The sequence below is a fragment of the Zea mays genome, chromosome 4 (assembly GCF_902167145.1).
Source record: "Zea mays cultivar B73 chromosome 4, Zm-B73-REFERENCE-NAM-5.0, whole genome shotgun sequence".
In the NCBI taxonomy this organism is placed as follows: Eukaryota; Viridiplantae; Streptophyta; class Magnoliopsida; order Poales; family Poaceae; genus Zea; species Zea mays.
The window spans coordinates 78634433-78705522 of NC_050099.1; the positions used below are offsets into that span (position 1 = coordinate 78634433).

A 71090-nucleotide genomic window follows, 5' to 3' on the forward strand; every position below is an offset into this window, starting at 1 on the left:
GCGCTGCTATGGGCTTGCCCACGCGCGGGGACTAGGCGCGGCGCAAAGCCGAGCGCGGCGTCCACGCTTTCGGGCGCGCGCCACCTGGCGGCTGCAATCTGCCCGAGCTGCTGGCGGTAGGGACAGAACGGGAGCACGAAGCGTCGCCTGCTTCAGCCAAAATGTTCCCCTCTCTACCAGCTACAACTTTGTTGTAGGCGTTAGGGTGGTTTAGCTGCTAGATTTTGAATTACAAGCCTCCAAACATTGGTTTGTCAGCACTATGCGAAACAGTGGAAACTGGCTGTCTAACAGTGTCAAAATATGTCAAACGAATTCAAAACCTCGCTAACGTTTTATAGGGTGTGCCCTAAGTAATTATCTACAACTTTTGTAATTGGAGCAATTTGATTAAAGATTATTTTTGTACGAACATACGGGTGTTTGAAAAGAGGTACAAGATTGGACTTAGAAAAAGCAGGGTTATTCCCATTTCTTTAACCCATTTCCCAAACTTTCATTCTTGGTTGAGCTTCATTTATTTTGGAATTTGAGTTCTTATAATTAGTAGTTTTAGGAGTCAAATGATTGCTTCCTAAGTTTTGGTTCTTAATAGTATTTCACTCATTAAGCACAGCATTCACTAAGCCACACCATCACATATAGTTTAAGAAACTATTATCGTGTGAAATCAAGAGTTGAAAGATTAACCATTATCAACCTAGATTATCTAGGTGGATTTACTCATGCACACAAGTACTGAATGATAATCTATTGCCATGGAACATAGGCATCCTATTGGTTCAACAAGAGTTCACTTCACAACAAATAGTGACAGTTTAAGATCCTAATATACGTAGTGAATGATTGATGATGCTCATGATAATGCTTTCATGATGCACATGCAATGTATGAGTATGCTTAACCCCAAGGGTGTTATAATCAACTAGTGGGTCCCGCCAACTGCTCCGGTGACCGATAGAAGTGTGCGCACGCTTTTCTCCCTACCTTGTACCACATTTTTCCCTTAGCACAATGCTATGCACGGCTAAGATGGGTCTCCCCTAAATTTTCTCCTATAGCGCACTATACAACTAAAGCACATAGATTCCACCCCTATTTTTTCTATTCCTACAGCGATTCCCCTAATTCTACTTCTATACCCCACTATAACCATAAAATATTATTTTCCAACCCTATTCATCATCTATTAGCAATTCTTTATTAACTAACAAACACTTGTGTGCATGGATAGAGAGGCAATGGGGCTACACAGTGCTCCCCCGCATCTGGTGAAGTACTACTTGCTCCGCTTGTACTGTAGCATGAAGAGCAGCAAATAGCGTGCACCATTGTGGAGCGTAGGGGCGTCCTGTAGCCGCTGCAGCGCCGTGGGGGGAGCGGACGTGGCAAGCGTTGCAGATAGTCTAAGACAACACTACGCTTTTCCCGCCAATATTGTGCCCATGTGTTAGTCATAATTCTTCTCTCTATTTGTTTTCCCCCATCTTCTATAGTGCCCCTCCGACAGTATGCCCCACATTTTTCCCACACAGTTCTACCCACACTTAAACCAAACACCATAGATTAGTTCTTCTACATGCACATCCGTAAAATCCACCATATGACTTATCTTTAAATCTTATAACTTTTCCATTTCACTTCGATTTCAGCAGTTCACATCAAAGCGTAGATCATTTAAAAAATTATTCTCTTTTATGTTTGGTGTATTGTTTTGTTCCCTCTTATGCTTATTGCTTGTTATGTGTAACATTTAGGTGAGGAGTGATTCCTGCCGAACAAGGAGCAAGCTTGAGAAGGATAAGAGCCAGCTTTTGAGAAGTAAGACAAGTGTTATTCAAGCCATCCTATTAATTTAATATCACTATTGCATTGCATTAATTTGATTGCTCCTATTAAGCATGTCTAGCTATGATTTATCCTCATATGAAACCTTGGATAGATATGTTAGTATTTTACTAGCACTCTACCTTTAATAATATAATTTATATGCTTAATCTTGCTTATTATTTATATGCAACAATGGTAATTAAAACTTACCTTTTAGCAACATGTCAATGGGGGTTTGTACATAAACCTCACCCTAAGGAATGTTTCTATGAGTAATCACCAAGGCTATATTGTGCAACCACAAGGTCTAACATGGGCAATGGCTTAGCTAAAGTAGACTTAAGATCTTGGATGGGTGGATGCTTACCTAGTGTGGCACAAGAGGGGTACAAGGTATAAACCTTTAGGTGCCAAGTGAGGTCTAATGGTTTTATTTGCTCTCTTGTTAGGCACCCTTTGGTATGGGGGTCTATACTGACAAGTTATATGTAATCTTGTACCGGGCTACAACATCCGAGTGACTTTATAAGAAACAACGTTGTAGTGGAAGTACATGTCGCTTACCTCAGAAGTGTGTAAGTGTTGGTACAACCCAGACAAAAGTGGAAATAATGTCTTGTGTGGTAGAGTTGTCATTGATTAGTGTTTCTCATAACATGGTTTAGGCTTTGATAGGTTCTCATATACCTTTACTTTATGTTCACAACCATATGGGTGGTTATGCTTTCCCCATAATAATGATGATGATAACTTGATCAACTAAAATGTTAATGCTCAGCTAATCTATTATATAGCATGCATACATATTTCTTTAGTGTCACTTGTTGAGTATAACAAGTGCTCACCCTTAGTATTTTCCACAACACCTATGTTGGATCAATGCACCCACTACTCGGATGGAGATGGAGGAGACAAGAGGCACATGGTAGAATTCCAGGAGTATGATAACTACTAGGCGGGCGGGCGAAATAGAAACTCTATAGTAGAGACGCACAAGAATCTTCTATATTGAAGACACAAGTGGGGTCCACGGGAATAGTGGCAATGCGGGGAGGACATGAGCTTGATAGGGACAGTGGCGGTGTGTGAAGTAGGCTCGACGGGCTCATCGGATATGGCGTGAGGAGAAGAAGAGAGTGAGAAGGGCACAATGAAGACTGAAATTATAGGGGAGAGGGAGACACTTTAGTACCGATTCTTACAAAATAACTGGTACTAATGACCTTTAGCGAAAACTGAAAAGAGACCTTTAGTATCAGTTCTTATAAAGCACTGGTACTAAAGACCTCTAAGTGGGAACGAAGAAGTGACCTTTACTATCGGCTCGTGTAAGAACCGACACTAAAAGATTATTTAGAGAGATGATAGACTAAACGAGGGACATTCATACACTAAACAAAAACATGTAAATATTTTAACTTGAAGCTTATGATGCCAGCGAATAGAGCTCGTTCGTCTCTATTCTTAGCGCCAGCTCGAGTAGGTAGGTTGAGGGTTTATAAAGCAGTTACATTATAGCAGTTTAGCACGGATAGAAGGCACCCTATCCGGACTTGTTAACAACACAAACCTGCAATTAAAACCAGTACTGATGTCCTCAGACCAAAGCCCATTTGTGCAGTAACGCTAGGTTGAACTTAATATCCATATCCATGTGAGATCTTTCATGGAGGACACGGTTAGGGTTTGTTCGATTAGCTCTCGATCCATGTGGATTGAGTGGGATTGAGTGGGTTTAAATCCCAAGCAAGTCAAATTTTTTTATGATTTTTTTCAATCCCGTCCAATCCATAGGTAACGGGATTAACCGAACAAGGCCTTACATGTTAATAAATCCAGAAATTGTCCCTGGCGTAGCTTAGCTTATACTACGATTAAGCCAAGATCTAAACAAGCTAACAAGACGTTGTCAAATGTCACCCCTGGAAACCAAATTATGTTAACTATGGGCGTACGTGTCGGGATGTGTCACGGCTGCTGCCTTAGCTGTTATCCCATGAATTACCAGTAGCCAGCAGAAGCGTAGCGTAGGTGGTTGTTCCCGTCGTCGTCGTCGCCTCGTCGAGAGAGACTCCATGAGTCAGGAACTCAGTCAGGATCGGATCAGGTGTGATGAATGCCAATTGGGCCGATGGGAACGTGGCGGACGGGAGCCCTCGCCCCGCCGGCAATCTCACAACGATCCGCGTAGCATAGCAGCAGGTACCACACGCCTGGGTGACCCCACATGTCACTGGGACATGAATGAATGCAGGAGGAGTACTCGGCACCAACCTCCTGTCCTGGGCTGGGCCCCTCGCTAGCGCTTACACTATTCTGCGGTCAGACCAGAGAAGAGAAGGCCGCATCTACCACCGCCAGTCGCGACCCCCGTGGTTCCATCCATCCGCGGGCCCGCGCGGCATCTACCACCGGCGCGGACCGAGGACTTGGACTTGCGCTCGCCTTGCATTTGCACGTGACGTGAACGCGACGTCGCTCGCTCGACCACTGCACCACCGTGGCTGCTCGGTCGAGAGTGTATACAACTGCTCTCCATTTGGAGGCAGCAGATTGAATGATCATTTCATCCTCGCAGTCGCAGACATACATTGTCCCGTTCTCTCGCGGCGGGCGCCTGACGATCTCGTCCTCCGCGTCCGCCCTCCTCGTTGCCCACGCACGCCTGAAGGCGACGGCGGCGCTGGCTGCGCGGAGGAAGCCCGAGCGGACATTCCGTTTGCTCGCAGGCCGGATTGCAAGGCCCCCTCTCCCAAATTGCAAGGTAAGTCTCCGTCCGTGCCCTGATTCGGCCGGCAACCGGTACTAACTCACCCCGCCGCTGCCTTCAGTTTCAGCGAGTTCTTTCTTTATGCATTGCGCCCGTGGTCTGCAATCCTGCTTAACACTGTTACAATTGCACACCAATTTGTTTTCCCAGGATAGTCAGGAAGCTAATTAACAGTGTTCGAAAGATGGTCCACCGCGAGCCGGCCGAGGCGGCGGCGGCGGCAGCAGCAGGAGGCGAGACCAGCATCTCTACGCAGCCTCCCTCATCATCCCAGCAGGCTGCGCCACCACCGGCCGTGTTAGTGTACAAGGTCGGGTATCCTCCCCGGAGGAGCCTGGCCACGGAGTTCACCAGCACGCTGAGGGAGACCTTCTTCCACGACAGCCCGCTGAAGCAGTGCAAGGACCAGTCCGTGTCCACGAAGCTCCAGATGGGCCTGCAGCTCTTGTTCCCGGTCTTGGGTTGGGGCAGGACCTACAGCCTGAGCATGTTCAAGGGCGATCTCGTTGCCGGGCTGACAATTGCGAGCCTCTGCATTCCCCAGGTACATATATCAAGGGCAGGGCTGACTGCACTGCTGTAGCGCTACTTCCTGTCTGTGCCTCTGACGCCGAGTCTTAGACTCTGAATCGATAGGATATTGGCTACTCGAAGCTCGCGTATTTGGATCCGGAGTACGGGCTCTGTAAGTTCCATCATCGCATCGATAAATAAACCTGCTTTACTTGTTGTAATGTAACCTGGTGGATCGTTCCAGACTCTAGCTTCGTCCCCCCGTTGATATACGCTGCGATGGGTAGCTCCAAGGACATAGCGATCGGGCCAGTCGCAGTGGTCTCTCTTCTGCTAGGTTCGCTTCTGCAGAAGGAGGCTGACCACGACAAGGACAGGGAGGAATACCTGCGCCTTGCGTTTACGGCAACCTTCTTCGCTGGCATCACTCAAGCAGCTCTGGGATTCCTGAGGTATACAACTATACATACACTGCACGCCTGATGAGGTATACAACTATACATATATCTGGGATTCCTGAGGTCCGTCGATCCTAACGCTGCCGTCCTTTTTCAGGCTAGGTTTCCTCATCGACTTCCTGTCGCACGCCGCCATCGTTGGGTTCATGGGGGGAGCGGCCGTCACTATTGCCCTGCAGCAGCTCAAGTATGTGCTCGGCATCAGGAGCTTCACCAAGGAAACCGATATAGTCTCCGTCATGGAGTCTGTCTGGGGTTCAGTTCGTCATGGAGTACTTACCCTACCTTTGAACTTATTAATTAGCACTGTACGACCTGGCTCCTGTACTTAGCTGCTGACAATAAGGCGCGGTTTTGTGCAGTGGAACTGGCAGACAGTTGCGATTGCCTTCACGTTCCTTGCTTTTCTTCTGCTTGCCAAGTACATTGTGGGTGTATCTTTTTATTTTTATTTTTTTTCCTCCAGACGGTTTTGCTTTGTTTTTTATAACCTGGTAATGGTTTTTTCTTTCCTTTCATACGCACAGGGGAAAAGGAACAAGAAGTATTTCTGGGTGCCTGCTATCGCTCCTGTAACTTCGGTTATTCTTGCCACCCTTTTCGTGTACCTCTTTCGCGCTGACAAGCAAGGTGTTCAGATTGTAAGTAGTACCCAAGTTAGGGAAGAACGCAGGCCCTAATATAAGACCCAGGAGCTCAAACAGACCATGTTTTTCACAGGTGAACAAGATCAAAAAGGGCGTCAACCCGTCATCTGTGCACAAGATCTACTTCACCGGTCCATTCGTCGCGAAAGGGTTCAAGATCGGCGCTGTTTGCGGCATGATCGGCTTAACAGTATGTATATGCTATGCGCAGACGACCCACCTTGTCCTTTCATATATATGCATGTTCGTTTTCCCACATCAAATCAAATCTCTCCGCGCGCGTTATCTTGTCAGGAAGCCGTTGCCATCGGAAGGACGTTCGCCGCCATGAAGGACTACCAGCTAGATGGGAACAAGGAGATGGTAGCACTTGGGACGATGAACATCGTAGGCTCAATGACGTCTTGCTACATCGCAACAGGTTTTCCACAGTGAACTGAAACACAGTGAACTGATGAAGAGCGTATATAAATTTGCTAGCTGCGACTGCGACTCTTTTCAGGCTCTTTCTCTCGCTCGGCGGTCAACTTCATGGCCGGGTGCCGGACGCCAGTGTCCAACGTGGTCATGTCCACGGTTGTGCTCCTCACCTTGCTGCTCATCACGCCGCTGTTCAAGTACACCCCGAACGCGATCCTGGGCTCGATCATCATCTCTGCCGTCATCGGCCTCGTCGACTACGAGGCGGCGATCCTCATCTGGAAAGTCGACAAGATGGACTTCGTCGCCTGCATGGGGGCCTTCTTCGGCGTGGTTTTCAAGTCTGTCGAGATAGGCCTCTTGATTGCTGTAAGCTAGGACCATCCATCCATCCATCCTTTGGTTTAATTTGGTTCCACAAGATGGATCGATAGTTGTGATGTTTTTTTGCACTGCAGGTGTCAATCTCGTTTGCCAAAATACTTGTCCAAGTAACAAGACCCAGGACTGTGCTGCTGGGAAACCTTCCAGGCACCACGATCTACAGGAACACGGAGCAGTATCCGCATGCGAGGCATGTTCCTGGGGTGGTCATAGTCAGGGTGGATTCTGCCATTTACTTCTCCAACTCCAACTATGTCCGAGAGCGGTAGAGACACATCCATCCAAACCGTGCGTTATTGTCGTCGTCCTCACAAACTCTTGTGTGCTGTGCTGTGCTGTGTGTGCTCCATTTCAGAATCCTTAGGTGGTTGACGGACGAAGAAGATAGAGTCAGCGCAGAGGGGCTGCCTAGAATCAGTTTCTTGGTAGTAGAGATGTCACGTAAGCAGAGATCTTCTGTTGATCGGTCGGATGTCGTGGGAGTTCGTAACTGTGTGGTTTCCCCCCTGATGAAAGCTGATGCCTTTTTTTCTTCTTCTTGCAGCTGTTATAGATATCGATACGAGTGGTATCCATGCCCTTGAAGACCTGTACAAGAATCTCCAAAAGCGAGGCATTCAGGTATATAGACTGAAACCTTTTTTTTTTCTTTTTTGCCCGTATATTGGATCGTGGTACTTGAGATGCCACTTGAAAAAAAAGAACAAAATGTGACATTTGGAGTAAGATCCAACAGATGCTACTCAAGAAATTAAAAACCTGATGAGAACAGAAAAAGAAAGGACGCCTTTTGATTTTTAAGTTTTAACTGATGTGTTTGTGTTTGTGCATGTGGCAGCTTCTCTTATCAAACCCTGGCTCTGCCGTGATTGAAAAGCTCCAGTCGTCCAAACTCACCGAGCACATCGGAAATGGTCATATCTTCCTCACGGTCGCAGACGCCGTGCGTTTCTGCACTTCCAAGTCGATGCAGGAGCCTTGAACTGAAATGGATTTGTTTGCGTCCACATTCTGTTCTCTAATCTCTACTGTATACGTTATGTATCATGTATTCATGTAATCAGAATAATATACATATGCAAGTTTACGAATGACAGGAATAGTTTCGAATGCTGTGCTCACAGTTGCTTAACGCAAAAGCTAGTGTGCGATAGTATTCCAAATGAACATTATTATTTACAGACAAGAGGATAGGATCAATCTTGAACGTATAACTATAATTTGATCAATGTAGAAACCGAAGGAAACATATAAAACAAAACTGAATTCGACTTGTGTGGTCAGCCAGACAGGCATTCCCTTAAGTGTTCAGTCGCTCTTACTCCAACCAGTCCATTTTACAAGCCGTAGTCTTGACAATGACGAGGTCTTACATGTTTTACTTTAGACTATTCTAGCAGGCTTCCTATTTCACTCTGTATTTCAAACTTTACTCTGCAAACAATGTAATTGTTGGAGGCCTTCGGCTTCCAAAGGTACTCAAAAATATGATTTAACAATGTTTCTGGAGTATGATACATGAACAGGTATCTTCGGACTTAGGTCAAAACTACAGTGTGAAGAAGCACAAAGAATACGAAGGATGGCGCAGAGCCGAAGCTATGCGCAGGGGAGCTTCGGCGTGATAACAGAAAAGGGAACCGACTTATAAGGGAAAAGGTTATTTAGACCCCGATGGACTATTATAGAGTTATTAGCAAATGTAAAGGGCATGGGTGTAATTTTACATAGGCTGCGTCTCGTGCCTATAAATAGATGAACAGTGCTCCCGTACGGTTCACGCTGACTGGACATTTGCTTTTGCGTCACACTTGTACTTTTACCTTCTTTCAAGCCGAAGGTACTTTTGTAACTTGTTATTATTTCTATTTTTCCTTAATAATAAAATAGAAATGAGTTGATGGTAATAAATAACTGTTGATATTATCTTTTATATCCCATATGTTTCTTTCCTCGTTTATATGTTGCTTTGACGAAGGTACGTCCTTTACAACCTTCGTCCGAAAATTATTATCTCTCAAAGGGATATAATGCTTCGAAGGACGAAGGACTTTAACGTTTAACATTCTCTGTGTTGCCTTGTTCTTGACTCATAGCATTTGAGAACAAGTCCCCAACATTAGCGCCCACCTCCGGTGAACCCTTTCCGACCACTTTCAGCAAGCATCGACCTTCGTCATGCCGCCAAAGAAAGCTTCAGCGATAGGGGCTGCCGCTCTGCAGCCGCTGGACCCGAACCAGGAGACCCTTTCTCTTTGGGAGGCCCAAAGCCAGAAGAGGAAGACCACCACTCCAACGCCTCAGGAGGACGACTTGGACCAAGAAATCAGGAATATGAAGATGCTTCATCAGCAAGTGCAACGGAAGAAGGAAAAGATGGCTCGACTAGCTGACCTGCAAAGGCAGATAGACGAAGCCTCTGAAGAAGTTCGTCATCTTGCTCAGGATGAGCAAAACCGAAGGCCCCAGCACAAAGAGCTTCACCAAGAGGGCTTCATCAACGAAGATGATTGGTATGAGGATTTCCATCATGGAAATTTTGCCTTTGATGATGCTTCTCCTCTGTCAGCAGAACTGCAGGCTACACCTTGGGCCCCCGTCTTACAAACCACCTCAGCTCCACATGTATGACGGACACTCAGATCCGAAGCAATTTCTGATGAGCTACGAAGCAACCATATCTTCATATGGTGGCAACACTGCAGTCATGGCGAAATCCTTCGTCATGGCAGTCAAAAATGTTGCACAAACCTAGTACTCCTCTCTTCGGCCAGGAACAATCACATCATGGCAGAAGCTGAAGGACATGCTGATCACTAGTTTCCAAGGGTTTCAGACGAAGCCGGTTACCGCTCCAGCTTTGTTCCAGTGCACGCAGGATCACGAGGAATACCTTCAGGCGTATGTTTGAAGGTTCTTGCGTTTGAGGGCACAAGCGCCAACAGTGCCCAATGAGATTGTCATTGAGGCCATGATCAAGGGGCTTCGGCCCAATACTTCGCCAGGAAACCCTCTCAGACCTTGGAAAAATTGCTTCAGAAGATGGATGAATACACCCGCGCTGATAATGACTTTCGTCAAAGAAGGGAGGAAGCTTATAGGTTCTCCGAAATAACCAGGGGCTTCGGAGGGAGAGTCTACCCTAGGCATGTTAGATCAATTCATTCCACTCAGAATGACGACAGAGGAAGTCAGCAACAGAGGCCGCAATATTCCTCCCAGGCTTCGGGGCAGCAACAGAGCTATCCTCGGCCCCCAGCTCCAAGGGGCAGATGCGCCAGGGGCTTCGGAGAAAGGTTTGGGGATCAGCCCAGGAAAATTTATTGCCTATTCTGCGGTGAGGACAAGGGCCATACCACCAGGATGTGCCATGTCACCATCCAGAAACAAAAAGAGATAGTAGAAGCTGCAACCCAATAGAGCCAGCAGAAGCAAGTTATGCATACTGCTTCGTACCACTCACCGTACATTCCAGAGTATGTGGGTAACCATTCTGCATCTTCTGTTGCTTCGGCAAGCCAATCTCAGGCATCTTGGCAACAGCTTCCACCTCCACCACCAATACAACGAGGCCAGTAGCCAGAAGGGAGCCAACACACTCATCAGCAACGAGACTTCAGAGAGGAGTCCGAAGCTCGCACAGTCAACAGTACTGTACCAGAGTCGAAGCACATCTACTAGAAGATATCCTGCTGCTGAAATAGTTCTTGCATTCGTTATCATTTTTCTTTTTAATAAGGAACAATCATTGAAAGCCTAAGTTTTTCTTGTCGTTTTCAATTTCTTGTAACAGCTTCGTTTTTGCCATAGTGAAAATATATCTTATACACAGACTTGCGGAATCCAAAAAGTTGCTGAAGCATGAAAACTCGTTCTTAAGAGCTCGTGACTACAGAAAGTATCCCCGAAGCTACAAAAAAGTCGTTCTACGAAACACAGTGTAAGTTTGCTGAAGTTACAAAAAGTCGTTCCTAAGGGAGCGCAGCGTAAGTTTTCTGCTCAAAAGTCGTTCCAAAGGGAATGCAGAGCTTACAGCGAAAAATAAACGCTGATTCCGCCGAAGTATAAGGCGAAGCGCGAAAAGTCAATGTGAATACCGCCGAAGTAAAAGGCGAAGAAGCTCCTAAGGGAGGCTTACAGCGAAAAGTCAGCGCTGATACACCGAAAAATAAGCGGTGAAGCCGAAAAATAAACGGCAAAAAGATTGTGTGCTCTACTGTGGGAATGTGTGTGTATCTTCGGCACAAATATCATTTTGCATAGCATAACATCATTACATCATTTGCATGGCATATCATCATACATCATATTGCATCTATGGCACAAGAAGGGGATACAATGTTGATCTTCGGAGATTGTTTCGAAGAAGCAGTGCCAAGGCACAAAATAAGTTTTGAAGAAGTACCGCTTCGTCACCTCTAATATGAAAAGGAGATCTATTGCTTATGAAGCATAACGTTTTTACGAAGATTGGATGTTTTTACGAAATATGGATATCCTTCACGAAGCATGAAAAGAAGGGAAGGTGTTTTTTCGCCGAAGGCTCAAAAACAATATGTATGTAAAGTTTCATGCATCGTAAAGAATTGAGTTACAAGCAGCTTATATATTACATTCAAAATTATAAAAATATTACACACTTTGTTCAGCAAATATTACATTCCAAATTTTTTTACAATAGCAGCTGTTCTTCTTTTAAAACTACTTCCGCAACTTCGTTTAACAGTTGAGAAATAGCTTCATCCAAAATAGCTTCAGCCATTTTAGTGATTTTTCCTCTCTCTTTGCTTCTGGGTCGGCCGTTGGCTCGAAGGGCTCCGGGGGAGGAGATAGCTTAGCTGCGATACAAAACATAAATAAGTTCGAAGTCACAGAAATAAAACACAAAGTCAAAAGCAATTAAGCAATACCTATCCGCCTTTCAAGTTTTGCAGCTTTCTCAGCTGCCTTCGTCGCTTCTTTTGCATCATGAGAATCTTTTTCACTCTTTTTTATTATCTCGTGCGCCACCTCTCGGCTGCCATTTTCCCAGATGTCAGTGAAGAATTTCCCGCCAACTAAGCTTGCTTCGGCCGAGGGGTCTTTTGTATCTTCAATAGATAAGGCAGCTTCGGTTTGAGTCAAAGCTTTCACGTGATCACAGCCTGATTTCTCCAAAATAGTCGCGATTCCTCTGGCACCTGAGAAGGCGCAGACATCCCCACGACCACTCAAAACTTCTTCAAAGGCTTCAGCTTCGTTGTTAATCCAGTCAATTGGGCCTTCAGGATCGCCCCTTACGAAATTATCCTCGCTAGAGAATGCGCCAACATTGGCGAAGCTAGATTTTATTTTTTGCACACATTCTATGGATTTTTCGTAGCATTTCTCTTTTGAAGACCGAAGTTCTACAACTGTATTCTCCGAATAATTTTTCCAATAGTTACTGGCGTCTCGGTCAGCTTCGGGAATTGCACACTTTAACTTCGCTTCAGCCAGCTATTTCTGAAGATCGTCAATTTCACACTTCTGGGCTTCAGCCTGGGCTTTGGAAGTAGCTTCGTCTTCTTTTATTTTATTTAGCAATGAGTTTAATATTTTATCTTTCTCAAGACCTTCGTTCCTTAGTTCGATTACTTCGGAACGAAGGTTGTTTAAGGCCATGGTGCATCACTCGTCTTCAGCGCTTTTTTGTGCCCTGAGGGCGTTGCTAAGAATAAGGCCCTAAAAAGGAATACGGTATTAAGTATAAGCAAATGGAAAAATTTTGCTTTTCAGTAAAATTCATTTTCTCACCTTTAAGCTATTGTATGCTAAGCTGTCGGCTAATTCATCTTTTGATAGCACCGAGAGCCCGTCCTCTAGTGTCGGGAATCCGAAGCTTTTGCTCATCTCCCGGTAGACAGAAATCTCCTTGCTGTCTGGGAGACAATACAAGAAGTCTTCTTCTCCGCTGCCGTTGAAAATCAATGCCCCCTTCGGATATTTCAATTTTTGGGCATAGAACTGAGCTTCTCGCTTTTCTTTTTCAGTCAACTTTTTCCTCGAAGCATGTCGTAAAATATAATTGAGAGCTTCGGAAAATGCTTCGGGGGTGGTGAGAGCACCTAGAGGGGGGGTGCATAGGTGATCCTGTAAAAACTTAAAACTTAACACCACAAACTTGATCAAGAGTTAGAAACAATGGAATCAAGTGAGTAGATAGGAGAGCTCTTGTGAAACACAATAGACACAGTAAGGACAAGCACAAGAGACACGAGGATTTATCCCGTGGTTCGGCCAAGTACAAAACTTGTCTACTCCACGTTGTGGCGTCCCAACGGACGAGAGTTGCACTCAACTCCTCTCAAGTGATCCAATGATCAACTTGAATACCACGGTGTTCTTCTTTACTTTACTCTTTTCCCGTTTGCGAGGAATCTCCACAACTTGGAGTCTCTCGCCCTTACAATAAGAATCAATATGAAGCACAAGAGTAAGGGAGGGAAGCAACACACTCAAAGCCACAGCAAATACGCACACACAAGACCAAAACTTGAGCTCAAGACAATATCTCGAGGTTCTCACTAGAACGGAGCTCAAATCACTAAGAATGTCGAACAAGTGCGCAAGAATGAAGTGTGAGTGATCAACAATGCTCAAGGAATGCTTGGTGTACTCCTCCATGCGCCTAGGGGTCCCTTTTATAGCCCCAAGGCAGCTAGGAGCCGTTGAGAGCATTTCAAGAAGGCAATTCTTGCCTTCTGTCGCCTGGCGCACCGGACAGTCCGGTGCGGATTTCTTTCCTTCTTTGGCCAAGCCGACTGTTGGCGCTTTGGAGCCGTTGGCGCACCGGACACTGTCCGGTGCACACCGGACAGTCCGGTGCCCCTTCTGACCATTGGCTCTTGCCACGCGTCGCGCACGGATTATGCGGCCGACTGTTGGCCCGGCCGACTGTTGGCTCACCGGACAGTCCGGTGATTTATAGCAGTACGCCGTTAATTTCTTCACGAGAGCAGCCAGTTGACAGACGCCGGCCTGGCGCACCAGACACTGTCCGGTGCACCACCGGACAGTCCGGTGCACCCAGACCGAGCTGTCTTTGGCTGAACAAAGCCATCTCTTTTCCAACTTGATTTCTCCTGTTTCCAGCACTTAGACACAATTCATTAGTCTCCAAAACAATGTACTAAGTCTTAGGAACATACCTTTTTACTTGATTAGCACTTTGTCCATCACTTTGCATAGATTAACATAAGTCCACTTGTGTTGGCACTCAATCACCAAAATACTTAGAAATGGCCCAAGGGCACATTTCCCTTTCAATCTCCCCCTTTTTGGTGATTTATGCCAACACAATAAAAAGCAACCAAAGGAAGTGCAACATCAATACAAATGAGAACTCAAAATTGTTTTGATTCAAATTTGGCATATATGGATCATTCTTTGCCACCACTTGGTTTGTTTTTGCAAATCAAACTCAATTTCTTATCTCTAAGTCAAACACACTTGTTGAAACATAAAGAGAGATATTTCAAGAGAAATTGATCAAAGATTCAAAAACTCCCCCTTTTTCCCATAATCAGGCCTTCTCCCCACAAGAGACCAATGTTTTGACAATAAGAGACAAACAAGAGTATTTTGACAGACAAAAACTCTAACTCTACTATTTTCAAAATTCTTTTAAGTGGTAGCTGATCAATTTCTTGCTTTGGCCTTATTTTATCCCCCTTTGGCATCAAGCACCAAAACGGGATCAATTTTGGCCCTTTAACCCTATTGTCTCACCAAAATCTTCAACTAAGAGTAAAAAGGCAATAAGAGTACATAGATGAACTTGGAGTGAGTTACTCTCTCATCGGAGTGCAGTGAAAGTCTTGCACGGTCCAAGTCCACCTTTTCCCTTTCAAACCTCCTTTGAGACTAAATTGAGCAAACTCAAGCACACAGTTAGTCTTTAAAGGGTCAAGTTGTAGCACATCTCCCCCTAAATATGTGCATCACTTGCAAATGGACTTGTGAGGTCCGGGGAGTGCTTGTACAACTTGAGCACCATAAACAAAATGCATTAAGGAACATGATCAAGGCATAAAACACATGTATGCTATAAATCAATCCAGGTTCCGCGAATCTAAGACATTTAGCTCACTACGCAACCTGCAAAAGGTCTTCTCATCTAGAGGCTTGGTTAAGATATCGGCTAGCTGGTTCTCGGTGCTGATATGAAACACTTCGATATCTCCCTTTTGCTGGTGGTCTCTCAAAAAGTGATGCCGGATGTCAATGTGCTTTGTGCGGCTGTGTTCAACAGGATTATCCGCCATGCGGATAGCACTCTCATTATCACATAGGAGTGGGACTTCGCTCAGATTGTAGCCAAAGTCCCTGAGGGTTTGCCTCATCCAAAGTAGTTGCGCGCAACATTGTCCTGTGGCAACATACTCGGCCTCAGCGGTGGATAGGGCAACGAAAGTTTGTTTCTTAGAACTCCACGACACCAGGGACCTTCCTAAGAATTGGCACGTCCCCGATGTACTCTTCCTATCGACCTTACATCTAGCATAGTCGGAGTCTGAATATCCAATTAAGTCAAAGGTAGACCCCTTTGGATACCAGATCCCGAAGCAAGGCGTAGCGACTAAATATCTAAGAATCCGCTTCACGACCACTAAGTGACACTCCCTTGGATCGGATTGAAATCTAGCACACATGCATACGCTAAGCATAATATCCGGTCTACTAGCACATAAATAAAGTAAGGACCCTATCATAGACCGGTATGCCTTTTGATCAACAGACTTACCTCCTTTGTTGAGGTCGGTGTGTCCGTCGGTTCCCATTGGAGTCTTTGCGGGCTTGGCGTCCTTCATCCCAAACCGCTTGATCAAGTCTTGCGTGTACTTCGTTTGGGAGATGAAGGTGCCATCCTTGAGTTGCTTCACTTGGAACCCAAGGAAGTAGTTCAACTCGCCCATCATCGATATCTCAAACTTTTGAGTCATCACCCTACTAAACTCTTCACAAGACTTTTGGTTAGTAGAACCAAATATTATGTCGTCCACATAAATTTGGCACACAAATAAATCGCCATCACATGTCTTAGTGAAAAGAGTTGGATCGGCTTTCCCAACCTTGAAAGCATTAGCAATTAAAAAGTCTTTAAGACATTCATATCATGCTCTTGGGGCTTGCTTAAGTCCATAGAGCGCCTTAGAGAGCTTACACACGTGGTCGGGGTACCGTTCGTCCTCGAAGCCAGGGGGTTGCTCCACGTACACCTCCTCCTTGATTGGCCCGTTGAGGAAAGCGCTCTTCACATCCATTTGGAACAACCTGAAAGAATGGTGAGTAGCATAGGCTAACAATATGCGAATTGACTCTAGCCTAGCCACAGGAGCAAAAGTCTCCTCAAAGTCCAAACTTGCGACTTGGGCATAACCTTTTGCCACAAGTCGTGCCTTGTTCCTTGTCACCACCCCGTGCTCGTCTTGTTTGTTGCGGAACACCCACTTGGTTCCCACAACATTTTGCTTGGGACGAGGCACCAGTGTCCAAACTTCATTTCTCTTGAAGTTGTTGAGCTCTTCCTGCATGGCCAACACCCAGTCCGGATCTAGCAAGGCCTCTTCTACCCTGAAAGGCTCAATAGAAGAGACAAAAGAGTAATGCTCACAAAAATTAACTAATCTAGAGCGAGTAGTTACTCCCTTGCTAATATCACCCAAAATTTGGTCGACGGGATGATTCCTTTGAATCGTCGCTCGAACTTGAGTTGGAGGTGCCGGTTGCGCTTCTTCCTCTATCACATGTAGGGATGAAAACGGGACGGATACAGCCGGATACAGGGTCATCCCATATCCTACCCTAACGTATTTCTCTCGGATACGGGACCGGATACGAGTAGTTAAGATTCGGGACGGATACAGGACGAGACCGGGTAATAATCCGGACGGGTAAGAAACGGATAACGGATACTACTCGGGTAGGTACCGGATAATTGTCGGGTAGTTCATCCGATGATATTAATTGTCCAACCATCCATAAGTTAAGAAATACATAATCATGTATATGATAGATCAGATGTAAGAAAGAAAACCGGTAAAATTGACATCATGTAGTTCAAAGTTGCTTATCACAAGGACATTGTAGAACCAACACCGCAATATTTAAAATTCATAAATATTCTAGTTTCACTAAAAAATTGCAAATAAGTTACAAAAACTAATAAACATTTTATATAAAGATAACTCAAGTCCTCGTATGAAAATGATAAAGTGAAGTACTGATTATGTTGAAACTTGGATACTTACACTAATTTCACATGTAACTCATACAAATAAGTGAAAGTGAAAGGAAAGAAACGTGGATATCTTATAGATCTTATGATCCAAACATTTTTTATGGTTACATATGGACATATGTTGTATCTCCGTAAAATTTCACAATTTTTTGAGGCTATTTATGTATTATTAATTTCTTGTCATAGAAAATCATCAAAATACAATTAAATCATTAAAATATTGTTTAAACAAAAAATTGTTGTATTACAAAGTCATAGATCTCTTCAAGCTCTACAATTTTCATATAAACTTTATCTTCATCCGATTTCATATGTAAAAGTTATGATTTTATAACTATATTATGCAGAAAAAGAAAAAACGGGTACCCGAATTCCGGGTACCCGTATCCGACCCGGGATTTTCGGGTACTGACCGGGTATTAGTGATTCCGTATCCTACCCGTATCCGAGGTTCAATATCCGGGTAATACCCGTATCCGTCCCGACAAACAAAATACCCGTATCCGTACCCGAAATTACGTCCCGTTTTGGTACCCGTATCCGATACCCGTTCCGGATACCCGTCCCGTTTTCATCCCTAATCACATGAACATCTTGTGCTCCCCCTTGATCACATGCCTCTTCTTGATGAACCTGTTCATTGTCTTGAGTTGGGGGATGCACCATTGTTGAGGAAGAAGGTTGATCTTGCTCCTTTAGTTCCTGTGGTCGTACATCACCAATCGCCATGGTACGTATTGTGGCCGTCAGAACATCTTCTTCATCTACATCATCAAGATCAACAACTTGCTCTCTTGCAGAGCCATTAGTTTCATCAAATACAACGTCGCTAGAGACTTCAACCAAACCCGATGATTTGTTGAAGACCCTATACGCCTTTGTATTTGAGTCATAACCTAACAAAAACCCTTCTACAGCTTTGGGAGCAAACTTAGAATTTCTAGCTTTCTTCACTAGAATGTAACATTTGCTCCCAAATACACGAAAGTAAGACACATTGGGTTTGTTACCGGTTAGAAGCTCATATGAAGTCTTCTTGAGGAGGCGATGAAGGTAGACCCGGTTTATGGCGTGGCAAGCCGTGTTCGCGGCTTCCGACCAAAACCGCTCGGGTGTCTTGAATTCTCCAAGCATTGTCCTCGCCATGTCTATGAGCGTCCTGTTCTTCCTCTCTACCACACCGTTTTGCTGTGGTGTGTAGGGAGCGGAAAACTCGTGCTTGATCCCTTCCTCCTCAAGGTACTCCTCCACTTGAAGGTTCTTGAACTCGGACCCGTTGTCGCTCCTTATCTTCTTCACCTTGAGCTCAAACTCATTTTGAGCTCTCCTTAGGAAGCGCTTGAGGGTCCCTTGGGTTTCAGATTTATCCTGCAAAAAGAATACCCAAGTGAAGCGGGAAAAATCATCAACTATAACAAGACCATACTTACTTCCTCCTATACTTAGATAGGCGACGGGTCCGAAGAGGTCCATATGAAGTAACTCCAGGGGTCTTGATGTTGTCATCACATTTTTGGCATGATGAGAGCTTCCCACCTGTTTACCTGCTTGACAAGCTGCACAAGGTCTATCTTTTTCGAAAGTTACATTAGTTAGACCTATCACGTGTTCTTCCTTTAGAAGCTTGTGAAGGTTCTTCATCCCCACATGTGCTAAACGGTGATGCCACAGCCAGCCCATGCTAGTCTTAGCAATTAAGCATGCATCTAGACTAGCCTCCTCTTTTGCAAAATCAACTAAATAAAGTTTGTCGTCTAGTACACCCTTAAAAGCTAATGAACCATCACTTCTTCTAAAGACAAACACATCTACATTTGTGAATAAACAGTTATATCCCATATTACAAAGTTGACTCACAGACAACAAGTTATATCCAAGTGACTCAACTAAGAACACATTAGAAATAGAGTGCTCGGATGCAATTTTTCCTAACCCTTTCACCTTGCCTTGGTTCCCATCACCGAATATGATTGACTCTTGGGGATCCTTGTTCTTGACATAGGAAGAGAACATCCTCTTTTCCCCCGTCATGTGGTTTGTGCATCCGCTGTCGATAATCCAGCTTGAGCCCCCGGATGCATAAACCTGCAAGGCAAACTTAGGCTTGGGTCTAAGGTACCCAACTCATGTTGGGTCCTACAAGGTTAGTTACAATACTCTTAGGGACCCAAATGCAAGTCTTGTCTCCCTTACATTTGGCCCCTAATTTCCTAGCAATTACCTTCTTATCATTTCTACAAATAGCAAAGGAAGCATTGCAATCATAATAGATTGTAGAGGGTTCATTCATTACTTTCCTAGGAACATGAACAATATTTCTTCTAGGCATATGATGAGCAACATTTTTCCTAGTCAAATTTCTATCATGCATAATAGAAGAACTAGAAGCAATCATGGCATGAGAATCAAAAGCATCAGAACTTCTATAATCATTCCTAGAATGTCTCCTATCATGATACATGAAAGCATGGTTCTTTTGAGCACTACTAGCCATAGGGGCCTTCCCTTTCTCCTTGGCGGAGATGGAAGCCTTATGGCTTGTTAAGTTCTTGACTTCCCTCTTGAAGACAAGACCATCCTTAATTGAGGGGTGTCTACCAATCGTGTAGGCATCCCTTGCAAATTTTAGTTTGTCAAATTCACTCTTGCTAGTCTTAAGTTGGGCATTAAGACTAGCCACCTCATCATTCAATTTAGAAATTGAAACTAGGTGTTCACTACAGGCATCAACATTAAAATCTTTACACACATTGCAAACTACAACATGTTCTACACAAGATGTTGATTTATTAGCTATTTCTAATTTAGCACTCAAATCATCATTTATGCTCTTTAAGCTAGAAATAGAGTCATGACATGTAGACAATTCACAAGAAAGCATTTTATTCCTCTTTATTTCTAAAGCAAGAGATTTTTGTGCCTCTACAAACTTATCATGTTCTTCATACAAAAGATCCTCTTGTTTTTCTAATAACCTATATTTATCATTTAAGGCATCAATTAATTCATTAATCTTATCAACCTTAGTTCTATCTAGGCCCTTGAATAAACATGAATAGTATATTTCATCATCGCTAGATTCTTCATCACTTGAGGAAGCGTAAGTACAAGTATCACGAGTGCTTACCTTCTTTTCCCTTGCCATGAGGCAGGTGTGATGCTCGTTGGGGAAGAGGGCCGACTTGTTGAAGGCGGTGGCGGCGAGTCCTTCGTTGTCGGAGTCGGACGACGAACAATCCGAGTCCCACTCCTTTCCAAGGTGTGCCTCGCCCTTAGCCTTCTTGTAAGCCTTCTTCTTTTCCCTCTTGTTCCCTTGTTCCTGGTCACTATCATTATCGGGATAGTTAGCGATAAAATGACCAATCTTACCACATTTGAAGCATGAGCGCTTCCCCTTCGTCTTGGTCTTGTTTGGATGCTCCTTGCGACCCCTTAGCACCGTCTTGAAACGCTTAATGATGAGGGCCATCTCTTCCTCATTGAGTCCCGCCGCCTTAACTTGTGCCACCTTGCTAGGTAGCACTTCCTTGCTCCTCGTTGCTTTGAGAGCAACGGTTTGAGGCTCGTGGATTGGGCCGTTCAACGCATCGTCAATGTATCTTGCCTCCTTGATCATCATCCGCCCGCTTACGAACTTTCCAAGTATCTCCTCGGGCGTCATCTTGGTGTACCTAGGATTCTCACGAATATTGTTCACAAGATGTGGATCAAGGACAGTAAAAGACCTTAGCATTAGGCGGACAACGTCGTGGTCCGTCCATCGCGTGCTTCCATAGCTTCTTATTTTGTTGACGAGGGTCTTGAGCCGGTTGTACGTTTGGGTTGGCTCCTCGCCCCTGATCATTGCGAATCTCCCAAGTTCGCCCTCCACCAACTCCATCTTAGTGAGCATGGTGACGTCGTTCCCTTCATGTGAGATTTTGAGGGTGTTCCAAATCTGCTTGGCGTTATCCAAGCCGCTCACCTTATGGTATTCATCCCTGCACAATGAAGCTAGAAGAACAGTAGTAGCTTGTGCATTTTTGTGAATTTGCTCATTAATGAACATGGGACTATCCGTACTATCAAAATGCATTCCATTTTCTACTATCTCCCATATACTTGGATGGAGAGAGAACAAGTGGCTACGCATTTTGTGACTCCAAAATCCGTAGTCCTCTCCATCAAAGTTGGGAGGTTTACCGAGGGGAATGGAAAGTAAGTGAGCATTGGAACTTTGCGGAATACGAGAATAATCAAAGGAAAAGTTTGAATTAACCGTCTTCTTTTTCTCGTAGTCGTTGTCGTCGTCCTTTTGGGAAGAGGAAGATTCGTCGCTGTCGTAGTAGACTATCTCCTTGATGCGCCTTGTTTTCTTCTTCCTCCCGTCTTTTCTTTTGTGGTCCGAGCCTGAGTCAGTAGGCTTGTCATCCTTTGGATCATTGACGAAGGACTCCTTCTCCTTATCATTGACCACCATCCCCTTGCCCTTAGGTTCCATCTCTTCGGGCGATTAGTCCCTTTCTTGAAGAGAACGGCTCTGATACCAATTGAGAGCACCTAGAGGGGGGGTGAATAGGTGATCCTGTAAAAACTTAAAACTTAACACCACAAACTTGATCAAGAGTTAGAAACAATGGAATCAAGTGAGTAGATAGGAGAGCTCTTGTGAAACACAATAGACACAGTAAGGACAAGCACAAGAGACACGAGGATTTATCCCGTGGTTCGGCCAAGTACAAAACTTGCCTACTCCACGTTGTGGCGTCCCAACGGACGAGAGTTGCACTCAACTCCTCTCAAGTGATCCAATGATCAACTTGAATACCACGGTGTTCTTCTTTACTTTACTCTTTTCCCGTTTGCGAGGAATCTCCACAACTTGGAGTCTCTCGCCCTTACAATAAGAATCAATATGAAGCACAAGAGTAAGGGAGGGAAGCAACACACTCAAAGCCACAACAAATACGTACACACAAGACCAAAACTTGAGCTCAAGACAATATCTCGAGGTTCTCACTAGAACAGAGCTCAAATCACTAAGAATGTCGAACAAGTGCGCAAGAATGAAGTGTGAGTGATCAACAATGCTCAAAGAATGCTTGGTGTACTCCTCCATGCGCCTAGGGGTCCCTTTTATAGCCCCAAGGCAGCTAGGAGCCGTTGAGAGCATTTCAAGAAGGCAATTCTTGCCTTCTGTCGCCTGGCGCACCGGACAGTCCGGTGCGGATTTCTTTCCTTCTTTGGCCAAGCCGACCGTTGGCGCTTTGGAGCCGTTGGCGCACCGGACACTGTCCGGTGCACACCGGACAGTCCGGTGCCCCTTCTGACCATTGGCTCTTGCCACGCGTCGCGCGCGGATTATGCGGCCGACCTTTGGCCCGGCCGACTGTTGGCTCACCGGACAGTCTGGTGCATCACCGGACAGTCCGGTGATTTATAGTCGTACGCCGTTAATTTCTTCCCGAGAGCAGCCAGTTGACAGACGCCAGCCTAGCGCACCGGACAGTCCGATGCACCCAGACCGAGCTGTCTTTGGCTGAACAAAGTCATCTCGTTTCCAACTTGATTTCTCCTGTTTCCAGCACTTAGACACAATTCATTAGTCTCCAAAACAATGTACTAAGTCTTAGGAACATACCTTTTTACTTGATTAGCACTTTGTCCATCACTTTGCATAGATTAACATAAGTCCACTTGTGTTGGCACTCAATCACCAAAATACTTAGAAATGGCCCAAGGGCACATTTACCTTTCAGGTGGCAGTGGTAATTTTTCAGCCAAAATTTGCTCCGCCGCTTCTGTTTCTTTTTCTCTAGTTTCCAAGGATTTCTCCTTGGCGGGCTCTGAAGGCCCAGCTTCGGTCTCAGCCTGGCGCTGTGTAGCTTCGGCTTCAGAGGCTGTTGTCTCAATTTGCATTTTTGGAGCTTCGGCAATTTTCTTCGGAGTAGAGCTTGAAGACTTTATTGTCTCCAGTACATCTAGAACATTAACCATCCTTTTTCTTTTGGGGGTCACTGCTAGACCTTTCTGGGTTTTTTGCACTTCAACTCCTACCGAAGGACTTAAAATTTCTAATGTTATTGTCCCTTCAGCTCTCGGTTCTTCATTTTTTTCAACCTTCGGCGTTGCAGTCAGCTCTTCAATTTTCTGCGCAAGCGCAGGTTCTTTGGCTTCAGTAGCCGAAGAGGTCTCACCGACAAACTCGGGCACTGTGGCCGGTTCAATAAAGCGCGGTCGGTGAGTAAGGACCTTCACCTTTTTCCTCTTCGGCGCAGGCTCGCTTGGAGCAGCTGAAGCATCATCTTTCCCGGAAGTTGCACCTTTTCTTTTTTGTCCCCGTAACGGGTAGCGGTAGTCAGGGTACATGAACCCAATAGCATCGAAAACTCGGTTGAGTCTCTTCTTTTTCCGGCTTCCGAAGGCCGCTGATAGTGCATTATCTTCTGTTTTGGAGTACGGCCCAAGAAGTTCATCACTTGTAGCTTCGACACTCTTCAGCCAATCATCGTCTGGCTCATCAAACTGGTCTCCAAATCTGAAGGTGTATTTTAGTCGAACCAAACCACCTTCGTGGGGGTTGTTGATAGTTTCCTTTGGCATCTCCCAGTTGGCTACCAATGGCCATATCCTGTAGGCCACATGCTCTTGAATTAAGTCCCTTGTCCCGATGAACGAGCAGAATATGCCGAAGGCCTTTCGGCATTCTTCGGCTGCTTCATCAATTTCCACCTTCGGCTTCCGGAGGCCGAAGCGTTGCCAGATAGGGCGCATGATAATCTCCTTAATATCCTCTCGTGCCTTTAAATCATTTTTCACATAGAACCATTCCTTTATCCAATCCCCGGGCCACCGCTTCTGGAAGGTGGGCACAGGGCAGCTTGACCCGGAGCGGGCAACGAAGCTATAACAGCTAAAGTTGTTGTGATACTGCTCTTTACCCCAGGGCTTCGTCTCATATAGAAGCTCGTGCATGCTATAGAAACTTTTAGCATTCGGCTCCAAGTTCTGACTCCTCACAGCCCATACGAAGACTCCCATCCTTATAATGGCTTCGGGAGTAATCTAGTGAAGAAAAATCTGGAATATCTTCCAAACCTCAACCACGAAATTGCTTAGAGGGAACCGAAGCCCAGCCTTGAAGAAGCTTCGGAAGATCACGACTTCATTATCTTCGGGAGTAGGTACAGTCTTCTCCCCGTCATCTGCCCTCACAGTAGACATATCTCGAAAATATCTCCCCTCATATTGTCAAGGTGACTCTGCTTAATAGTTGATTTTCCGAAGACTGTGTGACTTGGTCGCCACGGTCGATCTTCGGAGTCCTCACCTCCACTTTCCACATCATAACTGTCACTATCGCCAATGTCTTCAGATAAACCTTCTAAAATCTCCTTAGTGATCTTCTCTGTATTTGTCTTTGCTATTGATTCAAGAAACCCAAGATTCTTCTCCTTAGAAAGACTCAGCCTTGTTTCGGCAACAGCCTTTTTATCTTCAGACATCTTCGGAAATGCTAAAAAACTGCTCTCAAAGTTGAAGCTTAAAAAACCTAAAAAGCCAAACAAGTGTTGGTGCGCAAAAGAGCTAAAAGTTGAGTAAGCAAGAGCAGATGGCAAGAAAGCGTGCCAGATGTGCTCGCGGTGTGCTCTTATTTATACGCCCAGTGCGTTGCAAGTGGGAGGGCCCCGCTTGTCATTGCCTGATGCTATTCTAGCAAAGGGAAGGTGTTTTTTCGGACCTTCGGCTTAAGGCCTTCGTCCATATCACAATCTGAATTTATCATTCTAACAAATTAATATTGCGAGGGGCTACTGTTGGGGGCCTTCGGCTTCCGAAGGTCCTCAAAAATATGATTTAACAATGTTTCTCCAGTATGATACATGAACAGGTACCTTTGGACTTAGGTCAAAACTACAGTGTGAAGAAGCACAAAGAATACGAAGGATGGCGCAGAGCCGAAGCTATGCGCAGGGGAGCTTCGGCGTGATAACAGAAAAGGGAACCGACTTATAAGGGAAAAAGGCTATTTAGACCCGATGGACTATTATAGAGTTATTAGCAAATGTAAAGGGCATGAGTGTAATTTTACATGGGCTGCGTACCGTGCCTATAAATAGATGAACAGTGCTCCCGTACTGTTCACGCTGACTGGGCATTTGCTTTTGCGTCACGCTTGTACTTTTACCTTCTTTCAAGCCGAAGGTACTTTTGTAACTTGTTATTATTTCTATTTTTCCTTAATAATAAAATAGAAATCAGTTGATGGTAATAAATAACTGTTGATATTATCTTTTATATCTCATATGTTTCTTTCCTCGTTTATATGTTGCTTTGACGAAGGTACGTCCTTCACAACCTACATCCGAAAATTATTATCTCTCAAAGGGATATAATGCTTCGAAGGACGAAGGACTTTAACGTTTAACATTCTCTGTGTTGCCTTGTTCTTGACTCATAGCATTTGAGAACAAGTCCCCAACAGTAATCTACAGTGCAGAACAGTACTTTACACGGCCGTTTACACGGCCTACTGAAGATGGCCTTAAGGTTGCCCGCACTGGCTCACTGCATGCGCTACGCTATCCCATCTAGCATAAAAAACACTTGCATTGTATACTCTGTAGCTTACTCCATCATGCAGCAGTAGAATAGATTGAGCATCACATACAACTCACATTATCACATACAACGTCATACGACACTTAAGGTATCTAGCCATCACGTGTTGCTATGGAAGGAAGAGAGATAAGGTAAGCTGTTGTAGGCATAAAAGAAATAATATAATATGTAATATGGTTGATGTATAGAGTAAATATGACCACAATAGATTGTAGTATAGAATAAAGAATCTTGTTGATGATGATAAAATATTTGTTTTAGAGTAATAATTTAGAGTAGTATGAGTGCGGATAGCCTAACCACTTGTATTTATAGTTATAAATATATAATTATTGGATAGTACATTTAATCACAAACCTAGTATCATGTTTGTATTACAATAGTTAAATAATGAAGTATGATTCATGACATACATAAAATAGCTTATAAGGCCTTGTTCGTTTATTTTCCATCCCATGAGGATTTGAAGGGAATAGGAGAAATTAAGAAGGATTTTGACTCGCTAGGGATTCAAATTCAATCAATCTCCTCAAATCCATATGGATTAAGATTAAAACAAACATGCCCTAAATTGGACAGAAGAGTTAATTAGTACTCACATTGTTGTTTTGGCTTTTTTCCACGTGTGTCAATTCTGACCATGCTTCCAAAATATGATGTGAGTACAAGGTCAGTCTGCCCATGCTTCCAAAACATGATTAGGGGTGTTCGGTTCTGGAGACTAAATATTAGTCCATGTCACATCGAATGTATGAATACTTATTATGAGTATTAAATATAATATAATTATAAAACTAATTATACAGCTGAAGACTAAACGATGAGACAAATTTATTAAGTCTAATTAATTCATGATTAACAAATATTTATTGTATCATCACATGAGCAAATCATGGACTAATTAGATTTAATAGCTTCGTCTTATCGTTTAGTCCTCATCAGTGTAATTTAGTTTTATAATTAGACTATGTTTAATATTTTTAACTATCATCTAAACATTCGATGTGACAGGTGGTGGAACCAAACAGGGCCTCGTACCCGTACCTATAGTTTGCGCCTATACTCGGGGTACCTGCTCTTGTTTACATTGTCGCTAAAATAGACGCATGTTTGCAAACTAGAACTAAGGGTTCGTTTGTTTCCCCTTGTTAAACTTTAGCACTGTACTTTTTTGCTAAAGTTTAGTTACTAAAGAAACAAACACGATGCCTAAAAGTGTCGTGCTAAAGTTTAACACCCATTATCACTTTAGCTCCACCAAAGATGCTAAACTAAGCTAAAAGTAGTTTAATACCCCTTTCTCTCTTCCCCACCATTAGCCGCATGATCCTCGTGGACTACAAATGCTATAAAGTTTAGCACTTTATCCAAACAACCCTCAAGTGTTAATGTTTATTAAAAGTTTGGCATGTGCTAAATGTTAGCAGGTACTAAACTTTAGCACTAGAGAAACAAACATACCCTAATAATATTGTTTGCATTTTAAGCATTAAGGTGAAGCCGCGTACATGATCTATAGCATTGATAGAAGTTCTGCACCTAAACTCATACTACGAGTGTAAGGTAGGATTACCATTGTTAGACCGTGTCCAGTAGGTAACACATATGATATTGTTTTATATTGTAGACTATATTGTTCATAAAATAAAATTTAAAATAAAATATAAGATTAGTAAACTGATTGTTAATATTGAACAAAAATCAATGTTTTGTATTTATTTTTAAGGGCTAGTTTAGAAACTTAAATCCCCTCCAAAATTCTTGGTATTTGAGTGGGAAAATGAGCTAATTTTCTACTTAATACCGAAAGTTCCGAAGGAGATTTAAAATTTCAAACCATCTTGGACAAAAAGGCATGGGTTTTTCTTCGAAATGGTTGAAGCGTAAGCTGTTTATATAGCCAAAAAAAGCTAGACATTGAAGCCAAATGATGTGGGCTTTCTATACAATATACAATAAGATCTATCATTGTGTACGAAAGTTGAGAGATCAGATGTACTAGGTGTACTGTTACTGGGTACTAAGGGCAACGACTGTTATACAAGCAATTCTTGTTTGCAAGCGTGCAAGTAAACCATTTAATCCGTTAGGTTACGATCCAACCACAGATACAACTATGGGTTTGTTAGGAGTTTTTTATAAAGATTATTAAGCTGGTGGTGTAAGGGTTTAAGTGTTAAATATGACGTACGGTTGGATCACGATCTAACGGATTAAATAGTTTGCTTTCACGCTTGCATATAAGGACTGCTTGCACAGCAGTCGTTGACGGTAGTAAGATATTTTATCATCAGTCGTACTCCTACTGTATGAGCCGTGGATCGAGGATCCGACGGTTGTAGTGACTAGCAGCTGGAGCCTGAAGCTGGCTGCCCGTACGGCTCTTCTGCTCATCCCCAATCGAAACGGCTCGCAGCTCATCTCAATCCGATCCGATGGCCCGCGCCGCCGCTCGCCTCCTCCCCATCTTCCTCCCATGGCGGCGTCCTCCCCCGCCCTGCCTCCTCCGCCGGGGCTTCCTAAACCCTAGCAGCCCCAGAACCTCCGCGCGCGTCGACACCCTCGTTCTCCCTGGAGACGAGCGCTTGCCCTTCCCCTCGCCCCCACGCCTCCCGAACCAGCTGCGTCCTGACTACGGGAGTGGCGGCGGAGGCGGCGCTCCCTCGACCATCGCGGCCATCGTCACCTCACTCGGCGGAGGCCCTGCAGCGGTGGGGATCGTGCGGATCTCCGGCCCCGATGCCGTCGCCGTCGCCGACCGCGTTTTCCGCCCAGCCGGGACCAGGAGGGCGTCGACGCCGTGGCAACCGCGCAGCCACTTTGTTGAGTACGGACTCGCGCTCGACGCGGACGGCAGCGTTATTGACGAGGTACGCAGTGCGGCTGTACTTCACCTTCATTGCTTCTCTATATGAATCCTGCGAACTGACCTTGCGGTTCTGAAGGTTTTGGTGGTGCCAATGCTCTCCCCGAGGTCCTACACGCGAGAGGATGTTGTGGAGCTTCAGTGCCATGGCAACGATCTCTGCTTGCGCCGCGTGCTCAGGGCTTGCTTGGAAGCTGGAGCCAGACTTGCTGATCCTGGTAAATTGCTTGTTCTCTACCTGGTAGAATTCACATTGTTGTCGTGCCTGGCCTTTTAGTCAGTTAGAGAGAGTAAGAGAGATTCTTAACTGCTGGAACCAAATGACTAGCGAAGGACGTGTGTTGTACTGTTGTTCACCCTTAATCAATCCTCACCAGTTTTGCATCTTCTTCATAGGTGAGTTCACCCTTCGTGCATTCCTGAATGGGAGGTTGGACTTGGCCCAAGCGGAGAATGTGTCTAGGCTTATTTCAGCAAAGTCAGCAGCTGCAGCGGACTCAGCTTTGGCTGGCATCCAGGTATTTACAGGCTTAGATTGTGGGTACAATTGCTCTCTCTTATTATGAAGCCATTAAAAAAATTTGTATGGTATAAATAGGAAGTCCAGATTATGTTGTGGTTAAAGTTGGAGACACCAGAAGCTTATGTATTCCAAATTGCTTACATCTGAAATGGATGTATATTAGATTTAACGCCTTTCATACAGTAAGCTTAGTTCATTTGTTTCAGCTTCCTATATACACTATAGGCTCTATGAAGAAGCTAATTGATTTTAAAACAAGTCTGAATTCGACATGTTTTAATGTAGGGAGGCTTTTCTACCCTAGTAAAGTCATTGAGATCAAGGTGCATTGAGTTGCTAACAGAAATTGAGGCTCGTTTAGATTTTGAAGATGAGATGCCTCCTTTGGACCCAGTGATGCTTGTCAGCAAAATTAATTGTATGAGGAAGGAGGTTCAGGATGCTTTGGACACTTCCAATTATGATAAATTGTTACAATCTGGTCTACAGGTATCCCCTTCAAGCTATGCATTAGTGATACGCAAAGATATGTTTTTTAAAAAAATGGAGATTCAAGAAATGCATTTTAAATATATTTTGCAGATAGCAATAATTGGCCGTCCAAATGTTGGAAAGTCCAGCCTCCTTAATGCTTGGAGTAAGGTATATATAGTTAGATATCCATCTTTCCTGTTTTGGTTTTTTGTTATGATCACTGATCCTTTTTATTCTTTGTTATATATTCATCTGAGCAGCAGTGTAACGTATCTAATCTGTTTGTACTGTGAATTTACAAAATTATACCAAATTAGCCATGGATGCCTTAAGGCTGTGCAATATGTGTGGAGAATTAGGGTTGTCTTCAACATATTTTGTACTGGACAACCAATTATACCTAATCATGCCATAGTGATTATTTTAGGAAATCTGTACCTCTATAATTCCACATACCATATGCTTAAACAATGTTGCCTGTAGATGGATTTTTTTTGTTGATATTGGAATTTATATGTTTAGCTTGCAGAGTGAAAGGGCTATTGTTACTGAAATAGCCGGAACTACACGGGATGTAGTAGAAGCAAATGTCTCAATTAATGGTGTACCTGTTACTCTTTTGGACACTGCTGGTATAAGAGAAACTGATGATGTTGTGGAAAAAATTGGTGAGGCTTTTTCTTTTGGTTTCAGATTATACATTCAATATTTCATAGGGATTAACCTTGAAGACAATGCTGATCTTGACATCTATCTACAATTCTGATCTCTGCACAGGCGTGAAAAGATCCGAGGCTGCTGCAATGGGAGCTGATCTTATTGTAATGGCAATAAGTGCAGTTGATGGATGGACTGATGATGACACTAAACTTATGGAGCATGTTTCGGTAAATAGGGTACGTTTTGTTTTTCTTTCCTATTAGTTTTCCTGCCTCACTCCTAGTGCTAAAAAATGCATCTGAGAACTTTGAGCCTATCCCTTGGTTAAATTTACACACTGATTTTTTTTGCTTGTTTGGTTGGAGAGAAGTCCTCAGGTTCTGCAGTTCCGATGGTTCTTGTAATCAACAAGGTAGATTGTGCGCCATTTGTTCCTGGAGAACAGTTCAAACAATTCAGTGGCCTCTTCAGAAAACACGTACAGACATGTGCAGTCACCGGTAAAGGCATTTCTGATTTGGAGAGCGCTGTAATAGAGGTCAGGGGTATTGAGCATGTGCCTTCTGAGGGACGAAGGTGGACCGTAAATCAGGTAAAATTTCTGTGCGTTCAACTTTTACAGAGGCATTATCAATGCTCTTTTCTAAGTTTTATTGCCCTAATGAATGTTGCATCTTATAGATCGCTAACTGGTTTCCCGTCGCATGTTGTTCTATGCAGAGGCAATTTGAACAGCTGTTGAGGACTAAAGAAGCTTTCGCACGTCTAGAGTCATCAATCAACGAGCAGTTACCAATGGACTTTTGGACTGTGGACTTGAGGGAAGCTGCGCTTGCCCTTGCAACAATCAGCGGGGAGGACATCTCCGAAGAAGTTTTGAGTAGCATATTCAGCAAATTCTGCATCGGGAAATGATCTCGCAAGATGCTGCATCCAGTAGTTTGGAGCAGAAGCTTTTTCCTTGACTGAGAACAGGAACCAACATGCTGAGTGGCACTTGGTTCGCGGCATCAGAATGGTGAACAGGCGTGCTTGTTCTCTGAGGTGCCACAAAGAACACAAGGGAGGTGAAGCCCTGTCCATCCTAGTGCACACCGTATAGATGCTAAGGATGGAACCATCGAGTTCCTGTCTTCGACGTCGGATACGAATCCTGTATACTCGTGGTTGATATGAGAAAATTTTATTAGACCTAATTGAGAACGCAAACAGTTTCATTCATCCGTCTTGCTGTACGGGACGCAACATACCCGAATTGTGACCAGGAGACATTAAGGTGCCGTCTGGTTCAGACGTTGTAACAGGAATCGTAATGAGATCCCTTACCGGCGGTAATGTAATGGTTATTGGCTGATCCCTTACCGGCGGTAATGTAATGGTTATTGGCTGTAATTAGATTGGATAGTACCAGATACTACTTGAAAGAGCTCAGTCAAATAAAGGTATCGGTCTAATCCGTTTGCGTTGAAGGCATCCGTTGTTCGATGCATCGTACAGCTCTGTTGGAAGGTCTAATCCGTTTGCGTTGAAGGCATCCGTTGTTCGATGCATCGTACAGCTCTGTTGGAAGAGAACATATCTGGTTTGCGTTGAAGGCATCCGTTGTTCGATGCATCGTACAGCTCTCTTGGAAGAGAACATATCTGGTGCACATGAAAGATTGGTGCACATGTTGTACATATTAAATCATCACCGCTTGGTTGGCTAATCAAAAGTTTTTATACTAATGATTTGGCAAGCAGAAGTTTTCCAAAGTTAGACAAAAATATTTTTCATAGATTTAGCAAGCCAAATGTGAAATATTGACAAATTTTAGCAGCAAAACAAATGAAAAAAATGGCTTACCCAAAGATATGACATCAAATAGGCACACCAGGAAACTATTCATGATAAATGTAAAGACGTTTACTTCTACGAATATAAATATTGTTATACTTGTGTACAAATTTGGTTAAATCTAACGTAGTCTGACTTACAAAGAAAGTTAGGATGCCATTAATAATGACTCAAAGTACATTAAAAATTAACTCAGTAACCTGACGTAAATCAACATTAATTAGCTCAGTAGTTGTGCCGGAGAGGAAATTCTCTGGCCGGGTGGCAGAACACACCTGCACTAAATCCTAAGATGAGGAGGGGCCTAAGCGTTTTGCCTCCTAGATGGAATCGGGAAGAAACACAAGAACACACAAGGGTTTAAAGTGGTTCAGGCCGCCGAAGCGTAATACCCTACTCCACTTGTGATGTATTGAGCTTGAGAGCTTGTATGAACTTGTGAGTTTGAGTGAGTGTGAGAGTGTAAGTTGGTTTTGAGTGTAACGTCGTGTGTCCTCCCTTTTATAGCTCAAGAGAGGCACGTACAAGGACACTGAGCCCCGACATGTGGGCCAGGGGCAAAATGGAAGGAGATAACTAATGCCCGTAACGCCAGGGTGATCTTCTAGCGCCATAATGTCCATAGTGCATACAATATTGATATGTCGCCGCTGCTTCCTCGGTACACGCGAGTCATGTTGAGTGTAGCGCATGCGGCAACATGGACGTACTGCCGACCAACGGAATGGACAGGCATGCCGCCTGCAAGATGGCCTGGTCGCCGCCCGTCATCGGAGTGGACAGGGCACATTAAATGCTGAGGCGGCACATCGCCTGCCAGTGGAATGGACAGGGCTCATTAAATGCTGAGGCGGCACATCACCTGCCAGTGGAATGGACAGTCAGTGCGCCTTGTCCGCAATAAATGCAGAGGCCACGCGGCCCAGAGGCCTTACGTCAGGCTCCGCCCGCTGGCTTACGTCACGGGCAGTAGGCCACGTGGCAGCATCGGGGCTCCGCCTGAGCGGGGAGCAGAGGCGTACACGGTATGGTCCGGACACATGTCGGCTTCGGACCCCCGCCTGGCTTCGATTAAGGTCTGGGTATTCTTTGTCCCGGAATCCTGGGACCCCGCCGTGAGTGGCCCGGACCCCACGCAGAGGGGTCCGGACCCCATCCGGGGGTCCGGTCTACACCCGTGGAGGTCCTAGACCTAACCCGGGGGTCCGGTCTGCTTATACAGGGGTCCGTTACTTTCTCATGGGGGTTTGGGCCCACTGTTGATACCTCGGAGAATATTGTCTTCTCTGGCCACGTGGCGGCTCTAGAGTCGTCCATGTGGTGGGGTCGGATGTTGTTCACCACGTGACTAGAGATAGCCGCGCGGGCACCGCGCCTTCATACTGTAGTAAGGGGTACCCCTGTTTCAGGGTAGCGACAGTGGCCCCAGGGCCCATCTCGGGGGAGGACACGAGCCTGCAGGTGGGGCCAAAGCTTGATTGGCGATTGACGCGTCGCTTCCATGCGCTTGTTGACGTAATCACTGCCAGTCCGCCTTCGGCCACGCCAACTGCCAAGTCTGGCCCCGCGGCTGACTGACCCGCGGCCCCCACGCATGATGGTTTGGCCGGGCCACGCGCGAGGCACCTCGATACCGCTGCATTGGTTTAAAAATTCACCTTCTCTGTCTTCTGCAGCGGCCCCGAGGAGGCGCGTTACTGCCTTACTGGCGCGAGCGGCGGTTCACTCTTTCTGCACTCAAACCGACGCCCAAGGAGTATGACTCGTGGGCCTGGGCCCCCGTGTCAGAGACTGGGCCGTTATTTTCGGCGGAGATGAAGAGGCGCACTACCACGGGCGGCGGTTTGCTCCTCGCATGGCGGTTCGCCTTCTTCGCACTCGGAGACCCGCACGCCAGCTGTTTGACTTGTGGGCCCGGGCCCCTGTAACACCCGGGTTTTAGGGGTCCAAAGCCCGGGCGTAAACTTAATCACCAGGTGTGCTGGGACCAAGTCTCACACATATGATGAATCATGGCACAGGATCGAATGTCACATCTTTACTATATAATAGGAGTTCTATACAAAATAAATAATTACATTATAAGGAGACAACGGTCCAGCAACCCAAAGTTGACTGGGGGACGACGGCCTAGACCACTCACGAACTCATCGCAGCATCCTCCAAGCGCCTCATCCTGCGGTACCTGTTCTTGACCTGTGGGGGGTTGTGAGACAGCAAGAGTGAGCTCACATACGTTCATCGCTCAACAAGTTATGGGGAATAATGTGCATGAGCTCGCCAAAGGTGGGAGCTCACGTGAAGTGTAAGGCTTACCAAAGAGGATGGTTAGAGCTGAGCATTGCTTCTAAAGTTGGTCAAAGTTTTATTAGCAATTACTAAGTATAAGTAAATACCAACCCAATTAAGCAGTAGAACAAAAGTAACAACATCACCTGCGATGCAATGCATATGACAAATTGAATTTAGTTCCATAAATTAATCATGTGAGGGTCCGAGCTGCTCATGACCGTGAGCACGGCTAGTATACCAGTTTTACACTCTGCAGAGGTTGCGCATCTTTACCCACAAGTCATGTTACCCATCTGCCAAGGGATCGCGACTTCCCATACACCTCTACCGAGGAGGCGAGGCAGGGTAACACTACGAGGCCTTTACAAAGTTCCACTAGCTTCAGAAAACCCGCTACAGTTTATAGGAAGCTCCAATGCAGGAATCCCTTGTAGGACCGCCATCGCAGCAAAATCCTCCCGAGGGCCTCCCTACACTGACCACTCCCCTACTGCCCTTGCCCCTTTCGGGTAAGGTAGTCCTCCACTAGCTTTCCTAATTAATCAGCCAAGGGTGTCCCATTATACCCTTGTGGTAGCACTGTTTTCCCGGGTGGTCGCTCCATGTTCCAATTAACATAATGATCTTATCATGAACAATGATAATAAACAGATAATAAAAGTGTGATCATGAATAATGTATCTTCATACCCAAAACCACATAAAGCACTAGCAAGTACTACCCAAAAAGTTCAGTGGTAAACAAGGTATAAAGATAATCAAACTAGGGTAACCTATTGGGTCCCATCAAAATTAACCTATGCAGATCATTATGATTAATCAGAACATGAGTAGGTAAAAAGAAGTGATCAAGGGCACAACTTGCCTGGCACTTGAGATTCCAGGTACCAACTTGCCTTTCAGATGACACGTGTCCTCGCGCTAGTCGTAGCAATACAAACAAACATGGTATAGATAAAATTAACATTACACCAAACATAAGAACAAACTGAATAATAATGATCTACGCGTTTCTATGAGACTAACGCAACTTAAACGGATCAAATCGGAGTTAAAACGAAGGTGTTATGAATTTCTAAGGACTTTATGTGTTTTCTACAAGATTAAATAGGATATAGATTTTATCGTGACATTCTTGTCAAAACAGTGGTACAAAATGATAAACAATAATAGTACAAAATTATAGAAATTGGAATGACTAAATTTTGGACTGAGTATGCATTTTCTATGAATTAAACACACTCTAGTATTTATTTTTGCATTAAAAAGTATTTTCCAAATGAATTTATTTGATTTTCTAACTATCTGGACCGAGCACTAAATCTATAAAAACACGAGGGCAAAAACATAAGTGTTCCCTAGACTCAGCCCAACCCTAGGGTGGACGACGGGTTCAAATTCTGGCAAGTGGAGGGGCTCTTTAGAAACGTTGCAGCGCCAAAGGGGTATGAGGGTATCTGAGCTGTCCGATCTCGGCTGAACGGCCCAGATTAGAAACACATCCATCCGAACGGGTACGCAATCTCAGTCGATGGATTCGCGACCAATGGCTCAGATTCGACATACGCGGTATCAAACTCTAGACGCTGGATCCGAATCCAACGCTCCTAGTTAATTCAGCCGAAACGGCACCACGAGCTGATCCTAGCCGTTAACTCCCAATCTGACGGCTATCCAATCCTCGTCACCGCCCGATACCTGAGCTGTCGCGGCCGCGACGGATGGTGGCGGTCTTCCCCCCTTCCGGCGAGCAATTGCCAACGAAACAGACCCCAAATTTCATCCCGGCAAGACCTACTCGATGATTACGGTCTAGTGAATTGGGGAAGACGAAGATTACCTGCTAATATTCGACGTTGAGCCCAGGTCACAATGCGCAGCGGACATGCGGTCAGATGCAACACCGACGACAAATTCCCCGGACCCTAGCGACTAATCCTTGGTGGCGGGTCCTCGATTTTATAGCCCCGAGGTAAGTCCGCGTGGGCGCCAGGATTTCAGCCGGGGAGGTTGGAGGTCAGGTCGCGAGCGGGAGCGAGGATTGCGGGCGCCGTTCGACCGAGTCAAGCGCGATTTCTGCGCGCTTCCGTGCGAGTCCGTAGCGTGGCTGGGGAAGAAGACCCGTGGCCCGTGGGTCCCACCGGTCATATGGCACAGAGAGGGGGTTCCGCGCGGAGGGAGGTGGACTGCCACTGGCGAGGATCTCGGGCGTTTCTGTTGTCGCCGCGTGCAGAGTCTGGAGCTTGCCCGAGTCACGCGGACGCAGCGAAGAAAGGGGAAGGGATAGAGCTGACGTGCGGGACCGACGATCCAGTGTGAGTCAAGAGCGAGCGTGAGTCGGACGAGTGGGCCCCAGATGTCAGTGGCCAGCAGATCAGTGCGGAAAAAGAGCGCAGTTGCGCGTGGGGGAGCAAGGTGGGCCGCGCGGGTCCAATGTGTAGATGGGCCGGAAGTGAAGCGCGAGGCCCATCTAACTGGGTTCGTCTTATTCTTTTATTTTCAATTCTTCTTCTTCTTTTTTTTTTCTTTTAAATCCAAATTTGAATTCAAATCTCTGTTGTGAATTTGTACTTTAGATTAAATATTCAAACCAAATATTCCAATATGAAAAGGTACATTTATTTATATATTTTTCTATATACCTTATATACTCTCTTTTTCCTCAAATCCTCTTCTCGTTATTATTTTATTTTTATTCGTATTATGATTGTTTTAAATGCACAAGCAAAAATCCAATATGATGCATTGGTTTATTTGTGTCTTAATAAATATTTACTCATTTTGAAACATGAGTAGTCACATGTGATGATAATTAGAGATGCACTCACATATATAAAGGAAACAATTTCTTCTTTTATTCTTCCTTACAATTTGGGTATTACAAATCCTACCCCCCTTAAAAATAATCTCGTCCTCGAGATTTGAAGAAAAGGGATGCAACCAGTTTGGTTTAGGAATCAAAAGTTTTGTTTCATGTTTTTTTATAGTAGCTAGTAGATGATTTGGAAAATATAGACATATACGTCTAGCCATCTATTAGGTCAAATGAGGTACGATTATGGCAAGTATAGATAATAGGTTGTGGCAAGGAAGAGTATAATAAGGAAAGACTTCATCCTGAACTGTGGATCTTGATTCCGCTGGCGGTTCAACTTGATCTTTGAAGTCTTGTGTTGATGCTTATCCTTCTTTGACATGGTTGGTCTTCTTTGGCCTTTATTTCTTGGAGTTGTCATCCGAGTTAAGGACATATGGCTAGGACATATGTGAGTAGGATGGATTGTATGGTGTAGGTAGGTTAGAATCTCTTGCTAGGTTAAAATTGTGGGGTTATGCAACTATTGGATGGTTAAGGTAGTTGCATATGGCCAAGTCGATCTGTCATTCTTAATTTAGTGCAGGGTGAACTAAGTTAAGACCCGTTCTATAGGAGTAGAGTCTAATCTATTTCATCAGTATTATCTAACATGTTTGATAAATCACTTTAGATTAGATCAGATCTAGGTTAGATTGGTGTGACTAGTTTGACTAGATAAGATCTTATTTATTTTAGGCTAGATCATGGTTGTTACACTAGCGTGGGATAAATATGCTTATTGGGGTAAGATGAATCCATAAGGATAAGGTAGAATCTCTTGAGGTCAGATAGATCTATTAGGATAAGATAAATCTTTTCAAAATAAGATGAGAATCTATTTTTTTAGGATAAGATGGATCTATGAGTGTAGGATAGACTTTTTCAAGATAAGATGGATTTTGCTAGGCTAGATTCTTTGATGAGGGATAACCTAGTTTATTTAGATATTTTTATAACCGTTTTTTTTCTATATGTATATGCAGATGTGATTGTGGACATTACTCCACAACTAATCACACTCAATCAAAGATCCAAATCAAACAAGTATCATAAGAACAAACATTCAAGCATACAAATACCTATAAAAATAGTTTTGTTTTTGTTCCTAAGAGTAGGTCTCCTATTCCTAAAGTCACTTTAGGCACAGGATTTCAAAGTGTGAAATCCACATTTATCTTTAGAATGAAAAGGTAAGAATAATCAGAGTAAAGCGGAAATAGATGAGAAAAGATTAAGAAAAGTTTAGAAAAGAATCAGAGTAGCAAGGGTAAGTAAAGAATGGTTGTCCAGTTCTATCTAGGTTTCGTCCTACAGTCAACATTCCTCTGATACCACTTCTGTAACACCCGGGTTTTAGGGGTCCAAAGCCCGGGCGTAAACTTAATCACCAGGTGTGCTAGGACCAAGTCTCACACATATGATGAATCATGGCACAGGATCGAATGTCACATCTTTACTATATAATAGGAGTTCTATACAAAATAAATAATTACATTATAAGGAGACAACGGTCCAGCAACCCAAAGTTGACTGGGGGACGACGGCCTAGACCACTCACGAACTCATCGCAGCATCCTCCAAGCGCCTCATCCTGCGGTACCTGTTCTTGACCTGTGGGGGGGTGTGAGACAGCAAGAGTGAGCTCACATACGTTCATCGCTCAACAAGTTGTGGGGAATAATGTGCATGAGCTCGCCAAAGGTGGGAGCTCACGTGAAGTGTAAGGCTTACTAAAGAGGATGGTTAGAGCTGAGCATTGCTTTTAAAGTTGGTCAAAATTTTATTAGCAATTACTAAGTATAAGTAAATACCAACCCAATTAAGTAGTAGAACAAAAGTAACAACATCACCTGCGATGCAATGCATATGACAAATTGAATTTAGTTCCATAAATTAATCATGTGAGGGTCCGAGCTGCTCATGACCGTGAGCACGGCTAGTATACCAGTTTTACACTCTGCAGAGGTTGCGCATCTTTACCCACAAGTCATGTTACCCATCTGCCAAGGGATCGCGACTTCCCATACACCTCTACCGAGGAGGCGAGGCAGGGTAACACTACGAGGCCTTTACAAAGTTCCACTAGCTTCAGAAAACCCGCTACAGATTATAGGAAGCTCCAATGCAGGAATCCCTTGCAGGACCGCCATCGCAGCAAAATCCTCCCGAGGGCCTCCCTACACTGACCACTCCCCTACTGCCCTTGCCCCTTTCGGGTAAGGTAGTCCTCCACTAGCTTTCCTAATTAATCAGCCAAGGGCGTCCCATTATACCCTTGTGGTAGCACTGTTTTCTCGGGTGGTCGCTCCATGTTCCAATTAACATAATGATCTTATCATGAACAATGATAATAAACAGATAATAAAAGTGTGATCATGAATAATGTATCTTCATACCCAAAACCACATAAAGCACTAGCAAGTACTACCCAAAAAGTTCAGTGGTAAACAAGGTATAAAGATAATCAAACTAGGGTAACCTATTGGGTCCCATCAAAATTAACCTATGCAGATCATTATGATTAATCAGAACATGAGTAGGTAAAAAGAAGTGATCAAGGGCACAACTTGCCTGGCACTTGAGATTCCAGGTACCAACTTGCCTTTCAGATGACACGTGTCCTCGCGCTAGTCGTAGCAATACAAACAAACATGGTATAGATAAAATTAACATTACACCAAACATAAGAACAAACTGAATAATAATGATCTACGCGTTTCTATGAGACTAACGCAACTTAAACGGATCAAATCGGAGTTAAAACGAAGGTGTTATGAATTTCTAAGGACTTTATGTGTTTTCTACAAGATTAAATAGGATATAGATTTTATCGTGACATTCATGTCAAAACAGTGGTACAAAATGATAAACAATAATAGTACAAAATTATAGAAATTGGAATGACTAAATTTTGGACTGAGTATGCATTTTCTATGAATTAAACACACTCTAGTATTTATTTTTGCATTAAAAAGTATTTTCCAAATGAATTTATTTGATTTTCTAACTATCTGGACCGAGCACTAAATCTATAAAAACATGGGGGCAAAAACATAAGTGTTCCCTAGACTCAGCCCAACCCTAGGGTGGACGACGGGTTCAAATTCTGGCAAGTGGAGGGGCTCTTTAGAAACGTTGCAGCGCCAAAGGGGTATGAGGGTATCTGAGCTGTCCGATCTCGGCTGAACGGCCCAGATTAGAAACGCATCCATCCGAACGGGTACGCAATCTCAGTCGATGGATTCGCGACCAATGGCTCAGATTCGACATACGCGGTATCAAACTCTAGACGCTGGATCCGAATCCAACGCTCCTAGTTAATTCAGCCGAAACGGCACCACGAGCTGATCCTAGCCGTTAACTCCCAATCTGACGGCTATCCAATCCTCGTCACCACCCGATACCCGAGCTGTCGCGGCCGCGACGGATGGTGGCGGTCTTCCCCCCCTTCCGGCGAGCAATTGCCAACGAAACAGACCCCAAATTTCATCCCGGCAAGACCTACTCGATGATTACGGTCTAGTGAATTGGGGAAGACGAAGATTACCTGCTAATATTCGACGTTGAGCCCAGGTCACGATGCGCAGCGGACATGCGGTCAGATGCAACACCGACGACAAATTCCCCGGACCCTAGCGACTAATCCTTGGTGGCGGGTCCTCGATTTTATAGCCCCGAGGTAAGTCCGCGTGGGCGCCAGGATTTCAGCCGGGGAGGTTGGAGGTCAGGTCGCGAGCGGGAGCGAGGATTGCGGGCGCCGTTCGACCGAGTCAAGCGCGATTTCTGCGCGCTTCCGTGCGAGTCCGTAGCGCGGCTGGGGAAGAAGACCCGTGGCCCGTGGGTCCCACCGGTCATATGGCACAGAGAGGGGGTTCCGCGCGGAGGGAGGTGGACTGCCACTGGCGAGGATCTCGGGCGTTTCTGTTGTCGCCGCGCGCAGAGTCTGGAGCTTGCCCGAGTCACGCGGACGCAGCGAAGAAAGGGGAAGGGATAGAGCTGACGTGCGGGATTGACGATCCAGTGTGAGTCAAGAGCGAGCGTGAGTCGGACGAGTGGGCCCCAGATGTCAGTGGCCAGCAGATCAGTGCGGAAAAAGAGCGCAGTTGCGCGTGGGGGAGCAAGGTGGGCCGCGCGGGTCCAATGTGTAGATGGGCCGGAAGTGAAGCGCGAGGCCCATCTAACTGGGTTCGTCTTATTCTTTTATTTTCAATTCTTCTTCTTCTTTTTTTCTTTTAAATCCAAATTTGAATTCAAATCTCTGTTGTGAATTTGTACTTTAGATTAAATATTCAAACCAAATATTCCAATATGAAAAGGTACATTTATTTATATATTTTTCTATATACCTTATATACTCTCTTTTTCCTCAAATCCTCTTCTCGTTATTATTTTATTTTTATTCGTATTATGATTGTTTTAAATGCACAAGCAAAAATCCAATATGATGCATTGGTTTATTTGTGTCTTAATAAATATTTACTCATTTTGAAACATGAGTAGTCACATGTGATGATAATTAGAGATGCACTCACATATATAAAGGAAACAATTTCTTCTTTTATTCTTCCTTACAATTTGGGTATTACAGCCCCCGTGTCATAGGCTGGGCTGCTTTGATGCGCGTCGGGCGAGATTTTCTACGGCGTCTCGGGGCGCGATCGGGAGAGTCTTCCTTGAAAAGGGATTCACCCCGCGTGCAGCAGTTACACTTTCACATTCTCTCCAACTGCTGCGCCCTTTCGCCTTCGAGCTCTCCGCGCCCCATTGCATTTGCGCTCCTCTGCTTTCCGCCGCCGTAGTCGCCATGGCCTCGCTAGTCCATCCCCAGCGCTTCCAGTCCGAGGTGGCACTCAACCTGGTGCGCAACTTGCTTGGATGGGGCGCGCCGGCGTTCTCGGAAGGATCCGCGCCGGCGCCTCTCCCCTCGGTGATCTCGCCGCGGGGGAGTTCGTGCTCTTCGTCTCCTACCTCTCCTGCGGGTTGGCGCTGCCGATCTCGCCTTTCTTCTTGCTGCTGTTGGAGGAGCTCGACCTCCATCTTCAGCACCTCACGCCCCACTCCATCCTCCAGGCGGCCATCTTCGCCCACCTGTGCGAGGTGTTCATGGGGGTGGTGCTTCTTCCACCAGCGTACAGACGAAAGGGTGTTGCGCAGCGACCTTTCGGTGAGGGAAAGCGAGTTGAGCTGTGGCTCCATCTTTCGCATGAACTTCATTGCCTCCAGCAGCGGCCTCGTCAGCTCCTCCTTGAACTTCACCAGCACCTCGTGGTACGCCTCCATGAACTGGTCCAGCTCTGGCTCCGTCTCAGCGGCCAGGCTGCCGAGCGCCGTGCGCTGCCGCGCCTCCATCTTTTTTGCTTTAATGGCCTCAACGTCGCCTCCAACGATGAGGGCTCCTTCGCCTTGACGCACGCATCGAGGAGTCCACCGCCACTGGCAAGCTGTAGCACCGGGTGGCTGCTAGCGCTGCTGTTCCCAGTGGCCGCCACTGTGTTCAGGGTGAGCGGCAGGTCTGCACCCGGCGGTTGCGGCGGCAACTGCGCTACGACGATGCTAAGGGAGGATGCCCACGGGCGGTGGTAGTGATCGCTGGTCCAGTCGCCAACACTGAAGACGCCGCCCGGGAGGTCGTAAAAGACGCCGCGGAGACGGCGGTCGCGCGCTTCCAGCGCGACCCTGTTGATGTCGAGTAGCTCATACCTGTAGAAATGAGTCTAGGGATCCGCTTGAAGGCGGATGTAATAACTTTTGTTTTTGTAAGATACTTTTGGGAACTATCAATTAAACATCTCTTATCTGTATGCTATTTGTGCTTGCTGTGTGTGGCGTTACCAACTCCTCCCTGGTACCTGGCCCCCTGGGATGTAGGCTCGATGTGTCGAGGTTGGATACTAGTATACCTAAGAAAGAGTTAGTGATCTGGCCCCCAGGAAGGTAGCTTCGACTAGGACCTGAACCTGTACACAGCTTCAGCTAGGGAGCGTTAGTAGCACACCCATAGGATCTATCGTCTGGTATCAACCATCCTTTGATTCATGCAACAAGACCTGCATGTTTTAGCCTGGGAAGCCAAGCCGTGTGCCCGGACCCCCTTAATCACAGTTCCAGATACTAGGGCACCCGTCGCAGAGTGGTGGAGTGTGTAGGCTTAGGGTACGGGACCAGGCTAAGCGGCTACACAGCTCCAGACCACCCTAGGGGACATGTGTCCGTTCTCTAGAACCAGACCTCAGGTTGCCGGACCCACAGGACTATAGTTCCAAATACTAGGGTACCCGTCACAGAGCGGTGGAGCGTGCAGGCTTAGGGTACGGAACCAAGCTAAATGGCTGCACAACTCCAGACCACCCCAGGAAACAAGTACCTGTTCTCTAGAACTGCCCCCCAAGCCACCGGACTCCCCTGCCTTCGTAGAGGGGTCCTAAACTGCAAGCCTGGCTACTCAATTCAGATGTCATCATACCAGCAAGGGTGGGAAACTGTATGGGTGGGTTAGATAAATAATATCCGGAAACTGCAGCAGAATAAAACTATCACAGAAGCACATCTGAGGGGGTAAATCCTTTCTTTATAACTTGATATGCATGGGTGCAGACCAACAGGCTGGGCTTATGAGGGCGGACCTCACCGGGCTGGCATACGTATGCACAACCTAGTTACAAAAAGAAGAAACCTTAACCCCTCAGACTTGCTCCTATGGGTAGAACTTACGGAGGTGCTCTGTGTTCCAGGGATTGGGAAGAGGCACCCCTTTAGTTGTGGCGAGGCAGACACACCCAGGTCGGCATACTTACGTCACCTTGAAGGGTCCTTCCCAACTGGGGGAGAGTTTGTGGAGCCCTCCTCGGTTCAATACTCGCCTTAGGACTAGGTCCCCGACCCTGAGCTCCCTACTATGCACGAACCATTGATGGTAGCGCCTGAGCGCTTGGTTGTACCGTGCATTTCGGATCGTCGCTTGCCATCTGCGTTCGTCGATGAAGTTCATGTCCTCACGCCGTAGCTGTTCCTGCATAGACTCATCAAACAACTGGACCCATGGGGAGCCCATAAGGATTTCCGAGGGAAGGCAGGCTTCGGCCCTGAAGACCAGGGAGAACGGGGTCTCCCCGGCAGCTTGGCTAGCTGTCGTCACCGGAGTCAGAGTCTCCGGTGAAAACATCCTTTAGGACCCCCTCGGGTGACTGATACCCGAGGTCTTGTTCTCCCGCGGCCACCTTGCCGTCGTCGACCCTTTCCTTGCCAGGACGACGATGAGGTGGGGAGCCATCCCTGGAAGTCTGCTCGCGCCGCTCCCTGACGCGCTTTGTGAGCTCGATGATCTCGCGGCACTCCGTGGCACTGTGGCGACTGTTGGGGTGCACAGGGCATGTGCCACTGTTACCCCTCTACGGTCGTGGGCACTTGTTGCGCTCGCTCCGGCCCCCAGTTGCAGCTGCGACGATCAGAGCGGCAGACTGCGGCTTCTCGTGGCCCTGATTCTTCTTCTTCTTCTTCTTTTTGCCGTCCTGGATGACGACACCTGAGCCACCCGTCTGAGCGACCCCGGTCTGTGGTGCCGAGTGCCATGCATGGCCCTCGGCAGCCCTGGCACACTTGTCGGTCAGAGCGAAGAGCGTGGTGACAGTTTCCACGTCATGCGTGGCTAATTTCTCCAGCATCTTTTCATCACGCACCCCTTGCAGAAAGCGGTGATGATGGAAGCATCGGAGATATGGGGTATAGTCCCTCGTACCTTGGTGAAGCGGGAGATGAAGGCCCGGAGAGTTTCCCCGGGCTCCTGCCTCACTGCATGGAGGTGAGCTTCCACGCCATGCCGTTGATAAGCGCTGGCGAAGTTCGCTGTGAACCGCGCGTAGAGCTCTTCCCAGGAGTAGATCGATCCTGGGGTGAGGTTCATGAGCCAAGTCCGGGCTGGCCCAGACAAGGCTACATGGAAGTATGTTGCCATTACGATGGTGTCTCCACCTGTTGCCGTAATGGCGGTGACGTAAACCTGCAAGAATTCCAACGAATTTGACGTACCGTCGTACTTCTCCGGCAGGTGTGGCCGGAACTTGGATGGCCAAGTCGCTGCGCGGAGATGATCCGCCAGCGCGGCATAGCCCACGCCGGCCAATGGGACACCCGCCTGGATCCAGGCGCCCATTGGAGTCTGTAGTGCAACCGCAGCGAAGTCGTAGTCGAGGTTGCAACCCTCGACGTTCTGTTGGCGCTCACGCGCCCTCTCCAGAGAGACGCGGGCATCCTCGCTCGCATGCCTGTGGTTGAGTTCTGCCCACAGGTCATCAGACCTCTCCAGAGAGACTGGAGCGTCCTCTCCCGCACGCCTGCGGTTGAGCTCCGCCCGCAGGTCCTCAGTCAGTGCGGCCCTCACCGAGGGTGAACGCACTGACGCCGATGCCTCATGTTGACGCCGGGACGACCGAGGCCAAGGTCTAGCTGAGCTAGAGTGCGCCATGCCGAGTAGACGGTCGACATCATCTCGCCACTGCTTCATGGCCCCCGGCGAGGCCATAGAGCTAGGAGGGTGGCGCAACAGCTCCCTGGCTGCAGATAGCGCCCCAGGCGCAGCCCTTAACACCCTAGATGTCTGCGCAGGAGTGTGCTGCCGTGCAGAGTGCACAACAGCAGCACCAGACGCAGGGCAGTTGGTGGCCCGCGGTGTGGAAGAGGCAGCCTCTTCCTCCACCATGAAGTCCTCGGGCATGAAATCATGGTGCTCGATGATGTGGACCATGGTGTCGAGTAGGAAAACCAAGCAAAAACCTAAAGCCTAAGCCCCTACCTGGCGCGCCAAATGTTGGAGAGGAAATTCTCTGGCCGGGTGGCGGAACGCACCCGCCCTAAATCCTAAGATGAGGAGGGGCCTAAGCGTTTTGCCTGCTAGATGGAATCGGGAAGAAACACAAGAACACACAAGGGTTTAGAGTGGTTCAGGCCGCCAGAGCGTAATACCCTACTCCACTATGTGATGTATTAAGCTCGAGAGCTTGTATGAACTTGTGAGTTTGAGTGAGTGTGAGAGTGTAAGTTGGGTCTGAGTTTAACGTCCTGTGCCCTCCCTTTTATAGCTCAAGGGGAGCACGTACAAGGACACTGAGCCCTGACATGTGGGCCCAGGGGCAAAATGGAAGGAGATAACTAATGCCCGTAATGCCAGGGTGATCTTCTAGCGCCATAATGTCTGTAGTGCATACAGTATTGATATGTCGCTGCTGCTTCCTTGGTACGCACGAGTCATGATGAGTGCACCGCATGCGGCAGCATGGGCATACTGCCAGCCAACGGAATGGACAGGCATGCCGCCTGCAAGATGGCCTGGTCGCCACCCGTCAGCGGAGTGGACAGGGCACATTAAATGCTGAGGCGGCACATCGCCTGCTAGTGGAATGGACATGGCTCATTAAATGCCGAGGTGACACATCACCTGCCAGTGGAATGGATAGGCCATGCGCCTTGTCTGCAATAAATGCAGAGGCCGTGTGGCCCAGAGGCCTTACGTCAGGCTCCGCCCGCTGGCTTACATCACGGGCAGTAGGCCACATGGCAGCATCGGGGCTCCGCCTGAGCGGGGAGCAGAGGCGTACACGGTATGGTCCGGACACGTGTCGGCTCTGGACCCCCGTCTGGCTTCGATTAAGGTCTGGGTATTCTTTGTCCCAGAATCCCGGGACCCCACCGTGAGTGGCCCGGACCCCACGTAAAGGGATCCGGACCCCATCCAGGGGGTACTGTCTGCACCCGTGGAGGTCCTGGACCTAACCCGGGAGTCCGGTCTACTTATATAGGGGTCCGGTACTTTCCCATGGGGGTCCAGGCCCACTGTTGATACCTCGGAGGATATTGTCTTCTCTGGCCACGTGGCAGCTCTGGAGCCGTCCATGTGGTGGGGTCGGGTGCTGTTCACCACGCGACTAGAGATAGCTGCGCGGGCACCGCGCCTTCATACTGTAGTAAGGGGTACCCCTATTTCAGGGTACCAACAAGTTCCTACATGCGGAACTGTCCAGTCAGTGGCTCCCAGCACATGCACCTTCTCTCTCTAAGGCACGGGACCATGTGTCATCCCAACCCCTTCACTTGCACGTCCTGTTTCCCGATGGAAACGCTTCCACCAATCCTGCCCCTGCATAGCCTGAGCTTCGCCTTTGCACCCGTCACCAAATAGCGAACATGAAGAGCATTCACTCCGATCTTTGCCCCCTCTCTTCTCCCACCAGATGCCGCATAATTTAACTGAGCGAGTTCATCGACATTCAAACGGTGTCCGACCCCCTCCCTCCAACTAATGTCGCGCACCTATAAATATCGACCCTAGCACACCATGCTCACTCCCATTCGAGCTTCAAGACACTAGAACCCTCTCCTCGTGCCACTAGTGCCGCCGCCACCGTTCAAGAGCATCGAAGGTCACGTTCTGTCCTCACCGGAGCACCCCCCGACCTTCCCGCCAATGTTTGTTAAATACTATAAACTATAGATAATCATAAATAAACCCCTAGCATCTTTAAAATGACATAAAATTCATAGCTAATTCACATTTAATCCAAATTAAAAGGGTTTGGTCTCAAATAAATCTAAAAACGCATAGAATAATCCAAGGGCTATTTTTAGCCATGTTTTATGCTTGGTGTATTGTTTCTTATTTTGTGCTCATGTTTATTGTATGTACATGAGTATATTTAGAGTGAGGGTCCTACTTTTGAGGACCTCAAAACCCCCAAAGAAAGCAAGTATTCCATGATTCTATACCCCTTCAATTAAAATTCTCATTATTGTTTTGGCCAAATTATTACACTTAATAGGAATTTCCCTAGTGATTGTTTACCATGTCCATAATTCAACCCGAGAATTTAGGAACTTTTTAGTAGACAAATTCTAATGCTTTGTATCTTTCAAAAGAAAAGTGTTTTGAAAATTTTTTAAGAATTGTTTATAAATGATGCTTTTTAGCAAACCATGGGGACTTAAATGCTCTATATCTTTCAAATAATGCTTTTTAGCAAACCATGGGCACCGGTTCGCCGAGCAGCCACCTGGGACAACAGTACAACCACAAGGGTTGTATGGTTTTTTTTAACGAAGTAATTAGGGAAACTGTGTGGACATTAGCTCTGGCAGATGTGGTTGGAGGAAGGCTCTTTGGCTAGTTATGCTTGACTAGTTCTTGGGTGGAATGCCTTGGAGGGCCTATGTGCGAGGTTTGTGGAGGAGAGATATTACATCAGATCGCCTCTATATATTCTATCATAGCTAAATACACATGGGAGATCCTTTGAAAATGTCTCATAGTCAACCCTATCACACCTCACCGAAAGAAGTGAAAGGCCTTGCAAACATGGTGAAAGTGGTAACACAATTTGCGGTAAAGTTGTACAACCTATGCAGAGTGTCTAAACTGATTTATCAATAGTGCTCACGGTTAAGAGCGGCCTTGGGATCCTCATGGATTAGTGTTTTACAAAGGCAAAACGTGACCATTAGACCTGGTGATTGGTCCATTGTGGGATGTAGTGGATGTTACTTTAAAAAGGTTCGCCATGAGACTTGTGAAATGCAATAAACAATTTTCAAAACTTTCACTATTAGACTTGGTGAATGGTTCATTGGGAGATGCAATAAATGTTGAAGTTACTGGATTGTAACAGAGTTTTTACTTGACAAAATGTTCTACAAAAAGAGAATTAGTATGCTTTACAAGTGCAAATAAAACTTGACCAACGAAAAGCAACCGCTCAAGCTAGCCCACTATATAGTCAATCAACTTCTACCTAAAGTGGAATATTTGTTGAGTGCAAAAGTACTTACTCTTGCATTTTCACCCCCACCCTATGTGTTCTTGTATATCTAGATGGAGGAAAACACGTGTCCCTGGACCCAAGAGTTCTAGGACTACTAGTGGATTGATATACCATATTGGGTTGTAATAAATACTTTGTTTCCATATAAATGAAGTATTGTGTTTAGATTATAATCTATTGTATGACATCGCTATACATGTGATTCTCAATCTGATTACATTTACAGACATTTGGTTTTGTCCTTAAAATAGGGTGTGACACTTCCTTTTGCAGTTTTGTTTTGCCGCTTATTCTAGAATCCTTATATGATTAGGTCATCGGTATCTACCTGTCGGGGACCATAATTAGGGGTACCCTCAAGACGCCTAATTCTCAGCTGGTAACTGTCGGTGTTTTGGGTCCGACCGCACACCCGGGGTTGCCCCTCAAGGTGTTTTCTAGGAGTAGGACGGTGTCAACGACTGTAGCAAAATGGTTCGTGCCGATCGCACGAGAGACAGTGAACAAGATTTACAGGTTCGGGCCGCTTAGAGATGCGTAACACCCTACGTCCTGATGAGAATTCGGCTGTGGTTACAAGAGGGCTCTCTGGGTTGAAGGCACAGAGAGTTTACGTGGGTGGCTAAGTAGGATAGGGTCGATCGTTCTGAAGGGGTGCCCCCTAGGCCTTATATACTCGACCGTGGGGCAGTACACGTGGGTAAGATAACAACAAGTAGCTAAAAGATAGTGAACCTCTTGAGATTATCCCTACGTAACCCTCGCCGACTTATCCTCGCATGGCTTCGTTGCATGGAGACTCCAGCGCGGGAAAGTCGGATCTCTGTTGCAGCCATTCGATCGACGCTGTGGGCCGTCCGGGTTTGCACCAATCCAGCCTCATGTCGTTCTGCTTTGCCGGTTGTTTCTCCCCAGGCCCACGAAAGAATGACCTTACGATTTATTGGGCCCTTGGGCCTTTCGTGAGGTCCTTTACTCTTTTAGTGGACCCGGGGGATATCTATCTCCCACAAGCCCCCGATCTTTGGGTTGATTTGGAGGTAATCAACTCAAAGATCCAAGGTCCAAAAATGACTCCCTGCTGTTTTCTCTTGCTCTGATCACTTGTTCGACCAAAGTTTAGTTTTGTGCCTGTGCCTTAGAAATCAGCATTTTGGATTGTAAGATTCTGGACTTTATTGGGTGCACCGGAGGTGCACCCAATGGGTGTAGCCCCCGACCTTTGAGTAGATTTTTTAGAAGATAATCTACTTAAAGGTCTTCTCCAAAGATTATCTCCATTCGCGTTCCTGCATCTCAGTTGAGGATTGATCTTTCCAATCTTGTTCCACGCCTTAAAGGTCGGCACTATATTGATTTAGAATGATAATCCATGGGGTGCACCGAAGGTGCACCCAATGGGTGTAGCCCCCGACCTTCAAGTGGATTTTTGAGGATAATCCACTCGAAGGTCTTCCTTCTGTGTCCTTTTGCTGAAAATTATCCTTTCTGCTTGTAAAAAATTGGCATGAGGTCATCCGCGCTGTGTCATCAATATTATGCTTCAGAGGTCAGCATGTATTTTGTCTTTTGCAGCCGAGTTCGCAATCCATTCATATCTCGCTAGGTAGTGTAATTTATTTGCTCTGTGACTGATTGGACATTTGATGGACGTTCTCTGTCTAGTCTTCAAGTCATTTCTGTCGACCATATTTTGCACTCTACTGGCTATATTTGGCTTCCCTCTAACTCTTGTTGATATCTCATTTTTGTCTCGAGGTATTCACTGCGTGCCCTGCACGGATGTGACCGTTTTGAAAAATATACTGATAATTCCTGGGCGTCCCCCCCCCAATGGGTGTGGGCAAGGGACGGCTTGGTACGCTGAGTGTTTTAGCCGGTTGCCTCTGAGTAGTAATGCGATGGGACGGCTAGTGTAATCATATCCTTTGCGCTGTTGACTGGAGTCCCAATGGGTGTAGTGATGCATGAAACGGCGTCCGCTGTCTGACGTGTCTTCAGATGGGTGGGAGTGCTTATTGAATGCTTTGCGACTGTTCAGTGACCGCGGTTGGAAGTGAGCGGTTGCTTTCCCCTCTATAAATAACGCCTTTGCTTCTCTGGTTTTTTCACATCTCTTCGCTGTTACTTACTGCCTTCTTCTCCTCCCTTCTGTCTGCTTCCACCATGGGCAAGGGCACCAAGCGCAAGCGCGAGCCGACTCCTCCGTCGGACGAGTTCGGTGACTCGGAATACTCAGAGGAGGAGTTCTCCTCTGAGTCCGAGGGATCCCCAGCCCCCGTCTCTCCCCCAGCGTCGTCCGATGACTCGGACGACTCCCAGGGGATAGCCGCGGAGGTCTGGACGTACATCCGGGCCGTCGAGCGCTCCGGGCTCGAAGGCTCGGATGAGTCGGAGTACTCCTCGGATGAGGAGGACTCGGACGGCGGCGACGAGGGTGAAGGCGACGACGACGATGACGACGACGACGACGACGGCGACGGTGACGGCAGCGGCAGTGGCAGGGGCGGCGACGACGGCAGCAGGGACAGCACCAAGGGTGGCAGCAGCAAGGGCAGCACCAAGGGCGGCGGCGGCGGCAGGGGCAGGGCCAGTGGCTAGACGCCACTGGTCTTCTTAGATGTTAGTATAGTTTAGTATAGTTAGAATAATGTAGTAGTAATTAGTGTAGTTTAGTAGTAGTAATAATGTAGAGTAGAAGTAGGGAGGTACCAACTCATGAAGAGTTGGTTTGTAAACTCGTTAACTTCCCTTTAATGAAGAACTATCGTTGATCCCCCCTTTTCGATGACTTGTCGTTGCTTTCCCTGAATGTTGAACCGATTCTTTTAATGTAGTAGAAACAACGCCGAGCGATGTGTAGGTTGTCATCAGCGTATTAGAAGTAACACCAAGCAATCGAACACAAGATCCGCGTTTTAGAGGCAATGCCGAATGATAGAAAGTCGGCATCGGCATTTTAGAAGTAATGCCGAGCGACAGAATACAGGGTCGGCGTTTTAGAAACAATGCCGAGTGATTGAAGGTCGGCGTCGGTATTTTAGAAGTAATGCCGAGCGATTGAACACGTGGTCGGCGTTTTAGAAGCAACGCCGAGTGAGTGAAGGTCGGCATCGGCATTTTAGAAGTAATGCCGAGCGATTGAACACGTGGTCGGCGTTTTAGAGGCGACGCCGAGTGATTGAAGGTCGGCATCGGCATTTTAGAAGTAATGCCGAGCGATTGAACACGTGGTCGGCGTTTTAGAGGTAACGCCGAGTGATTGAAGGTCGGCATCGACATTTTAGAAGTAATGCCGAGCGATTGAACACGTGGTCGGCATTTTAGAGGTAACGCCGAGTGATTGAAGGTCGGCATCGGCATTTTAGAAGTAATGCCGAGCGATTGAACACGTTGTCGGTGTTTTAGAGGTAACGCCGAACGATAGCCAGCTTTACAAGTTATTTTGAGGAAAATAACCGAGTGATGAGGTGGCACGTCGGCTCTCTTGGAAATAACTGTCAGATACCTACGTGGCATGCTGGAATTTCGGAGATGACCGCCGGGTGATGACTGGGCACTTTTAAAAGGGTATCTGGCTCAAGAATATCCCTTAAGAGTCGCGCTTTTAGCCGCCTTTGCTTTCCGTGCCCTAGTTCTTGCATTTCCGCATCTGAATCTTCTTTGCTACTCGCCTCCTACTCTGTTTCGCCAGTGAGAAGCAAGATGGCGCCCAAGAGGAAAACTGCGAGCTCGTCTGCTGCGGTGATCCCCCCAATCGACCCCAACAGTCAGTTACCTTTCGCAGGTAACCACATGTCCGTAATTTCCGAAGATGAGCTTCTCCGTCTTGTCTCCATCGGGGTTCTCCCTCCGCGGGAACTCTGCTCTTGGCGAGTTTGCCACGGGACTACTGTCCCAACCGAAGATACCCACGAATCAGTAGTTTACGCTCCTTTCCTTCTCCGCGGCCTCGGCCTTCCAATCTCTCCTTTTTTCCGTGGCCTTCTTGACTTTTATCATATCAACTTGACCCATTTGAACCCTAATTCTATTCTCCAAATCTCCATCTTCGTCCACCTATGCGAAGCCTACCTCGGTGTGCTGCCGCATTTTGGTTTGTGGAAGTATCTGTACCATTGTCGCCCTGGGATGGCCGGGGGGCAACATCAGCTGGTTGGAGGTGCTAGTTTGGAAATGCGCCATGGACGGAAGACCGAGTATCTCGAGATACCCCTCAAGGACAGCATTAAAGGTTGGCGTCTGGAGTGGTTTATAATTGATAATTATGGAAATTCTCTCCCTCCCCGCTCAGGAAGACAGCCAGATGTTCGTACTCTGAGTTGGACTGAGTCTCCCACGGATCAAGAAGTGGCCGAGGCGGGTGTGTTGCTTACTGAAATCGGATTACTGAAAGAGAGAGGTCTGACTGCCGAAGCTGTGGTCACAGATTTCATTTTCAAAAACATTCAGCCGCTGAAAGACAGGGCCTATCCGGCATATCTTTACCGAGGGCTGGCCGACTCAACCCGAGTTACCAATAGGAGAATTCCTTCTGTTGATTTGGTAAGCCGACTTGAAATGATCCTCAGAGGTAAAGTTTCGAATGTTGGTGCTCCAGTGGCATACTCGGCTTGGAACCTACCTCCTCCCAAAGATTTCACCCTTTTTGTGTCAAATCCGCCTGTGACTGACAGCAATTTGGGCCTTAGAGTGCGACCCTCTGCTGAGGAAGTCAATTCTTTAGTTGTTTCGCTCGGGGCGATTTCTGATGATGAACGGCAGGTTTATTTTGAAGTGCCTCTGAATCCCAGTGATGCTGACATAAATGATATGCTTGATCTATTAGCTGAGGATTCGTCCGATGCTGCTCCTGTTGGTACCTTGGCAGTGGTGCCCCTTCCAGAGGTTGATACAACTTTGGATGTCTCAAAAACCGTCAGCACTCGTCCGAGGCGCCCTAGCCGAGCTAGTCGTCCCGAGCCTTCTGCTGATGAGCAAAAGAAAAAGAGAAGACGCCTCTGGCGAGTATCCAGTTTCGATGAGGACGCCGGCATTTTAGTTCCTGCTGCTGAAGAAGTGCCTGTTATCGGTCTTACTGATACTGAACCCAATGGGTGTGCCCAAACTGTCGTTGATCCCAATGGGTGTGCTGCTTGTGTTGCCGCTGTAGAGGATGAAGAGGAAGAAGATGAAATTCCTTTAACTCGGAAAAACAGTCAGCAATTCATTGCTAGCGGTGGAAGTAGTGGAGTTCCTTCTCCTGCTTTGTCTGCCCTTATTGGCTTGCAAGAGCTGTCCATGGCCGACTTTGATAAAACTCTAGAGGATATGGTCCCAGAAGACTTGCTATCGGAGCCTGCAGATGCTGATGCGACAGAAACTTGTGTAGCCGTGCCAGATGCTGGGTTGAGGTCATCCCGTGCCTCGTCCACCTTAGAGCATGGTCTCGAGGGTCGGGATGCTGACCTGGATCGTTCTGATCCCATGGAAGTAGCTGAAGGCCCGTCAACCTTAGAGGTGGTCACGGCAGAGAGCCTGGGTCCCAAGAATGGCGCTGATATATGCCCAGCCCCCGAGGATGTCGTCGGGAGTGACTTAGCTCGGGTGAAGAGTGTAGGCCACTGCCCAGCCCTCGAGGGTGTTGCCGGGGATGATCCGGCTCAGGTGGGCAGCGCCGACTGTGACCCAGCCCCCGAGGGTGCCCGAGCAGGGTCTCCTTCCTGCACTTCTATGGACGTTCACGTGGGTTCACCTCCACACTCTGGCGGCATGGTGGTGGCTCAAACTCCAGATCAGGGGGTCGCTTTAGAGGGCAGCATCCCCACTGGTCTGGCGTTAGGCTCTGCTGAATGTACTGAGCTCGTTCCTGCTGGTCTACTGCAAACTGCTTCGGGTGGTGGTCTGACACCTGATTATCAGCTGATTTCTCCTGACTTGGGGATCCCTTCGTTCTTTTCCAACCTCCAGGTGCTGTGCTGTGCTTTAGTTTGATCTTTATGTTGCATGAATTGCTGTCATTATGCTCATCTGTTCTTCTCGTCAGGCTTTGGTGAATGGATTGGCCAGTCAACTGAAATCACAGGGTGCTTCCACCCCAGAAGTGGCTTCATCTCTCGAGCGTTGGAATCCAGTGTTGCTTCATCGTCGTGTATCCGAGTTGGAGGCAACTAATGCTGGTTAGTGCCCTTTTTCTTCTTCCTTACCCTTGCTCGTGGATTGTTTTACCTTCTGACCTCACTTCATTTGATTATCTCTTGATAGGAATGACTCGGCAGATCGCAGTTCTTGAGGAAAAACATTCTCGAGATCAAGCTGAAATGGCTCAACGGTGTGCTGACTTTGAGGATAAGTATCTTCAGAGCCAGACTGAACTGAATCAGGTTTCTGCTGCTTTGGATGATGCCAACGCTCTGAGTTCTTCTCTTCATGCTCGGCTTGACTCCGAAAAGGTAACTTACGAAACCATGCTTCGCCTTATCATGCTCTTGGATTCTGAATGAGTTGATTTTTTGCTTGTAGGAAGAAAAACACGTCCTTGCCGCTTCTCGCGACAATCTGGACAGATTGTATCGAGATTCTAGCAACTCGCTAACCATCTTGGAGAGGAGCCACCGCTTTACAATGGAGGAACTGGACAATCAGCGTTGTAGGCTACAAGAATCTGTGGACGAAGTGACCCGCCTTAAGCAATTGATATCAGCGAAGGATGCCACCATCAAGGAACTCCGAGCTTCCAAGAAAACCATTGCCCAGGAGTTAGAAACTGCTCAGCTGGCCGCTAAAACCGCTGAAGAGACTGCTGCTACTCTCAAAGCCCAGCGCGATAAAGCCATGGACAAGGCTATTCGAGCGGGGCGAATCTTGATGAGAAGACCTGGAGTGGTAGTTCCTGAAGATATAAAAGCTGATGTGCATGCCGCCCCCGATTCTTCGAATCACCCTTCTTCATCAGTCGTTCCTGAGAAAGACATTGGAAAATAGAGAAACAGTTCGCGTGCTCTGAGCGCGCAGTTAGCATGATCAAGTACTCGCTAGAGGTTATCGGCTTATCATTCAAATGACATCGTCATTTTCTTATTGTATCCGAATTTCGAATTTGTGGTAACGCTACATGATGATTATGAAGTTTGTTTGTGGGATATGGAAATCATCCCCTGAACTGCATAAGCGCGAGTATGCTATACCGGTTTAAGCCGTAAATGACTTTTAGCCGATAACTCCGTTAGTAGGGTATAGTGGTCCCCCTAGGTAAAGTAAGCGTGAGCATGTTGCGCCGCCTTAAGTCGTTGCCGACTTAAGTCGATTGCTTCGTTTGTAGGGCATAGTGGTCACCCCGAGTTAAGTAAGCGTGAGTATGTTGCACCGCCTTAAGTCGTTGCCGACTTAAGTCGATTGCTCCGTTTGTAGGGCATAGTGGTCACCCCGAGTTAAGTAAGCGTGAGCATGTTGCACCGCCTTAAGTCGTTGCCGACTTAAGTCGATTGCTCCGTTTGTAGGGCATAGTGGTCACCCCGAGTTAAGTAAGCGTGAGCATGTTGCACCGCCTTAAGTCGTTGCCGACTCAAGTCGATTGCTCCGTTTGTAGGGCATAGTGGTCACCCCGAGTTAAGTAAGCGTGAGCATGTTGCACCGCCTTAAGTCGTTGCCGACTCAAGTCGATTGCTCCGTTTGTAGGGCATAGTGGTCACCCCGAGTTAAGTAAGAATGCAAGTCAATCATAAACGAACCGAGTATCTTTGAAATCTATCTTTATTGATGACATATTTTCACTTTACAGAGTACATGGTCGCCCCGGCTGTTTTGAAATACAGCTAGGGGTAAAACTTTCTGAGGTGCTCTATGTTCCAAGAGTTCCCGACTTCTGTACCATCCGTCTGGGTGAGGCGATACGATCCGGGCCGAGTGACCTCTGCTACTATGAAGGGTCCTTCCCATAAGGGTGATAGCTTGTGCCGTCCCTCCCCCGTTAGAATTCGGCGGAGGACGAGGTCTCCTACTGAAAAGAACCTTTGCCGCACAGCCTTATCGTGATAGCGCCTTAGAGTCTGCTGGTACCGTGCTGATTGGATTACTGCATTCAGTCGTTCTTCCTCAAGTATATCAATATCCTCCAGCCTGGTGGCCTCAGCTTCCGCTATGCTTTCGAAGATCAATCTTGGCGCCCCAAACTTGAGGTCAGCAGGTATCACTGCCTCCGACCCATAGACCATGAAGAAAGGAGTGTTTCCATGCAGGGCTCGGCTAGGTTGGGTTCTCAGGCTCCAAACGACATAAGGTAGTTCTCTTATCCATTTTCCTGCGAATTTTTCATTCTTATCGAAGACCCTTTTCCTGAGTGCCTCCAATATCATTCCGTTGGCTCGCTCAACCTGCCCGTTGGCTCTTGGATGCGCCACAGATGCGTATTTGATCTGAATGCTCTTTTTCTCGCAGAAGTCAAAGAATTCTGAGCTGGTGAAGTTGGATCCTAAGTCAGTGATGATGCTGTTTGGTATCCCGAATCTGAATATTATATCCTGTATGAATTCCACGGCCTTAGCAGAGGTTAAAGAAGCAATGGGCTTGAACTCTATCCATTTAGTGAATTTGTCAATTGCCACCAATACGTGGGTATAACCTCCTTGAGCTTTCTTGAAAGGTCCAATCATATCCAATCCCCAGCATGCGAAAGGCCAAGTTATTGGTATGGTCTGTAGCTGCTGTGCTGGCATGTGTTGTTGCTTTGACAGGTATTGACAAGCTTCGCATCTCTGAACTAACTCGGCTGCGTCGTTCTTCGCCGTCGGCCAATAGAACCCTGACCTGAAGACCTTCCCGACTAGTGTTCTGGAGGCTGCATGTATTCCACATTGCCCTGCATGGACTTCCTCCAGAAGTTGCTTCCCAGTGGACGGGAGAATACACTTCATGAGAACCCCTGATGCACCTTTTCTGTATAATATCTCCCCAATGAGTGTGTAGTGAGCCGACTGTCTGGCAATGCGCTCTGCTGAGTTCTTGTCGTCTGGCTCTTCTTCGTTCTTTATGTACTTAATGATCGGCCTCCTCCAGTCATCAGAGTCTGACTCGGGTTGATCTATGATGTTGCACTCTTCTGTTTGGTCTACTGAGATACTCGGCCGTGTAATTTCTTGCACGAAAACTCCGGGTGGGACCTGAGTTCGACCGGATCCGAGCTTGGATAGTGTATCAGCTGCTGTGTTACGATCCCTTTCCACATGATGAAATTCCAGACCCTCGAACTTATCTTCCAGCTTTCGAACGGCAGCGCAGTATTTTCCCATTGAATCACTTGAACAATCCCATTCTTTGTTTATCTGGCTAATGACTACCAGAGAGTCTCCATATACCATCAATCTCTTGACGCCCAGTGATATGGCGATGTTTAATCCGTGTATCAAAGCTTCATACTCAGCTGCGTTGTTAGAGGCCGGGAATAGCAGCTGGAGAGCATACTTGAGGTGCTCGCCTCCAGGTGCAGTGAAGAGAATTCCTGCTCCTGCTCCTTGCAGTTTCAGCGAGCCATCAAAATACATTCGCCATACTTCTGCGGTTTTTGGGTTATCCGGTACTTGCTGTTCTGTCCACTCTGATACGAAATCAATCAGTGCTTGAGTTTTAACGGCTGTGCGAGGTCGGAACTCGATATCATGGGATCCCAACTCGCATGCCCACTTGGCTATTCGGCCAATGGCTTCCTTCTTGTGAAGAATGTCTCCTATTGGAAAACCAGTAACTACTATGACTTTGTGGTCGTCAAAGTAGTGACGCAGCTTGCGGGCAGTTAGAAGTACTGCATATAATAGCTTCTGAACTTGAGGATACTTTTTCTTTGATGGACCCAGAACCTCACTGATGAAGTAGATAGGATGTTGTACCGGATAAGCATGCCCTTCTTCCACTCGTTCGACTACCAACGCAGTGCTTACCACGTGAGTCGTGCAAGAGATATATAGCAGCAAATCTTCAGCTGGTTGAGTTGGCGTAGCTCGCCGTGGCGGCTTTAGTACTGGTGGTGTTGTCAGGAACTTCTTAAGTGCATCTAGAGCTTCTTGTGCTTCTGAAGTCCATTGAAACTTATCCACCTTCTTAAGCAGCTTGTAAAACGGCAGGCCTTTCTCCCCCAGTCTGGATATAAATCTGCTTAGAGCTGCCATACATCCTGTGAGTCGCTGAACCTTCTTTTGTGACCGAGGAGCTTCCATCTTCATGATAGCTTCAATCTTATCTGGATTAGCCTCAATTCCCCGGTGGCTGACGATAAATCCGAGCAACTTTCCTGCTGGTACCCCGAAAACGCATTTTTCAGGATTGAGCTTCCATCTATATCTTCTCAGGCTGTTGAAAACCAGCTGTAAATCTTCGATGAAGTTTTCTGGATTCTCAGTTTTGATCACCACGTCATCAACGTAAGCTCCACACGCTTGCCCCAGTGATCGGCTAGGCATGTTTGAATGGCCCTCTGATAAGTCGCTCCAGCGTTTTTGAGGCCGAACGGCATGGAGGTATAACAGAAGGCACCAAACGGAGTGATGAACGCCGTTTTTTCCTCATCTTCTTTTGCCAAACTAATCTGATGATACCCGGAATAGCAATCTAAGAAAGACAACACAGAACATCCAGCGGTGGAATCCACCACCTGATCTATCCTCGGGAGCCCGAAGGGATCCTTCGGACAGTGTTTGTTGAGATCGGTATAGTCGACGCACATGCGCCAATCCACTTTATTCTTTTTGAGTACAAGAACAGGATTGGCTAACCACTCAGGGTGTAATACTTCTCTAATAAATCCAGCCGCGACCAGGCGAGCTAATTCGGCACGAATGGCTTCTCTCTTGTCGGGCGTAAAACGACGTAGCTTTTGTCGAATCGGCCTCGCCTGGGGGTAGACTTTCAGTTTGTGCTCGGCCAGTTCTCTTGGGACTCCCGGCATATCCGCAGGTTGCCACGCGAATACATCCCGATTATCTTGCAGAAACTAGACGAGCGCGGTTTCCTATTTGTCGTTCAAACTGGAGCTGATGACAGCCGTCTTGCGCTCGTCAGCGAACCCCAGGTTGATTCTTTTGGTTTCTTCAGTCGGCCGCATAGAGGTCGCGGCCTGAGTTTCATTCGCTGGTACCGTGAGGCCTTCCTCAGGCTTAGAGTTCGCCGATGTAGAAGGAACCGCCGACGGCTTGGTGGTGAGGGCTGCCTGAATGGCCACTCTGAAACACTCTGCAGCGCCTTGGAAGTCGGCACGCACAGTTATGATTCCTCGTGGTCCTGACATCTTCAGTATCATGTATGTATAGTGCGGAATGGCCATGAATTTGGCCAGTCCCGGCCTCCCGATGATGGCGTTGTACCCGCAGTCGAAGTTCGCCACCTCGAACCTCAGGAACTCGGTTCTGTAGTTCTCCGGAGTTCCAAAGGTGACCGACATGTAGATGTGACCCAGCGGGTATTCCCCTTCCGTCGGCACGATGCCGAAGAAAGGAGTGTCCGACTCGTGGAGCTCTTTGAGGTGAACTCCCAAGCCTTGGAGTGTACGGGGGAAGGTGACGTTGATGCTGCTCCCCCCGTCCACTAGCACCTTCTTTACCCGGCTCTCTCGGATCACCGGATCGACGAGGAGCGGGTATTTGCCTGGATGGTCGAAGTTGAGCCACTGATCCTCCCGAGTGAAAGTGATCGGGTGCTCCGACCACCGGTACGGGGCGGGAGGTCCGGTGGTTGCCACCAGTATCTGGCGGTCGTTGAGCTTTTGTTGTCTTTTGTTCTCCTGCGACCCATGTCCGCCGAAGATGACGTTGACCTCCCTGTCAACGCGCGGGAAAGCTCCTCCTCCCCCCTCCTCCTGCCGACGGGGCTGTTGTGGTTCATCAGGTCCTCCCCTCGGCGGAGGAGGCGGTAGAGGTTGGAAGGGTCGGCCGTGCCCGACGGAGTGCTTGAAATCCCGGCAGTTTCGAAGGGTGTGGCGCATGTCCTTGTGGTACGGGCACTGGGCGTCGAGGATGTCGTCCAGCGTGCGCTCGCCTCCACGAGGTCCTCCTCGGGCGCGAGAGGCGGGTGGTCCGGCGGCGTGTACTTCTTCTCGAGGCCTCTTCTCCCAGCGTTTGTCGGACGGCTGGTTCGCGTCACGTCGTGGCGCTGCTGGTGCAAGCTTTGCTCCTCCGATGAGATCCTGGGCCCGCTTGTCGGCGGTGATGTAGAGGTCGGCTTCCCGGAACAGCTCCTCGGAGGTAGTCGGCGCCTTTTGTAGTATGGCTCGGACGAAAACCGAGTCATTGGATCCTCTGTAGAAGTCCTCGATCACGGCCGCCTCCGTGACCTCGGGGATGCGGTTTCTCATGGTCTGGAACCTTTTAAGGTATGATCGGAGAGTCTCGTCCCCCCGGCGCTTGATGGATTTGAGGTCCCATGGTTGCGCCGGCTTGTCAGAGAGGGACTGGAAGTTGGCGATGAAACGTCGACTGAAGTCTCCCCAGTCGTCGATGCAGTGTCGGGGTAGATGTCGCAGCCACTGCAGCGCATCTTGCCCAAGGACGATGGGCAGATACGCGGTCATGACGTCTTCGGATGCTCCGGCAGCTCGAGCGGCAGTGGTGTAGACGGCTAACCAACCCCCTGGATCCTGCTTAGGTTCATATTTGTCAACATTGGATACCTTGAAGTTGGGAGGCCATTGGATGGCCCTAAGGCGCGGAGTAAGTGCAGATACTCCGCACGTGTCCTCCTGTCGTCGGGGATGACGTCTGTCCCGGGGAGGGGAGTGGTGGTGGCGGTCCCTCGACCGTCCCCGGGTGGTACCGCCAGTTGAAGCTGTTGCCGACTCAGTCCTGGTGGCCTGGCTTTGAGTCGGGAAGCCATGATCTCGGTCATACTCCTCCCGACGGCGAATTTCGTTCTCATGCCGCCGTTCGCGCGAAGCATTGATGGAGCTTCGCGCGTCTCGGCGACTGTTGATGGTGTGTCGCAAATCGTTCGGCGGGTGAGCGAGCGGTAGAAGATGGTTGGCCGCCTGAGTAAACAGGCGTCGGTATCCTTCGGCGTCGGGAGTCCGAGGAAGTCCGTCAGCTATCCGAGCTAGAACGCCTCCGACTTCGCTCGGCGTGTTCATAGCTCGAGCGAAGTCGGGGTTCAAGTTGCGCCCGAAGAGCGGATTCTCCCGGCGTTGCCTTGCATCTTGCTCGGCTTGCTCCTGAATCCGTCGGCGATCACATCGTCGGGAGTTCCTTCGTTCCCTGAAGACGCGTTCTTCCGGAGTTTCTCCTACCTCCGAGACCTCGTCCCGCGAGACAGGCTGCTCCGGATCCCGCTCTCCGGCCGCGTGATGTCGTCGAACGTTCCTGCGTCGGTTCCTTCGTCGGCGGGATTCTCGCTGAGGCGGTTCTTCTCCAGGCGCGGTCGGTTCATCGTCGGAGACGACGAGCGACTCTGCTCTCCCGATGAAGAGGACGTCGGGGTAGAACGGCATTGCTGCCGCGGCGACTTTCTTTCCGTTCTCCTTTGAGATCGGAGGAACGGGAAGAACGATTTGCCTCTCCCTGGTCTCCTTCTTTCTCACGACCCGTGTCCATTCTTTCGTCGGGGAAGTAGACAGCGGACTCTTCCGGGTCAGCGAGCTTCTAGCTCCAGCTTCCCCGGAGACGATCTTTTTCCGAAGAGCCGGAAGTAGCGTCTTTCCAGCATTTTCGGAGTTTGTTGGAGGAGACTTCTGTTCCGGCAGATCTGCGAGGCGGTGTAGAATTCCTTCTTCATCTGCTACGGACGAGATTGTCCTGAAGCAGAATACAGATCCGGGACGCACGGCGATTTTGCTATGGAAGGTGACGGCCATTGAGCTAGCTTGGATCGTCGACACACCCCCTACCTGGCGCGCCAGCTGTCGGTGTTTTGGGTCCGACCGCACACCCGGGGTTGCCCCTCAAGGTGTTTTCTAGGAGTAGGACGGTGTCAACGACTGTAGCAAAATGGTTCGTGCCGATCGCACGAGAGACAGTGAACAAGATTTACAGGTTCGGGCCGCTTAGAGATGCGTAACACCCTACGTCCTGATGAGAATTCGGCTGTGGTTACAAGAGGGCTCTCTGGGTTGAAGGCACAGAGAGTTTACGTGGGTGGCTAAGTAGGATAGGGTCGATCGTTCTGAAGGGGTGCCCCCTAGGCCTTATATACTCGACCGTGGGGCAGTACACGTGGGTAAGATAACAACAAGTAGCTAAAAGATAGTGAACCTCTTGAGATTATCCCTACGTAACCCTCGCCGACTTATCCTCGCATGGCTTCGTTGCATGGAGACTCCAGCGCGGGAAAGTCGGATCTCTGTTGCAGCCATTCGATCGACGCTGTGGGCCGTCCGGGTTTGCACCAATCTAGCCTCATGTCGTTCTGCTTTGCCGGTTGTTTCTCCCCAGGCCCACGAAAGAATGACCTTACGATTTATTGGGCCCTTGGGCCTTTCGTGAGGTCCTTTACTCTTTTAGTGGACCCGGGGGATATCTATCTCCCACAGTAACCCCCATCAGCATAAAGCTGCAGAGGCCTGATGGGTGCGATTAAGTCAGGGATCAGTCCATACGAGTGACTCGATCACGCTTCGCCCGAGCCTAGCCTCGGACAAGGGCAGCCGACCTCGAGGGACTTCCGTCTCGCCCGAGGCCCCCCTTTTTTAACGGCGGACACATCTCCGGCTTGCCCGAGGCCTTGGCTTCGCTAAGAAGCAACCCTGACTAAATCGCCGCACCGACTGACCGAGTTGCAGGAGCATTTAACGCAAAGGTGGCCTGACACCTTTATCCTGACGCGCGCCCCCCGACAGAGCCGAGGTGACCGCCGTCACTTCACTGCTCCACTGACCGGTCTGACAGAAGGACAGCGCCGCCTGCGCCACTCCGACTGCAGTGCCACTCGGCAGAGTGAGTCTGACAGGCAGTCCGGACTTGCCAAAGGCGCCATAGGAAACTCCGCTCTGCCCGACCCCAGGGCTCGGACTCGGGCTAAGACCCGGAAGACGGCGAACTCCGCTCCGCCCGACCCCAGGGCTCGGACTCGGGCTAAGACCCGAAAGACGGCGAACTCCGCTCCACCCGACCCTAGGGCTCGGACTCGAGCTAAGACCCGGAAGACGGCGAACTCCGCTCCGCCCGACCCAAGGGCTCGGACTCGGGCTAAGACCCGGAAGACGGCGAACTCCGCTCCGCCCGACCCCAGGGCTCGGACTCGGGCTAAGACCCGGAAGACGACGAACTCCGCTCCGCCCGACCCCAGGGCTCGGACTTGGGCTAAGACCCGGAAGACGGCGAACTCCGCTCCGCCCGACCCCAGGGCTCGGACTCGGGCTAAGACCCGGAAGATGACGAACTCCGCTCCGCCCGACCCCAGGGCTCGGACTCGGGCTAAGACCCGGAAGACGACGAACTTCGCTCCGCCCGACCCCAGGGCTCGGACTCGGGCTAAGACCCAGAAGACGACGAACTCCGCTCCGCCCGACCCCAGGGCTCGGACTCGGGCTAAGACCCGGAAGACGACGAACTCCGCTTCGCCCGACCCCAGGGCTCGGACTCCGCCCTGGCCACTGCCGAACGACCTCCGCCTCGCCCGACCCAGGGGCTCGGGCTCGGCCTCGGCAGCGGAAGACAGATTCGACCCCAGCTTCGGAGGAGCCCCCACGTCGCCCGGCCTCGGGCGCGGGCCCGCCACGTCAACAGGGAGCGCCATCATCACCCTACCCCGAGCCGACTCGGGCCGCAGAGAACAAGAGCGGTGTCCCATCTGGCCAGCTCCGCCAGATAAGCAATGATGGCGCCCCGCGTGCCCTGTGACGACGGCGGCTCTCAGCCCCCTTACGGAAGCTGGGGGACGTCAGCAAAGACTCGACCGCTCCGACAGCTGTCCCTCCGCCAAGCTCCGTTGCTCCTCCGACAGCCACGACATCACACCAGCAGGGTGCCAAGATCTCTCCGGCTGCCACATTGGCATGTACTTAGGGCGCTAGCTCTCCCTCCGCTAGACACGTAGCACTCTGCTACACCCCCCATTGTACACCTGGATCCTCTCCTTACGACTATAAAAGGAAGGACCAGGGCCTTCTTAGAGAAGGTTGGCCGCGCGGGACCGAGGACGGGACAGGCGCTCTCTTGGGGCCGCTCGCTTCCCTCACCCGCGTGGACGCTTGTAACCCCCCTACTGCAAGCGCACCCGACCTGGGCGCGGGACGAACACGAAGGCCGCGGGATCTCCACCTCTCTCACGCCCGTCTCCGGCCACCTCGCCTTTCCCCCCTTCGCGCTCGCCCACGCGCTCGACCCATCTGGGCTGGGGCACGCGGCACACTCACTCGTCGGCTTAGGGACCCCCCGGTCTCGAAACGCCGACAGTTGGCGCGCCAGGTAGGGGCCTGCTGCGTGCTGACGAACAGCTTCCCGTCAAGCTCCAGATGGGCAGTCTCCAGCAACCTCTCCGGCCCGGGACGGTGCTCCGTTTCGGGAGTCTTGAGTTCATGTCCTTCGACGGCAGCTACGACATGATACTCCTTCCACCGCCGCGCGACAACGACAATGGCGGCCGACATCCCGCCCGCCGGCGGCGGAACCGACGACATCTTCCCCGCACGGTGGAAGAACAACATTCGAGCTCGCCCCGTCCTCTCCCCCGCCAACGGAGGAGGAGGCGGGGCAACCAAGGCCAAGCGGGAGGCCACGCTTCGTCGGCTGTCGAGCGAATCGACATCCCCAGCGCCCCGACGGAAGGCACGCCGGGCGTCGACCTCGCGTTCGAGACGGAGGCGAGCGCCGTCCCCCCGCAACACGCTGATCCCGAGCAAGAAGACGACGCCAGCGCGCTCGCGGAAAGCCTGCAGGACGTTGCCCTCGTACCTGAGACGACGGTGCAACCAGTCCTCGATGTGACTACGTCGCTCCTCGTTGACCAAAAGGTACTGACTAACTCCCATCTTACGTCATTTCGACTCGGCCTCAACCTGCCTAGCAACCTTGCTTTGGCGGGCGCTCTCATTGAGGCGAGTGCAACCCCACTGGGGTTTCGTATGCAGTCGCCTTGGGACCGATTGACGGACGCCTCGACCTACGGGCCCTCTGGGTCCGAGGAAGATGACGATCCCAGCATCTGTTGGGATTTCTCCGGATTTGGCAACCCCAGGGCCATGCGGGACTTCATGACCGCATGTGACTACTGCCTCTCCGACTGTTCCGACGGTAGCCGCAGCCTTGATGACGAGGACTGCGGCCCGAGCCGCGAATGTTTCCACGTCGAGCTAGGGGATCCCTCCGAAGGCAACCATCTTGGCATGCCGGAGGACGGTGATCTTCCTAGGCCGGTGCCTCGCGCCGACATCCCGCGGGAGCTAGCTGTGGTCCCCGTTCCGGCGGGGGGTCACGACCCACAGCTCGAGCAAGTCCGCGGGGCGCAGGCCAGGCTCGACGAGGGAGTAGGAGCGCTTGAGCCGATCCGTCGGGACGTCGCCAACGACGTCAGGGTCAGGCCGCCGCCCGCATCCAGCGGGGTTGGTCAGAATCTGGCAGCCGCAGCGATGCTCCTCCGCGCGATGCCGGAGCCATCAACCACCGAGGGTCGGCGAATCCAGGGAGAGCTCAAGAATCTCCTGGAAGGCGCTGCGGCCCGACGGGCCGAGAGCACTGCCTCCCGAAGGCAGGGATACCCCTCGGAACCTCATGCCGCGACTTCCCGATTCATGCGGGAAGCCTCGGTCTACACCGGGCGCACGCGCAACACCGCGCCTGCGGCCCCGGGCCACATCGGCAACGAGCACCATCGTCGCGACCGTCGGGCTCACCTCGACGATAGGGTGCGCCGAGGCTACCACCCCAGGCGTGGGGGACGCTATGACAGCGGGGAGGATCGGAGTCCCTCGCCCGAACCACCCGGTCCGCAGGCCTTCAGTCGGGCCATCCGACGGGCGCCATTCCCGACCCGGTTCCGACCCCCGACTACTATCACGAAGTACTTGGGGGAAACGAGACCGGAACTGTGGCTCGCGGACTACCGCCTGGCCTGCCAACTGGGTGGAACGGACGACGACAACCTCATCATCCGTAACCTCCCCCTGTTCCTCTCCGACACCGCTCGCGCCTGGTTGGAGCACCTGCCTCCGGGGCAGATCTCCAACTGGGACGACTTGGTCCAAGCCTTCGCCGGCAATTTCCAGGGCACGTACGTGCGCCCCGGGAATTCCTGGGACCTTCGAAGCTGCCGGCAACAGCCGGGAGAGTCGCTCCGGGACTACATCCGGCGATTCTCGAAGCAGCGCACCGAGCTGCCCAACATCACCGACTCGGATGTCATCGGCGCGTTCCTTGCCGGCACCACCTGCCGCGACCTGGTGAGTAAGTTGGGTCGCAAGACCCCCACCAGGACAAGCAGCCCCAGGGCCGCCCATCGGAAGAGGCTCCCGAGGCGTCTACTCCGCGCGGCGCCAAGAAGAAGGGCAAGAAGAAGTCGCAATCGAAACGCGACGCCGCTGACGCGGACCTTGTCGCCGCCGCCGAGTACAAGAACCCTCGAAAGCCCCCCGGAGGTGCTAACCTCTTCGACAAGATGCTCAAGGAGCCGTGCCCCTATCATCAGGGGCCCGTCAAGCACACCCTCGAGGAGTGCGTCATGCTTCGGCGCCACTTCCACAGGGCCGGGCCACCCGCAGAGGGTGGCAGGGCCCACGACGACGACAAGAACGAAGATCACCAGGCAGGAGAGTTCCCCGAGGTCCGCGACTGCTTCATGATCTACGGTGGGCATACGGCGAATGCCTCGGCTCGGCATCGCAAGCAAGAGCGCCGAGAGGTCTGCTCGGTGAAGGTGGCGGCGCCAGTCTACCTAGACTGGTCCGACAAGCCCATCACCTTCGACCAGGCCGACCACCCCGACCACGTGCCGAGCCTGGGGAAATACCCGCTCGTCGTCGACCCCATCATCGGCGACGTCAGGCTCACCAAGGTCCTGATGGATGGGGGCAGCTGCCTCAACATCATCTACGCTGAGACCCTCAGGCTCCTGCGCGTCGATCTATCCTCCGTCCGGGCAGGCGCTGCGCCCTTCCACGGGATCATCCCTGGGAAGCGCGTCCAGCCCCTCGGACGACTCGACCTCCCCGTCTGCTTCGGAACGCCATCCAACTTCCGAAGGGAGACCTTGACGTTCGAGGTGGTCGGGTTCCGAGGAACCTACCGCGCGGTACTGGGGAGGCCATGCTATGCGAAGTTCATGGCCGTCCCCAACTACACCTACCTGAAGCTCAAGATGCCGGGCCCCAACGGGGTCATCACCGTCGGCCCCACGTACAAACACGCGTTCGAATGCGACGTGGAGTGCGTGGAGTACGCCGAGGCCCTCGCCGAGTCCGAGGCCCTCATCGCCGACCTGGAGAACCTCTCCAAAGAGGTGCCAGATGTGAAGCGTCATGCCGGCAACTTCGAGCCAGCGGAGACGGTTAAGGCCGTCCCTCTCGACCCCAGTGGCGACACCTCCAAGCAGATCCGGATCGGTTCCGGGCTCGACCCCAAATAGGAAGCAGTGCTCGTCGACTTTCTCCGCGCAAACGCCGACGTCTTTGCGTGGAGTCCCTCGGACATGCCCGGCATACCGAGGGAAGTCACCGAGCACTCGCTGGATATTCGGGCCGGAGCCCGACCCGTCAGGCAGCCTCTGCGCCGATTCGACGAGGAGAAGCGCAGAGCGATAGGCGAGGAGATCCACAAGCTAATGGCAGCAGGGTTCATCAAAGAGGTATTCCATCCCGAATGGCTTGCCAACCCTATGCTTGTGAGGAAGAAAGGGGGGAAATGGCGGATGTGTGTAGACTACACTGGTCTCAACAAAGCATGTCCGAAGGTTCCCTACCCTCTACCTCGCATCGATCAAATCGTGGATTCCACTGCTGGGTGCGAAACCCTGTCCTTCCTCGATGCCTACTCAGGGTATCACCAAATCCAGATGAAAGAGTCCGACCAGCTCGCGACTTCTTTCATCACGCCCTTCGGCATGTACTGCTATGTCACCATGCCGTTCGGTTTGAGGAATGCGGGCGCGACGTACCAGCGGTGCATGAACCATGTGTTCGGCGAACACATCGGTCGCACAGTCGAGGCCTACGTCGATGACATCGTAGTCAAGACAAGGAAGGCTTCCGACCTCCTCTCCGACCTTGAAGTGACATTCCGATGTCTCAAGGCGAAAGGAGTCAAGCTCAATCCCGAGAAGTGTGTCTTCGGGGTGCCCCGAGGCATGCTCCTGGGGTTCATCGTCTCCGAGCGAGGCATCGAAGCCAACCCGGAGAAGATCGCAGCCATCACCAGCATGGGACCCATCAAGGACTTAAAAGGCGTACAGAGGGTCATGGGATGCCTCGCGGCCCTGAGCCGCTTCATCTCACGCCTCGGCGAAAGAGGTCTGCCTCTGTACCGCCTCTTAAGGAAGGCCGAGAGTATCGCTTGGACCCCTGAGGCCGAGGAAGCTCTCGGGAACCTGAAGGCGCTCCTTACAAAGGCGCCTATCTTGGTGCCCCCAGCTGATGGAGAAGCCCTCTTGGTCTACGTCGCCGCGACCACTCAGGTGGTTAGCGCCGCGATTGTGGTCGAGAGGCAAGAAGAAGGGCATGCATTGCCCATTCAGAGGCCAGTCTACTTCGTCAGCGAGGTACTGTCCGAGACCAAGATCCGCTACCCACAAGTTCAGAAGCTGCTGTATGCTGTGATCCTGACGAGGCGGAAGCTACGACATTACTTCGAGTCTCATCCGGTAACTGTGGTGTCATCCTTCCCCCTGGGGGAGATCATCCAGTGCCGAGAGGCCTCGGGCATGATCGCAAAGTGGGCGGTGGAAATCATGGGCGAAACAATCTCGTTCGCCCCTCGGAAGGCCATCAAGTCCCAGGTGTTGGCGGACTTCGTAGCCGAATGGGTCGACACCCAGCTGCCGACGGCTCCGATCCAACCGGAGCTCTGGACCATGTTTTTCGACGGGTCGCTGTTGAAGACGGGAGCCGGCGCGGGCCTGCTCTTCATCTCGCCCCTCGGGAAGCACCTACGCTACGTGCTACGCCTCCATTTCTCGGCGTCCAACAATGTGGCTGAGTACGAGGCTCTGGTCAACGGGTTGTGGATCGCCATCGAGCTAGGGGTCAGACGCCTCGACGCCCGCGGTGACTCGCAGCTCGTCATCGACCAAGTCATGAAGAACTCACACTGCCGCGACCCGAAGATGGAGGCCTACTGCGATGAGGTTCGATGCCTGGAAGACAAGTTCTACGGGCTCGAGCTCAACCACATCGCTCGGCGCTACAACGAGACTGCGGACGAGCTGGCTAAAATAGCCTCGGGGCGAACAACGGTTCCCTCGGACGTCTTCTCCCGGGATCTGCATCAACCCTCCGTCAAGATCGACGACGCGCCCGAGCCCGAGGCACCCTCGGCACAGCCCGAGGCACCCTCGGCACCGCCCGAGGCACCCTCGGCACAGCCCGAGGCACCCTCGGCTCAGCCCGAGGTGTCCTCGGTTCAGCCCGAGGTACCCTCGGCCCCCGAGGGCGAGGCACTGGACGTCGAGGAGGAGCAGAGCGGGGCCACGCCTGATCGAAATTGGCAGGCCCCGTACCTGCAATATCTCCGCCGAGGAGAGCTACCCCTCGACCAAGCCGAGGCTCGGCGGGTAGCGCGACGCGCCAAGTCGTTCGTCTTGCTGGGCGATGAGGAGGAGCTCTACCACCGCAGCCCCTCGGGCGTCCTCCAGCGATGCATCTCCATCGCCGAAGGTCAGGAACTCCTGCAAGAAATACACTCGGGGGCTTGCGGCCATCATGCAGCGCCTCGAGCCCTTGTCGGGAATGCTTTCCGGCAAGGCTTCTACTGGCCAACGGCGGTGGCTGACGCCACTAGAATTGTCCGCACCTGCGAAGGGT

At 48.9% G+C, this 71090-nt stretch overlaps 2 protein-coding genes and 1 long non-coding RNA gene across 4 annotated transcripts in view; 2 read left to right on the plus strand and 1 right to left on the minus strand.

Moving 5' to 3' along the window:
* The window catches only part of LOC103653421 (uncharacterized), a 3498-nt gene extending 3496 nt beyond the window's left edge, over positions 1-2 (minus strand). Inside the window, exon 1 of the long non-coding RNA XR_565474.3 lies at positions 1-2. This exon is cut by the window's left edge and continues 393 nt beyond it. This is a non-coding gene — a long non-coding RNA (uncharacterized lncRNA).
* A 4350-nt stretch (positions 3-4352) lies between these two features.
* On the plus strand, positions 4353-8135 carry sfp2 (sulfate transporter2). 2 transcript variants are annotated; one of them, XM_008679398.4, is made up of 14 exons: positions 4353-4594; positions 4751-5144; positions 5222-5285; positions 5358-5565; positions 5669-5843; positions 5934-5999; positions 6099-6212; positions 6292-6408; positions 6513-6639; positions 6721-7007; positions 7097-7287; positions 7378-7463; positions 7567-7643; positions 7861-8135. In XM_008679398.4, the coding sequence occupies exons 4-14, from the start codon at positions 5393-5395 to the stop codon at positions 8002-8004; spliced, it is 1557 nt and encodes a 518-aa protein (XP_008677620.1). In that variant the 5' UTR covers positions 4353-4594; positions 4751-5144; positions 5222-5285; positions 5358-5392; the 3' UTR covers positions 8005-8135. The 2 variants fall into 2 exon arrangements, with proteins under 2 accessions (XP_008677620.1, NP_001305976.1); NM_001319047.1 differs by having other exon boundaries at positions 4381-4594; positions 5237-5285; positions 7861-8130.
* Positions 8136-28276: 20141 nt separating this feature from the next.
* On the plus strand, positions 28277-31872 carry LOC100283042 (uncharacterized). Its single transcript, NM_001369282.1, has 9 exons — positions 28277-28754; positions 28830-28968; positions 29147-29268; positions 29559-29762; positions 29856-29915; positions 30277-30415; positions 30525-30643; positions 30778-30999; positions 31128-31872. Exons 1-9 carry the CDS (start codon positions 28320-28322, stop codon positions 31320-31322), a joined length of 1635 nt encoding a protein of 544 aa, NP_001356211.1. The 5' UTR covers positions 28277-28319; the 3' UTR covers positions 31323-31872.
* Positions 31873-71090: the final 39218 nt, after the last annotated feature.

Coding starts and splice junctions, on each gene's coding strand:
- sfp2 (NM_001319047.1), top strand. CDS start 4,785: ATGGTCCACCGCGAGCCGGCCGAGGCGGCGGCGGCGGCAGCAGCAGGA. Junction 7,464..7,566: donor CTTGGTAGTAGAGATGTCAC/GTAAGCAGAGAT, acceptor TTCTTCTTGCAG/CTGTTATAGATATCGATACG. Junction 7,644..7,860: donor TCCAAAAGCGAGGCATTCAG/GTATATAGACTG, acceptor TGCATGTGGCAG/CTTCTCTTATCAAACCCTGG.
- LOC100283042 (NM_001369282.1), top strand. CDS start 28,320: ATGGCCCGCGCCGCCGCTCGCCTCCTCCCCATCTTCCTCCCATGGCGG. Junction 28,755..28,829: donor ACGGCAGCGTTATTGACGAG/GTACGCAGTGCG, acceptor GCGGTTCTGAAG/GTTTTGGTGGTGCCAATGCT. Junction 28,969..29,146: donor AGCCAGACTTGCTGATCCTG/GTAAATTGCTTG, acceptor TCTTCTTCATAG/GTGAGTTCACCCTTCGTGCA.